A 69,493-nucleotide genomic window follows, 5' to 3' on the forward strand; every position below is an offset into this window, starting at 1 on the left:
AATAGAAGAATGGATGTAGTGATAGAGGTATTAATGGCAGTAGTGGTAGTAGTGACAGTAGCAGTAATAGTAGTTCAATAGTGAAAGTAGTAGTAGTTAATTCAATAGTGTCATAAGAAATGAGTAATGATAATGACACAAGAGAGACAGAGTGAAGTCTAGGCAGTTAATAGTACTAATTGTAGTAATAGAGGTAGTCTAAGGTCGAAAGAAAAAAAAGAAGCACTTTAGGAGACCTAATGGCCCAAGATAATGGGACAAAAAATTCTGTGGAAAAAATCTCTAAGGACAGAACTCACTTAGGCAGACACGAAAGGCAAAGAAAATATAATAAAGAGGAGGTTAGGAGAAGAGGAAATGAAGATAAGATCAAGTGACGAATGTTGTGAATTTTGATGCATTTTTAGATACAATAAAAAAGAAAGACATCTACAGAGACAAGCCAGGACCAATATTCACATCGGAAAAGTTGTGTATAGAGGATACTTAAATAGGTCGGCGTCTGTGAAGAGGAGGATAGACAGTTTGGGCCTAGGTCCAGTTAATATAATGACTGACATATTAACTTTACAGAAAAAGAGCACTAATTGTGTCGTTAAGTCTAAAACATTTTTTTTTTGTGTTCTTTAATTCTGTCAGAAAGAGAGAGGTTAGTTTCTCCAAAACACTGGAGAGGAAAAGAGGAACAGAAAACTGAGTAGACTCCGGAAACCTCAGTAGCAGGAGGAGAGGTACGCAACAGATTACTGCGAAGGGTGTTAGTTTGTCGATAAGTAAGTTTGATGCCTAAGGAACAGAATGAGATTGAAAATATCGGTCCGACTTGGACCATTTACAAAGTCACATAATGTGCATCTTATTACATTACGACCAACTTAATACAACTACCACAAAGAGAGGATGGAACTGTTTTATCACAAAACTCACAGAACCTTGAATATAAACAATGTTTCCGCCCGGGATCGAACCGGGAACCTTGCGCGTGTGAAGCGCACGTGATAACCACTACACTACGGAAACATGTGAATTCATTGGACAAAAAATGTAAGGAATGTTAAAAGTTCCTATTTATTTGTGGGAATATAATAATGTTATAATACCAAGAAGTAGATAAGTGAAGTACATGTATTAGTATTACTCCTACAGCATTCCAGTGTTATGGAAATATATAACCAAAGTTCTTTAGTGGCTGCACACCAGCTGCACATGACAGCTGTCATGACAGCTGGGGTTTGTTTCGTAAACGAAGACATTTTTTGGATTATTAACCCGTAGAGTTAGTACCTTAGGTAAACTTAGGTAAATTTGATAAAGCCACTGTCTGGTATATTTCCAATGGTTCTTCAGTACTGTCTCCCAGGATACGACTCACACATGTCGTCTAACAGTCAGGTACCTGGAATAACTTTGATAATTGATATCGACAAACTGGTTTAAAACAGACCTAAGCGATTACTGGGACGTATTTATTAGAAAGCGTTTCGGTCCCGGGACCTTGATCACTTATAACCAGTTAAAGCAGATCAAGGTCCCAGAACCGAAATTTTTTCTAAAAATATATGCTAGTGTTTGCTTAAGTGCCTTTTTGAATTAGCTAATTTAACTGGAGCAAGATAATAGGTTTCAGGAAACATGTCCGAGCTACGGTCTTACAGTGCCGAGGGAGCAACCAGTTGATTGTTAGGTAAGACACATATGCAACAGTTAGGTATCTTTATTATGAAACGTTTCGCCTACACAGTAGGCTTCTTCAGTCAAGTACAGAAAAGTTGATAGAAGCAGAAGATACTTGAAGACGATGTAATCAGTCCATCACCCTTAAAGTTTTGAGGTGGACAGTCCCTCAGTCTGGAGAAGAGCATTGTTCCATAGTATGAAACAATATGGAGATGAAGTGACAGGTTGGAGCTTTTTATAGCGCCAAGAGGTGAGACGTAGGCCACTAGGAGAGGTAAGAACTCAGATGCTGAGAGGTCAGGTCCCTCTCAAATCCAGCCGCTCTCACTAGTGGAAGTTGTCGAAGTTGATTGCAGGTCTGTACCAAGATACCCTTGTGTTGCAGTGTCTGACAGATTGAACATTAAAATGGTATAAAATACCGACAGGTTGTTAGGTAAGACACATATGCAACAGTTAGGTATCTTTATTATGAAACGTTTCGCCTACACAGTAGGCTTCTTCAGTCAAGTACAGAAAAGTTGATAGAAGCAGAAGATACTTGAAGACGATGTAATCAGTCCATCACCCTTAAAGTTTTGAGGTGGTCAGTCCCTCAGTCTGGAGAAGAGCATTGTTCCATAGTATGAAACAATATGGAGATGAAGTGACAGGATGGAGCTTTTTATAGCGCCAAGAGGTGAGACGTAGGCCACTAGGAGAGGTAAGAACTCAGATGTTGAGAGGTCAGGTCCCTCTCAAATCCAGCCGCTCTCACTAGTGGAAGTTGTCGAAGTTGATTGCAGGTCTGTACCAAGATACCCTTGTGTTGCAGTGTCTGACAGATTGAACATTAAAATGGTATAAAATACCGACAGGTTGTTAGGTAAGACACATATGCAACAACAGTTAGGTATCTTTATTATGAAACGTTTCGCCTACACAGTAGGCTTCTTCAGTCAAGTACAGAAAAGTTGATAGAAGCAGAAGATACTTGAAGACGATGTAATCAGTCCATCACCCTTAAAGTTTTGAGGTGGACAGTCCCTCAGTCTGGAGAAGAGCATTGTTCCATAGTATGAAACAATATGGAGATGAAGTGACAGGTTGGAGCTTTTTATAGCGCCAAGAGGTGAGACGTAGGCCACTAGGAGAGGTAAGAACTCAGATGTTGAGAGGTCAGGTCCCTCTCAAATCCAGCCGCTCTCACTAGTGGAAGTTGTCGAAGTTGATTGCAGGTCTGTACCAAGATACCCTTGTGTTGCAGTGTCTGACAGATTGAACATTAAAATGGTATAAAATACCGACAGGTTGTTAGGTAAGACACATATGCAACAGTTAGGTATCTTTATTATGAAACGTTTCGCCTACACAGTAGGCTTCTTCAGTCAAGTACAGAAAAGTTGATAGAAGCAGAAGATACTTGAAGACGATGTAATCAGTCCATCACCCTTAAAGTTTTGAGGTGGACAGTCCCTCAGTCTGGAGAAGAGCATTGTTCCATAGTATGAAACAATATGGAGATGAAGTAGGAACGAACGAACGAAAGTTCAGGTAAGATCCCAAATGGGATGAGCGGGGAAGACGGGACAGACGAAGAATAGTGCTGGAGAGGAGTGTTCTTAGTCGTAGAAATAGAGCCAGGGCTTAACCCAGCAGCAAAGGCGATCGTGGGACAGATATTGAAAAGAGAAATTCCGGTTCTTCTGTTGGGACTCCGGTGGGGTGAGTTGGGAGTAAGGGACTTGCGACGTTTAGAGCTAGAAAGGAGTGCAGAACTGAGTCATGTCTTAACCCAAAAAAGCTAAGGCGAACGTGGGTCAGAGAATGGTACCTGTCTTAGAAGGTACCTGTCAGCGGATCCAAGGTTATTTGTAAGTAGGGTTAGGAGCAGGATCATGCAAGGAGTAGAAAAGGTTGTGTTGGTTTGTGGGTCTGCGAATGTCTTCGCCAAGGAGAGAGGTCCAGTAGTCATGTCGTGTCTCAAGTTTGTCTATCTGTCTGTCACTGAGCCTCTTCCAGTACAGATTCAGCGCAGGGACGTCTAACTGGGCATGGAGAGACTCGCTTGTGGCGAAGTCCTCCCATCTGACATCAAGCACCCAGCGCAGCGCCTTGTTCTGGACACGCTGCAGTTTAAGTAAGTTTGTTTTTGCTGCAAGGGAGAGGACTAGAGGAGAGTAAGTTATCAGAGGACGTATTAGGGATTTGTAGAGGTGTAGTTTGGTGCGTTGAGAGGCATGTTTCAGCTTGTAGAGGCCCGCAAGGGCCTTACTAGCTATTGCATGCCTTGAGTGAATGTGTCCGTGTAAACGAAGAAGGTAGTCAAGATTAACGCCAAGGACAGTGACAGATTGTGTGATAGGGAAGTAAGTGCGGGTGTCAGCTGTTCTGAGTTCGACAGGTAATGGAGGATCACGTTTCCTGTAGTTAAAATACGTAATGCTGGATTTTGCTGCATTGGTTTTGATCCTCCATTTTTGTTCCCAGATGGCTATCCTGTCAACCTCATTTTGTGTTTTGTGTGTGAGTGTATCTATATTGGGATTCACGTCCCATTTCCTTCCATCGACTGTTAGAGTAGAGGTACTGAAGTTTGCGATTGAGTTTGATCTTCTGTTGGAGGTTAGCTGTGGTGACTGTGCTGAGAATATGCTCATGAATCCCTGATAAACAACTTATCGTCACGCACCTTAACCGACTACGAAAAACAAGCACTGAGTCTGGGACTCAAATTTACCACCAACATACGCAAACCTAACTATCAACTTAATCTAGTTACCAGGAACCATAGACACAGTGACAGCAACTTCCAGAAGGGTTATATACAGGGCCTTCTCACTGCAGCTTTATGTGAACCTTCTACTTCTAATCTTCCTAGACGATACATCACTGCCCTTAAGAACCTCGCCGACGACCCCAACATTATCGTCACCACCGCCGACAAAGGAGGTGGAGTCGTCATCCTCAACACCAGTGACTACAACACTAAAATGATGGACCTTTTGAATGATCAATCTACATACGAACCCATCAGCACTCAACAGTGGGAGACGCTCACCAAAGATTTTCTATACAAAACCAGACAAATACTCAAACGCACTAGAGAAGGGAAGAAACTTCTGTACTTGTTACCAAGCAACCCTAAACCAGCACACATGTATGGTTTACCCAAGACCCATAAACACAATATTCCTCTCAGACCAATCACGTCAGGAATAGGCAGTGCTCCACACAAACTAGCCGGAGTTCTTGCCAAACATCTTTCCTGCCTTCTGGGGACCATCAGCCCCGCTCATCTTAAACACTCAGGTGACCTTCTCAACCACATCCGTAACCTCTCCATCCGTAACAAGAAACTAAGCAGTTTGGATGTGACTTCCCTCTTCACAAAAGTACCTACCAAAAAAGCCATCGAGGTTCTACGACGTAAAGTCAATCATGACCTTAATCTTCCTCTACCTCCCGGAGATTTTGTTGACTTAATTGAACTCTGTATTAATTTCAACTGTTTTTCTTTCAATAACAAGCTCTACAAACAAACCTACGGCATGGGAATGGGGTCCCCCATCAGTGCCGTCCTAGCCAACTTATACATGGAACACCTAGAGTCCGAACACTTCGCCAACATCATCCCTTCAAGCGTCACTTGGTTACGTTACGTGGACGATGTCCTCGTAATAAATTCGAAACGTTTTGATGTACGGGATCATCAGGCAAGGCTTAACGCAGTTGAACCGGCGATCCAGTTTACACTAGAAGAAGAGTCCAATGACAAGCTACCTTTCCTCGACGTCCTCATTCACAAAGTAGACAACAACCTAAGATTTCAAGTTTATCGGAAACCCACCAATAAAAATGATCTCACACACTTCTATTCCAGTCAAGATACCAAGACCAAAAGAGGCATCATCATCGGGTTTTTCCTAAGAGCATACCGAATTTGTAGTCCTGAGTTTCTTGACGAGGAGTGTACATACATTCACCAAACATTCAGAGTTACATTTTCCTCCTTTTTTCATCAAAGACTGCAAGAAAAGAGCTCTTCAGATCATAAATTCTCCACGCATCAACACCACTCCCAGCAAAGTTATAATTCTTCCCAACAGTCAGGTTGCACTGAACGTCTCAAAAGCACTTTCACAAGCTAACACCAGAGTCGCCATCGCTTCTAGCATTTCAATAAAGGATATAACCAGGACAAAATCCAAGCACCACGAACCAGTCAATGCAGGAGTTTACACTATACCCTGTGGAGGCTGCGACAAGATTTACGTAGGTGAAACAGCCAGAAACCTCGACACCCGCCTCAATGAACACATTTACGCATGTAGGAACGATAACCTGAACAACGCCTGTGTACAACACCGAAATTCCTCCAGTCATCTCATGAAATTCAGAGACGCCCAATTAGTGATCAAAGAAACTAATTTCCGCAGACGCAAGTGCCTCGAATCAGCACTGATCGCTGTTTCGAATACAATTAAACAAAACAACGGCAGCTTCACCATCTCCGAAGTCTTAGCAAGAATCCTCCTGAAAACAGTAAACCCTGCCATCACATAGTCTCTCCTGTTATACTACACAAAGCACAGAAAGTGAACACTGAAACAAGCTGCCTCATTCCAGTTTATATTTGTCCAACCTATTTTTATGTTACCCAAGTAATAGCTTTTATATCCTTTTACTCATGTACGAATTAATTGCTTTACCATATTGTATTACTTTTGTCACTACCACTACTACTACTACTACTACTACCACTAGTGAACATCAAAATGGTACCTCACTAGTATTCACCTCACTCTGAGCCTTTATATACCCTCTGTGTCCATGTATTGTTTGTAATGGCTTGATAAAGCTCCTGGAGAGCGAAACGTTGCCACAATAAATGTCACATTAGTTGCACTTGTGTCCTTTTACTTTACATATGGTCTATAGTTCGAAGCCAAGGAACTGTCACCTGCCTTGTAAATAGGTATTACATTTGCCATTTTCCACTTATCAGGCACTATGCCAGTTTGTAGTGATATGTTAAAAAGATTAGCCAAAGGTATGCTAAGTTCCCCTTTACATTCCTTTAACACCCTTGCAAACAGTTCATTAGGACCTGGGGATTTGTTAGGTTTTAGTTTCTCTATTTGTCAGAGGACCATGTCACTAGTTACCGCAATCGTACATAGTTTATTATCATCCTGTTCTACGTAATCTATTATTTCAGGAATATCGCTAGTATTTTCCTGAGTGAAAACTGAGAGGAAGAAGGTATTTAGAATTTCACACATATCCTTATCAATGTCAGTGATGTGACCAGAGTTACTCTTAAGCAGGCCAATCTTGTCCCTAATCTTACTTCTGTATACCTGAAAGAACCCTTTTGGTTTAGTCATTTAATCCCTTGCCCTTGCGACCGTAGCCTCATAATCTCTTTTTGCTTTTCTTATTCCTTTCTTTATTTCTCTCTTTAATTGAATATATTGATTTCTTAACTGCCCATCCCCTCTTTTGAAACGCCTATATATGCCTCTCTTTTGACCAATGAGATGTTTTAATCTATTGTTCATCCATTTGGGATCATTTTTGTTAGATCTAATTTCCCTACTCGGAACAAAAGTTGTCTTGGCAGCTAGAACTATGCTCTGAAAAACGTCATATTGGCAACCAAGATCACCTACCTGACCCATAGTTAGGACATCCCAATTTAGCCCACCCAAGTAATTTTTCAGTCCCATGAAGTTGACCAAGCGAAAATCTGGGACAGAGATTTGATTGTAGTTATCTGGGTAATTCCATGATATATTGAAACTAAGTGATTTGTGATCACTTTCTCCAAGCTCATCATTAACCTCAAGATTATTAATTAGTGAATCTTTGTTGGCAAGAACGAAGTCAAGCAGATTGTTTCCTCTCGTTGGTTCTGTCACAACCTGTTCTAAAAAGCAATCCTGAACCGTATCAAGAAAGTCACTAGACTCAAGATTTCCTGTCATATTGTTCCAATCAATTTGTCTAAAGTTAAAATCTCCCATTATCACAACATTTTCATATCTAGATGCCTTATGAATTTCGTCCCATAACAGCTTACTACACTTCCTATCAAGGTTTGGGGGCCTATAAATCACACCCAAAATTAATTTGTCACGTCCCTCGAGAAACTGAAGCCAAACCGATTCTGTGTTCGATGTTTCTAATTTCATATCATGTCTAAGACAACAATTTAAATTTTCTCTGACATACATCGCCACACCACCACCCTTACTGTTGACCCTATTAGTGTGGAATAGTTTATAACCCTGTATGTTGCATTCAGAAGGCATTTCTCTATCTTTCAGGTTGAACCAGGTCTCAGGTATACCAATAATATCTATATTACCTACACTTGCAAGTAATCTTAGCTCATCTATCTTATTTCTTAGACTCCTACTATTTGTATAGTAAACCTTAAGGGAGCTAGTCACTCGTTGTCGTCTACTATCACTCTTTGTTTGTTGATCAATTGATTTGCCATTACTAGCAACTTTATTTTGAATATTGTCTTTTAAACATATTCCTGAGGTATCCCGGTAATAACTGCTGTTTTTAACCCTAATGCTGCAGCCTGATTGTTTCCCACAAACACCCATACCTCTATAATCTATCAGTTTAAATTCCTAGACAAGTCATCAATTACACTCTCAACTGAATTGGCTAATGCAACCACTCCATCCCCAGAGAGATGAACCCCATCCCTTGCATACATATCACGTTTGCCAAAGAAAAGGTCCCAGTTATCAATGAATTGGGGTTGCAATTTCCTTGCAGTGCCTGTCTAGCCAACGATTTATACCAATTGCCCTAGACATCCATTCATTGCCCACTCCCTTACTAGGCAAGATGCTACATATGACTGGGATCCCTCCCTTAGACCTAACTACTTCTATGGCTGACCTGTACTTATCCAACAGCTCCTCTCTCCTGCCCTTCCCAATGTCATTACCCCCAGCACTTAGACAGATAATGGGCTTGTTCCCATTACCTGCCATAATATTATCCAACCTGCTGACTATGTCGCCAACACCAGCTCCAGGAAGAAACACACTCTGTCTGATCTTTCTGTCTCTGTTACAGAATGCACGGTCCAAATATCTTACCTGATAATCGCCTACTATTAAAATATTCTTACCTTGATTAGCAGGGGAATCAGTGGTACCTTCAACCTCACTAACCACTGAAGTACACTTGTCTTGGAGAACAGAGAATCGATTTCCTACCTTCACATCTTCTCTAGTAACTCTCCTCATCTTCCTTCTTCCTGAACTGTGAACCACTTGCCACTCAAAGCGGCTGCCACTATCACTGCTGGTGACCATTCCTACCTTACCAGCTAAATCCTTCTCACACTCGCTCCCAAACTCATCTATGCGAAGCTTCAGCTTCCTATTTTCCTCCTGAAGAAGTAGAATCTCCTTCTTCAACACATTAACCTGGGATTCTAAAGCCCGGTGGCCTGGTGGCTAAAGCTCCCGCTTCACACTCGGAGGGCCCGGGTTCGATTCCCGGCGGGTGGAAACATTTCGACACGTTTCCTTACACCTGTTGTCCTGTTCACCTAGCAGCAAATAGGTACCTGGGTGTTAGTCGACTGGTGTGGGTCGCATCCTGGGGGACAAGATTAAGGACCCCAATGGAAATAAGTTAGACAGTCCTCGATGACGCACTGACTTTCTTGGGTTATCCTGGGTGGCTAACCCTCCGGGGTTAAAAATCCGAACGAAATCTTATCTTATCTTATCTTATCTTACAACAAGCAGAAGGATGGAGTAAATAGGCCAGAAGGTGGTAGTGGTAGTAGTGGAGGTAGAAAGTAGTAGTGAGGGAAGCAGTATGGTGGAGGTGAAGCCAGTCAAATACTAAGAAAGAGGAGCACAGCGAGGGAGCTAGGGGCCCACAGAGGGTAGAAGCAAGAACACAGAAGGGGGGGGAATAATGAAGGAACAAATACCCAAGGCAGAAGAAAGACAACCCAAAGGAGAAAGAGGAAAGAGGAAGAGGGAGAAGAAAAAGATATCAAGTTAAGTCACGGGTGTTCTGAAGTTTGGAGCATTTTACAATGTAGTGGGAGAGGAAGGCATCTACAGAGACGAAGCCAGGACTAAGATTCATACAAGGATAGTTGTGTATTAGGGAGCATTCAATCAGATGGCGACTGTTAAAGTTGGAAGTAGGGAAGACAGTTTTAGCAGAAGACCAGTCAATAGGTTGGCTGTGATCTCTGACGTGACAGAAAAGAGCATTGTTAGTGTCGGCAAGCCTAACACTACTTTTGTCTTTCTTGATCTTATCCGCCTTTGTGTGGACTCTAATTACTTTTCCTTCCAAGGGAAGTATTATTCTCAAACCTTCGGTATCGCTATGGTCTCTCCTCTCTCTCCTGTCTCTGCTAATCTTTACCTGGAATACTTCGAGACTCTTCTTCTCCGCTATGTAGATGACATCTTTGCTCTTTGGCCTCATGACTAGTCTCTTCCAATCATTTCTTGATGCTCTTAATAATCTTGCCCCTGATTGGGAATCAAATTCTTTGCTTCCTTTCCTTGATGTTTATGTCCACCGCTCAGATGCAGGTTTTGCCTTTTCCGTTTACGGCAAACCTATGCACAGTGGCATGTATATTTACTACTTTTCTTATCATGCTTCCTCTGTCAAAAAAAAAGTGTTTTTATCTCCCTCTTTCTCCGTGCTCTCCGCATTTGCGATCCTCAGTTTCTAGTTGTTAGTTAGTTTAATATCTTTATTATGCACCCCATACCCATCCTGTGGGCGGTAGTCAAAAGATTACGAAGGTACGTAATGGGTCCAGGGACTGGACCCCAAAGTTATGACAGCTGAACTAGTTACAAAGGTAATGAACTCCAGGTAGATCTGGTCACAATCATGGCAAGTTACAAAGGTAATGAATCAGCCTCATTCCTATACATGGTTACAGTCATGAACAAATTACAAAGTAATGAACCACTTCTTGAATCAGAAATTTCACTCTTCACAATTCACTTTCCGTCTTGGCTACCCTTCCCATTTCATAGACTCTGCCTTCTTACGTGCTAAACGTAATTTCTTCTCTCCCAAACTCTCTACTCATGGGAACTCTTCTGTCCTCTGCCTTCCCTACATTTCCGGTCTTTCTAATCTCAACAACTCTCTCCGTTCCTTAGACATCAAACTTACTTTTCACCAGACTAACACTCTTCACACTAATCTCGTCCATACCTCTCCTCCCTCTACAGATGCTCCTGGTGTCCACTCTATTTCTTGTTCCTCCTGTCCTCTTCAGTACTTCGGGGAAACTGGCCGATCTCTTTCTGACAGACTTAGGGAGCACAAAAATAGTGTTAGGCTTGCCGACAATAACAATGCTCTTTTCTGTCACGTCAGAGTTCACAGTCATTCTATTGACTGGTCTTCTGCTAAAACTGTCTTCCCTACTTCCAACTTTAACAGTCGCCGTCTGGTTGAATCCTCCCTTAAACACAACTTTCCTTGTATGAATCTTAGTCGTGGCTTCGTCTCTGTAGATGCCTTCCTCTCCCACTACATTGTAAAATGCTCCAAACTTCAGAACACCCGTGTCTTAATTTGATTCCTTTTTTTCTTCTTCTCACCTCTTCCCTTTTCCTCTTTCTTTTTTTCTCCTTTGGGCTGTCTTTCTTCTGCCTTGGGTATTTGTTCCTTCATTATTTATTTTTCCTCCCTCTATGCTCTTGTACTTACCCTCTGTGGGCACCTAGCTCCCTTGCATTGCTCCTCTTTCCTAGTATTTGACTGGCTCTACCTCCACCATAGTACCTCCCCCACTACTACCTTCTACCTCCACTACTACCACTACCACCACCTGGCCTATTTACTCCCTCCTCCTCTCCTTTTCGTTAGTGTGACTTTGTAAATGGTCCAAATCGGACCGAAACGTCGTCGTAAGCTCCTTTCTTCTATGTGCGGGTTATATGTGTATCCAGTACATATAAGAGGGGGCGGGGCCGTGAGAAAGAGAGTAGAAGAGTGGTAGTAGTGGTAGAGATAGTAGTAGAAGGAATCGTAATACTACTACTAGTAGCAGTAGTTGTATTACTAGTTAAATAGTGATGGAGGTAGAAATAATAAAGGAGTAGTGGTAATGTTACAAGAAACAGAGAGTGAAGTGTATGCAGGTATTAATTGTAGTAGTAGAGGCAGTCTAAGGTCAAGAGAAAAAGTAGCGCTTTAGGAGAGCTAATGGGCGACGATGGTGATAGGAAAAACTCTGATAGGATGTTAGACACAGCAACATCTAGTGATCTTTCACTAGTGATCTCCGCTGGTGACCCCTACCACTGCTCCATTTCATCAGTCATCAGTATACAAGCTCCATCTCCTCGAAAACACTGTACTTTTATCAACATGATGGAGTGAACACAACTACTCTAGGCTGAGGGATTGATTACCCTAAATTTCTCCTCATCTTCCAACTTACTCCACATTGGTCTGAAGAAGTCACTGCGTGACGAAACGTTTCGCGAGTAAAAATTCTAAATGTTGCACAAGTATCTCATTCACAATACTGTATAAAAGGAAAACAGGATAAAGCTCGTAAAAACATTCACACATTGGTAAACATTACAAACAAATAATCTTAATCATTTATAAACAACTTCAAACGATTTATATACATTTCCTCTTTTACTGTGTTATTCACGTTGCCAATGAAAAATCACGTTTCTCGGCATTCATGTTTCTCTTTTTTTTTCCAAGATTATATATGAGTATGTGTACGGTTTAACACAGTATGGGAGCTCATAGATCAGTTGGTAGCGCCTTCATCACTATAAGACCGTAGCTCGGACATGTTTCCTGAAACCTATTTACTACCTTGATCCAGTTAAAAAGACTAATTTAAAAGGACACTTATGCATACATTACGATATATTTATTAGAAAACTTTACGGTCCCGGTATCTCGATCACTTATAACTGGTTAAAAGTGATCAAGGTCCCGGAACCGTAGCGTTTTCTAATTAATACATTCCAGTATTTGCTTAGGTATGTTTCAAACCTGTTTGTCGATATCATTTATCAAAGTTATTCCAGGCACGTGGCTGTTAGACATGTACGAGTCGCATCCTGGAAGAGATGAGTGAAGAACCAGTGGAAATGTACCAAGTTCAGTTTTCCTACCTTACTAACTCTGGGTTAACAATTCGAAAAAAATGTCATCGCTCACGAAACCAACACCAGCTGTCATGACAGCTTCTGTACAGCCATTAAAGAGCTTTGGTTATATATTTCCTTAACGGTGGAATGACGCGAGAAACACCAGTGTCGTAATATTTAATTCACAATATCATCTTGTCGGTATTGTGTAACATTAATATATTCTGACAAATAAAAATGAGTAAAATCCTTTAAGCTGGAAATTTTCACATACCTTAGCGTGTTTTGAGGTACGGAGTCTATATGTTTCCGTAGTGTAATGGTTATCACGTGCGCCTCACACGCGCAAGGTTCCCGGTTCGATCCCGGGCGGAAACATTGTTTATACCGAAGGTTTTCTGAACTGCGAGTTCTGTGATAAAACAATCTATCGTCGCTTTGTGGCAGTTGTACTGAGTAGATCATAATATAATAAGCTGCACATTATGGGGGACTATAACAGAATTTTATTATAAATTAATGAAGGACAAAATACCTCTGATAAATGATTCACCTGTGTCGAGTCAGTTCACTTTACCTGGTCAGAAAAACTTCCAAATAACAGAAAAAAATGAAAACAATTTTAGCTTAATTCGAAGTATCTTTTGTTTTATTTTAATGAGTTTCTCATTTATGTGAATAACATTATAATACTGACATGTTAGTGGTTGCATTTAACCGAATATTATTTATTTTTTTGTATTTTATTTACAGCTATATTACAAGATGCAAATAAATTACCATTCAATGGTACATGTTATGAGAGAACAATCAACACCGGTACTACTACGGTCCACTGAGTGAACATACAATACAATATTGCCTTAAGACAAACCTGACATAACCTACAACTTACCTAGAAACACACAGTGTTACATAATCACAAAGATCTTCATAATACACTGATGCTAACACTTACATCCTACACTTATACAACCCCCACCCGCCCCTCCACAAGTTTAAACCCTGGACACTCACGTGGTTAAACACAATATTAAACATTAAACAAGTTAATACCATTGCCACTCTCACGTTCTTAAACACAATATCAACATTAAGCATTAAACAAGTTAATACCACGGCCACTATCACGTTGTTAAACACATTATCAATATTAAACATTAAACAAGTTAACACCACGTCAGGTGTAGCAGACGAGGGGATATTCACTGGTAGGCGGGATTCCCCAGTGGAAGTAGGTCCTTCCCAAAGAGATGGGTTAGTTGTAGTAGTAGTTGTCGTAGTCGTGAAGGTTATGTACATGTCCTCAGAATTAAGATTCCATGATGTTGCACATGTGTCTTACTCTCATCTTGTCGGTATTATATACCATTCGTACACAACTTGTCAGACACTGCAACATCATGGAATCTTAATTCTGAGGACATGTACATAACCTTCACGACTACGACAACTACTAGTACAACTAACCCATCTCTTTGGGAAGGACCTACTTCCACTGGGGAATCCCGCCTACCAGTGAATATGCCCTCGTCTGCTACACCTGACGTTACTATATAAGCGCCAGGATTCTTTCTTCTGCTTCAGAATCTCCACGACTATGGTGCTGTTCGCACCTACTCCTAGGTTGAGGGACTGATTACCTCATCTTCTGTACATAGTTCTACTGTCTTCAAGTTATGTCCTAGAATTTGTATTGATAAAGCCACTGGATGGCGAAACGTCTACAATAAAGATACCCAGATGTTGCACATGTGTCTTACTCTCATCTTGTCGGTATTATATACCATTCGTACACAACTATATATGTATAATGTCTTTCTACCTCTGTATGTTAGAAGTGATCAATGTCCCAGGACCGAAACGTTTTCTAATAAATATGTCATAGTGTTTGCTCACGTGTCTTTCTAAACCAACTTGTCGGTATTTATTACCAAGGTTTATATCAATCTGGGGCTTGCACCGAGGGTACACACGTCGGTGGAGGAGGAATTATGGGAAGACCTAACCTGTGTGTGTGTTACGATCACAGCAGCAGCGGAGGCAGACGACTACTATTCCATGTCTAGAGGTGCATCGTTATGAGGGGTATTCAGGGATGGGCAAGTCCTGCAAACCACTGATGCAATGGGTATTTTCGTGGACAGTTAGTATGAGAAGCACTGGGAAAACAAGGTAGTGGAGGGAGGAGGTGCGTAAGGAAATTTCGTGTAATCTTAAGGAGAGGGACACGACAGCATTAGGGGCAACCACTGAAGAGGAGGAAAATTTAGGGCAATGTCAGCAATGGCAACGGGTAAATCCCGGTAATTTATGGTATTCCAGTTGAATTTTGTCATGCATTGTGAGTTGTTGCGGGGGGTTTCCGTACGTCTCATGAATGCAATGAAAGATGTGGATAAATTGGGACATGCTCAGTCGACGGCGGTCGTCATGTTGATCCCAATGGGTAAGACGCAAGTAGGAATTTGTGATTATCGTGCTATTTCACTCTTGAGTGCGTATTGTAAACTTTTTGCTAAGGTGTTGGATAATTGACTAAAGTGTGTCGTGGGTTTTGTTGTTACACCTGGTCAGAATGGTATTTCTTAAAGATCCATGTTAGCAGGTCCTTCCATTACTGATGATTATGTGAGTACATTGCAGTTGAAAGGGAGGAAGGGTGCATTATTTGTCCTTGACCGAAGACGAGTGCACGATTCGGTGGATCGGGACACTATGCACAGTAGTCTACTTAAGCAGGTGTTTGGGATGGAAATAGTGAGGTGGTTGGATACGCTGTGTTGTGGAGCGATGGCTAGGGTCCAAGTGAACAGTAGATTAGGCAGGGTTGTACCCATGAGTATAGGTTTGAGGCAGGGTTGTACCCATGAGTATTGGTTTGAGGCAGGGTTGTCCATTGTCTTAGACACTCTTCGCATGTTTTTTGCATGCGTGCAGGACCTGTTCAGTAGGCTGGTTTTTGGTAGGGTGATGATTTTGGGAAGCAGCATTTTTCCATGATGATACGACGCTATTGGTGAAGGAGCATACAAACCTTCCAGCGCTAGAAGGGGTAGTTAGGTAAGACACATATGCAACAGTTAGGTATCTTTATTTCGAAACGTTTCGCCTACACAGTAGGCGTCTTCAGTCGAGTACAGAAAGGTTGATAGAAGCAGAAGATACTTGAAGACGATGTAATCAGTCCATCACCCTTAAAGTTTTGAGGTGGACAGTCCCTCAGTCTGGAGAAGAGCATTGTGAGAACGGCTGTGTTTGAGAAGGACCTGCCCTCCCAAAGCAACCTACGTCTCACCTCCTGGCACTATATAAAGGCCCCTAGAAGGGGTAGTTGGGACGTTTGGAAAGGCTTTGTGGACGTCGATAAATCTAAACTCTCGGATGTTGATGAGTGGGTTCACCGTAGGAGTTGGGGAAGATTGATCATAACGAATGTGGAGAGGTCTTTATGTATGTCTATCTGTGTAGGTGTGTGTTAGTACATATATGTGCAGGTGTGAAAATATATATAGGTATACATATGTACGTATATGTACATGGAATGTGTGTATGTTAATATATTCATATGTGTCTGGTGATAAATTAAAAGCATTGTCCTTTATTATAGGTATATGATTATATGTGTATATATGTGTATTTGTTAGTGTATGTGTATTGGATATTCATGTATATGTATGTACATCTAGGTATCACCATTGTATTCAGGGATTGTAAATGCGTAGCACGGTGTGTATTTAATGCCAGGGTGTATTAGAACAATTATGTATACTAGTGTATGTTCTCAACGTTGACTAGTGCCACTTCTAAGTTCTTTATCACAAAATATGTTGTTGTAACATACTCAGTGTAGTACATCGAAACTAATTTCAGGTAACCATATATTTAAGTGTCTTGTGAATATGTGTAAATATAACGCCAGTAGTGAAACTTATTTATAATTTGTATTACAAACGTATTAAAAATATGTTACATATTAATGTTTAATTAAATATGTAGTTGATATTGTATTTAACCACGTGAGAGTGGCGGTAGTGTTAGCTTGTTTAATGTTTAATATTGATAATGTGTTTAACAACGTGATAGTGGCCGTGGTGTTATCTTGTTTAATGTTTAATATTGATAATGTGTTTAACCACGTGATAATGGCCGTGGTATTAACTTCTTTAATGTTTAATATTGATAATGTGTTTAACCACGTGTTAGTGGCCGTGGTGTTAACTTGTTTAATGTTTAATCTTGATAATGTGTTTAACCACGTGATAATGGCCGTGGTATTAACTTCTTTAATGTTTAATATTGATAATGTGTTTAACCACGTGTTAGTGGCCGTGGTGTTAACTTGTTTAATGTTTAATATTGATAATGTGTTTAACCACGTGATAATGGCCGTGGTATTAACTTCTTTAATGTTTAATATTGATAATGTGTTTAACCACGTGTTAGTGGCCGTGGTGTTAACTTGTTTAATGTTGATAATGTGTTTAACAACGTGATAGTGGCCGTGGTATTAACTTCTTTAATGTTTAATATTGATAATGTGTTTAACCACGTGTTAGTGGCCGTGGTGTTAGCTTGTTTAATGTTTAATATTGATAATGTGTTTAACAACGTGATAGTAGCCGTGGTGTTAACTTGTTTAATGTTTAAAATTGATAATGTGTTTAACCACGTGATAATGGCCGTGGTATTAACTTCTTTAATGTTTAATATTGATAATGTGTTTAACAACGTGATAGTAGCCGTGGTGTTAACTTGTTTAATGTTTAATATTGATAATGTGTTTAACAACGTGATAGTGGCCGTGGTATTAACTTGTTTAATGCTTAATGTTGATATTGTGTTTAAGAACGTGAGAGTGGCAATGGTGTTAACTTGTTTAATGTTTAATATTGTGTTTAACCACGTGAGTGTCCAGGGTTTAAACTTGTGGAGGGGCGGGTGGGGGTTGTATAAGTGTAGGATGTAAGTGTTAGCATCAGTGTATTATGAAGATCTTTGTGATTATGTAACACTGTGTGTTTCTAGGTAAGTTGTAGGTTATGTCAGGTTTGTCTTAAGGCAATATTGTATTGTATGTTCACTCAGTGGACCGTAGTAGTACCGGTGTTGATTGTTCTCTCATAACATGTACCATTGAATGGTAATTTATTTGCATCTTGTAATATAGCTGTAAATGAAATACAAAAAAATAAATAATATTCGGTTAAATGCAACCACTAACATGTCAGTATTATAATGTTATTCACATAAATGAGAAACTCATTAAAATAAAACAAAAGATACTTCGAATTAAGCTAAAATTGTTTTCATTTTTTTCTGTTATTTGGAAGTTTTTCTGACCAGGTAAAGTGAACTGACTCGACACAGGTGAATCATTTATCAGAGGTATTTTGTCCTTCATTAATTTATAATAAAATTCTGTTATAGTTCCCCATAATGTGCAGCTTATTATATTATGATCTACTCAGTACAACTGCCACAAAGTGACGATAGATTGTTTTATCACAGAACTCGCAGTTCAGAAAACCTTCGGTATAAACAATGTTTCCGCCCGGGATCGAACCGGGAACCTTGCGCGTGTGAGGCGCACGTGATAACCATTACACTACGGAAACATATAGACTCCGTACCTCAAAACACGCTAAGGTATGTGAAAATTTCCAGCTTAAAGGATTTTACTCATTTTTATTTGTCAGAATATATTAATGTTACACAATACCGACAAGATGATATTGTGAATTAAATATTACGACACTGGTGTTTCTCGCGTCATTCCACCGTTAAGGAAATATATAACCAAAGCTCTTTAATGGCTGTACAGAAGCTGTCATGACAGCTGGTGTTGGTTTCGTGAGCGATGACATTTTTTTCGAATTGTTAACCCAGAGTTAGTAAGGTAGGAAAACTGAACTTGGTACATTTCCACTGGTTCTTCACTCATCTCTTCCAGGATGCGACTCGTACATGTCTAACAGCCACGTGCCTGGAATAACTTTGATAAATGATATCGACAAACAGGTTTGAAACAGACCTAAGCAAATACTGGAATGTATTAATTAGAAAACGCTACGGTTCCGGGACCTTGATCACTTTTAACCAGTTAAAAGTGATCGAGATACCGGGACCGTAAAGTTTTCTAATAAATATATCGCACGCCTGTATGGCCTTCCTAAGACACACAAACCTGTCATCCCACTACGGCCTATCACTTCGGGCATAGGGAGTGCACCACACAGACTAGCCGGCCACCTTGCCAAATACCTTTCAGCGCTTCTGGGCACCATCAGTCAAGCCCACCTCAAACACTCAGGTGACCTTCTCTCTCGAATTTCCAACCTGAATGTCAAAAACAAGAGCATGGCTTCCTTCGATGTCACAGCCCTCTTTACCAACGTTCCTACTGACGCTGCAATCAACATTCTGAGACAGAGGCTCACTGAAAACCACGACCTCCCTTTACCTCTTCTAGATTTCATCAATCTAGTGGAACTTTGTGTTAATTTCAACTTCTTCAAGTATCAGGACAACTGTTACAAACAATGCTTTGGGATGGCAATGGGTAGCCCACTCAGTGCTGTGCTTGCCAACCTCTTCATGGAAAACCTGGAGACAGAGAAATTCAGCACCCTCATTCCCAACACCGTTACCTGGCTAAGATACGTTGATGATATATTGGTTTTCTATCCGAGACGTCTCAATATCCAGGCCCTTCTCAACAAGATCAATGCAGATGAATGGTTCAGAGAACCGACATGTTGATAAATTAGACACATGTGTCTAATTTATCAACATGTCGGTTCTCTGAACCATTCATCTACAAACCTGTCAGACACTGCAACTTCTTGGGATCTTAATACTTGGGAATTCTTCGCTTGCCTAATTCTTGGGCACGACCTACTTCAACATTGAACAAATGTTACACGACCTATGACTGCTGCACCTCTCCTGCCAACGGTTTATAAGCTCCTTCTCAGCACGTATGCCGTATTCTATTCAAGATTGATGGACTGACCACATCGACTCAAGGTTGAGGGACTGATTACCTCATTCTCCTCCTGTTCTTCAAGATTCTCCTTTGTATGGACTGATGAAGCCACTGTGTGGCGAAACGTTTCCTCAATTAAGATACCCAAGAGTTGCACATGTGTCTAATTTATCAAGATCAATGCAGTTGAACCATCAATAAAGTTTACACTTGAACTCGAAAATGATGGCAAACTTCCTTTCCTCGACGTTCTACTGTGCAGATCTCCCGACAGTGACAAACTTCTCTTCAAAGTGTATAGAAAACCTACCAACAAGGACGATCTTATACACTTTTATTCACACCAAGACACCCGCACTAAGAGAGGAGTCCTCATTGGCTTCTTCTTGAGAGCTCTTCGTATCTCCAGCCCTTGTTTTCTAGAAGAAGAATGCACTTACATAACACAAGCCTTTACACGTATTCAGTTCCCATCTTTCTTCATCCGAGATTGCAGAATCAAGGCACAAGCTATCCTCAACAAACCGCCCATGGAACAGCCCCCTAAACATCGCCCATGTTGTGTAAGAAAGGTATAAAATACCGACAATATGAAAGTTAAGACACATGTGCAACATCTGGATATCTTTATTGTAGACGTTTCGCCATCCAGTGGCTTTATGTGAATAACTCCAAGGCCGAGGGACTGATTACCTCATCTTCTGTATATAGTTCTACTGTCTTCCTATTATGTCCTAGAATCTGTATTGATAAAGCCACTGGATGGCGAAACGTCTACAATAAAGATATCCAGATGTTGCACATGTGTCTTAACTTTCATATCGCCCATGTGGCGATGTTGCCACGACTACTCGCAGGGCACTTGCTATGAGTAACATCAACGTTTCCACCATAAACACATCATCTATCAAAGACCTCACTACGAAACGCAGCCCCACATCTCTAACTTCTACAGCAGGCGTCTACACTATCCCCTGTGGGTTCTGTCCCAAGAAATATGTAGGCGAGACAGGCAGAGATCTTGCAGTCCGCCTGAATGAGCATCGAAATGCCTCTCACAGAGACGATGTAAGGTACGCCTGTGTCCTCCACAGAGACTCCACGAGGCATTTGATGAACTGGAATGAGGCACAACTCGTTCTCACCGAACCAGACCTCAGACGCCGACGGTGCCTAGAAGCCTCACTAATTGCCGTCACCGACACTATAGAACGCAACACTGGAAACTACAAAATTTCAAAAACATTGGCATACATGATACTTAAGCAGCACCAACCCAACAACACAGGAGTCACATGATTTCATCGTCTACCCGTCCTCATCATAGGTAGAGGTTGTTTTGATAAGGACCTGCCTCGCATGGGCCAGTAGGCCTTCTACAGTGTTCCTCCATTCTTATGTTCTTATGACATTCCTCAGGTCACGTGCGTCACACCTCACTCTCCGCCTATACATATAATGTCTTTCTACCTCTGTATGTTAGAAGTGATCAAGGTCCCAGGACCGAAACATTTTCTAATAAATATGTTATAGTGTTTGCTTACGTGTCTTTCTAAACCAACTTGTCGGTATTTATTACCAAGGTTTATACCAATACTTCTCGTAAATCCGACACATGCACCGCTGCCCAGTATAGAACACCATCACTTGTGTTCGGAAGTCTGGCAGGACTACCTAGAACGATATGGAGTACTTGAACGACATCTTCAGAGAATACATCCCATCTGGTAACCCAGCTTAAATACCAGTCACTTAAGTACCTTACAGGGTGTCGACGATCTTCTCATATAGCTGACTGACTGGACACAAACAAGCGGGTGTCCTCACTTAGTGCAACACCACAGAGCTCCTCGTTGTCAATCCCATATATGTTCTTGATGATGACTAGTAAAAGACAACTGACACATTGGGTGTTATGGCCCCCTTCAGTAGCTCTATGCCCACTGTATCCATACTCCTCCGCAGACACTCTGCCATGGTGCACACTGACCAACCATACAGGTGAAGGTGTTGGGAAGCTTCAGGCACACGTCCGTCACTGCTGCTGTCAAGACGGCGAATCCCTGTACTGGAATATTGCCTGGATTTGGAGTTAGGTTATGAAAAAATTAAATAATAAGTAATAAGTTCATGAATTCGAATAAAGACTATGAAAACTTTTTTTACCTTCACAAAATTAGACAGTATATAGTAAATTATAGATTTATGTGTATTGTTTAGGGATGATTATGAATTGCAAGGTGTTCTTTTAAGCAAGATGTCTCTTCAATGCTCGTGAGAGGCCTTGTAACTGCTTCTCGTAATCCTAGTGTAGGAAAGGAATTCCGATAAAATTCATTCAAAAGTCTAGTAGCTATAAATCAGCCCACCCTGTATCCCTCGTAGTCAAGGAGCTGGAGATAAATGCACTCAGTAGATACATGCAGTGCAATAGCCTCAGAATAGCCCAAATGCTAAAGGGAAAATAGCTGAATTATTATTATTATTATTATTAACTAATAATAAGTAAGCATTGGGGACCCAGAACTGCAACAATCTGAACTGCCAGTTAACTGGTCGAGAGGGTGGTTGTGTGACGATCGTCGAATAAAATATATTCAGCATGCGCCACTGCCCTACTATGAAGTCGCTATAATAACTGGGTAAAGCATCCCTTAGTGAGGTAGCGTGCCACAAAACGCAATTGTTAAACCTGAAGTAAATGACTTCAATGGCAAGCACTTGCCCCATATAAAACTATTAACAATTATTACACTAGCAACAACAAACAGAGGTAACCTACCCATTACCCTAAACCAAACATATTCACAAAATTACACAAATAAATAATATCGTAACCATCAAGCCCTGGAGAGTGAGTCCGCCATCAACTTTCTCTGCCAGAGAAATCTGACAAACATTTTGTAAGACTGAAGGCGCAAGACCCAGGGTATGACACGAGTGTTCCATATAAAGCTGAGGTAGGTCAAGAGAATGTGATCAGCATACACCTAAACGACATGCAGAGAGGATGACAGAAAAACGCCAAGGTGTTGAAGTTCAAGAACGAGAGCAGGAGCCTACTTCTCGATGATCGAATAGGCCTACTGCAGCCTCTCCAGCTTCTCAGGCATCTACCTATAAGAACATAAAAACGAAGGAACACTGCAGCAGGCCTACTGGCCCATGCGAGGCAGGTCCAAATCTCCTACCGGCTTAAGCCAATGCACCCAATCCAGTCAGGTCAGGTCACATTGACTTAAGGGAGGAACACGGCAACCGACCTGGTAGCACAAGCTATCAGGTTCAACTCACACCCACCCACATCCACTCATGTATTTATCCAACCTATTTTTAAAGCTACACAACGTTTTGGCCTCTATAACTGTACTTGGGAGTTTATTCCACTCATCCACAACTCTATTACCAAACCAGTACTTTCCTATATCCTTCCTGAATCTGAATTTTTCCAACTTAAAACCATTGCTGCTAGTCCTGTCTAGGCTAGATATTTTCAGCACACTATTTACATCCCCTTTATTTATTCTTGTCTTCCATTTATACACCTCAATTATATCCCCCCTAATTCTACGTCTTTCTAGAGAGTGCAGAATCAGGGCCCTTAGTCTATCCTCATAGGGAAGGTTTCTGATACATGGGATCAACTTTGTCATCCTCCTTTGTACATTTTCCAGAGCATTTATATCCATTCTGTAATACGGTGACCAAAACTGTGCAGCATAATCTAAATGAGGCCTAACCAAGGATGTATAGAGTTGAAGAACAACCTGAGGACTCCTATTATTTATGCTTCTTGATATGAAGCCAAGGATTCTATTAGCTTTATTTCGAACACTTATGAACTGTAGTCTTGGTTTCAGATTATTGCTAACCAGAACTCCTAAATCTTTTTCGCAATCCGTAATATTAAGATCTACATTATTTAGTTTATATGTGGCATGGTTATTGTCCTGTCCAACATTTAGAACTTTGCATTTGTCTATATTAAACTGCATCTGCCACTTCTCCGACCACTGCATCAGTCTATTCAAATCTTCCTGAAGTGCTCTAAAGTCCTCGTCAGAATGAATTCGACGGCCTATTTTGGTGTCATCGGCAAACTTGCTGATGTCGCTCTTTATGCCCTCATCTATGTCGTTTATGTAGATTGTGAACGGCAGGGGACCTAACACTGACCCCTGTGGAACACCACTCATGACGCTTCCCCACTCTGATTTCTCCCCATTTATGCAAACTCTCTGCTACCTATTTGTCAACCATGCCTCTATCCAGGAAAAAATTTCTCCTCCTATTCCAAGTGCCTTAATTTTCCTCAAAAGTCTTTGCATAATTTGGAGACAACAAACTGGGAGCAGGGCATAAAAGTCTCTTTATATGCAAGTGACGAAACCACTTGCGTACTGATTCCAGTCACTTCTGGCAACAGATGCCTTAGTCGTCTGGACACTACACAAGGTTAAACTACAATAGGTAGAAGGAGATAAGTACAACTAATCTGACATTTTATTGTGGCAATGTATCGCTCTTCAGGATTTTTCCTAGGATACTAACTCTCCATGTTAACAAAAAAGAAAAGTCTTTGTATACAAAACAAACACCAGCTGCCATGACAGCTTCTGGACAGCCACCAAACCACTTGGCTTATATATTTCCTTAGCGGTATTGCATAATATTATTATATTCTCGCAGATAAGAAAAAAGAGTAAATTGCTATAATCTGATTTATTATTTTTATTAATGATTCGCCGGTATTCTCCCGGCCCGGGCCTTTTCCAAGTGGTGGCCCGGCCTTGGCTCCCTCTTTAGGGAGTATCTGAGACCTAAGTCTCCCATGGGAGGAGGCACAAGTACCTCCTCATCTTTGGGATCAACTGTCCCCAGGCCTAGCCACAAGCTAGGCCTCTCTGGTCTGCCATCCTCACCCCAGGAGGGCTAATGGGAATGACAGTCTTGTGAGCTACAAGCTCTGGCTCAGGCACCTACCCTACCCTAGAAGGGCTGGGCATGGTGTCGATGCTATAATCTGAGAAATAGTCATGTACTTTACTCTTTTTTCGCACAAAGACATATATATGTTTCCGTAGTGTAGTGGTTATCACGTGCGCTTCACACGCGCAAGGTCCCCGGTTCGATCCCGGGCGGAAACATTGTTTACATTGAAGACTTTTATGAATTATTATTTCTGTGATACAACAGTTCCATCGTCGCTTTGTGACAGTTGTAGTGAGTCATAATAAGATGCACATTATGAGGGACTGTAACATAATTATTTTATTAATGAAGTACAAAATACCTCTGATAAATGTTTCACTTGGTCCGAATTGTTTAACATTGTCTGGTCAGAAAACTTAAATAACAGATATAATGAAAACTTTTACAGCATAATTCGATGTATCTTTCATTACTTTGATTTTAAGTTTTTCATTTTAGTGAATATATTAATACTGAGACATAGTAGATATAACAAGGTCATGGTGAAATGCACTGGAATATTGCTTAGATTTGGAGTTTGGTTATGAAAAAATAAATAATAATAAGAAGTTCAGACCAAATGAATATTCATGAATTAGAATAAAACTGCAAAAGCTTCTTTTACCTTGACAGAGTTAGACAGTACATGATAAGTTATAGATTTAGGCATACTGCTTCTGAATGATAATGGATTGAAAACTGTTCTTTTAAAGCAGATGTGTCCTCAACGCTCGTGAGAGGCAGTGTAACTGCCTTGTTACTGCTTCTCGTAACAGCAGCAGAGGAACTCCAGTTACTTTCTCTCAAAGGAAAAGTAGCTATAACTCAGCCCTCTCTTTATCCCTCGTGGTCAAGAAGCTGGATATAAATTCTCTCAAGAAACATAAAACTATTACCTCAACAGTCTGAAAAAAGCCAGAATGCTGATGAGGGAAAGTTGCTGAAGACTGTCCTTCTTCCCCTCCGAAGATCACTTTAACCAGAACTTAAACATTGTTAAAGGCGAGATCAGTATGATGAAATTTTCTCAACAATCCTACATAGTTTCAAACTTATTTTCATAGCTACTTGGACAGTCTTAATAGTGCGATCACAGGTGGTAGTGTGATGGCTTGTGACAGCCGATCATAACTAAGTCACAAGGAAAAAGAACTCAGCAGGGCCGAGCAAGGGCAAGGCAAACAACCAGGGGTAGATGTATTTACCCTTGGTTGCATTACTTCATCAATATATACACTATGTACAGTATTAATAAGAGTAAAACATATTGGAAGTGTTACAAATGAGAACCACTAAAAGCGCTGAAGACGTCATCTTTGCCTAAGTTGAGGCCCTGTCCAACTGCCACATTGGCACAACTTATTCAACCCAAGATCCGACTCCCAAGTTAAGGTCAGCATTCTCCTCACATCTTCTCTCGGGCATTACCAGAGATACGGCCAGAGGTGGAGTAGAGCATTCCATTATCGGGACACAATCTGGAGAATCTTTTAACAAGACAGAAGACAATACTACACATCTACACTACGTTATATAAACTCTATTATATCCTTCAGTTATTATGCTACAGGAAAATTATGAAAAAACAAATATACAGGTTTCATAACTAGCCAACACTTAAATAAAGTTCTTTCCTATAGCCATACACTCAATTTACAGACAGCTGGTAACCAACTCTCAAACAACGAAACATTATTCTCTCCTAAGTGCTACTTTGGAATCTCCTGTTCTTTGCCTTCCCTATATGTTCAGTCTCTTAAATGTTAAAAACTTTCCGCTCCTTAGGCATCAAACTTCACGACGAACTAACACCCTTCGCAGTAATCTAGTAAAATACTGGTTTCTGAGCATAATTTCTATGAATATGAACTAAGAAAAAGGCTTAAATGAAGTACTATCAGAAAATCTGATACCTCCCTCCACCAGTTCACCGAGCTTCTGTCCACTAGGTGGTCAGAATACCATTTACTCACCTACTGCAAACCACTGTAAAACGAGAGCAGATAAATGTCTACACTATATTATGTACAGTACACACGAGAAAACACATGAACAACTACAACCTCTGTTCCCTTTACATAACGAACCACCAAAGTGAGCATTTGAGTGTTGTTCCTCGGTACGTGAAGGAAACGTACGACTGAGATCACTATACTGAAAAAAAATTGTCATAATCAAAACAAAACAAGAGCCTCTTTTTCAGTTGAGGCAAAAATTCTCTGGTGACTTTTAAGTTTACCGGCAGTAATTGTCCTGCTGCATTTTTCAACAACCCAGCACTAACACCAGCAAAACTGGCGTCTAGTTGCAGAGAAAATGGCAGTGCAACATTGAAACCATTCATTACAGGAGCACTAACACTATTACCAGTTTGCAACAGGCTGTGTAAAGCAATTTCACATTATATTTAAAGTTATACAAAAATTTAAAGTATCCGTAGAGTATAATTTCAAGCGTAGATATATAACTGGCACACTGGATCATAAAAGTCAAATAACCCTGACACATACTTACATCTTTTGTATCTAGTACATTAATGAAATTATTCATAAGAGGAAACCTTTCAGCATTAATTATCAAATTTATTTTGCGGCAGTCAGTGAACATGCTGAGACGAGACTCTTGAAAGGCAATGTCCACTGACTCACTGAGTACAGTAAAAGTATAGAAGAAACTTCACATCTTCCACCATATCCATCTCTTCCCACAACTTTATACACCACTGTTCAAATAAAGTTATTCTACCCAAAACACACTGAATTTGCTCAGCTACATTTACCTCATGGAGATTCATGCTTCCTTTTCTAACGTAAAACACATTTGGAAAGTTCCATGGCGGCTGATCCAACGCCCCAACTTTTCCATACCAGCATCAAAAGTACACTTTCAAAGTCTTGTACTTTACCTTTCATAATATTAGTCATTTCAGACTGCTGATAGAGGTAACCATACGCATTTTTCTGATTGGGTGTGTGGGTTTTATTTTCATCAGAGACCTCATCCACCAGCAGGTGCCATTCACTACTAATCAGTGTTTTCCCAGGAGCCGACTCCAGTGCCAATACCTCCTCTCTAGCCTCTACATTATGTATCACCACCTCACGGTCCCACGTTACAACTAGGCAGATTGGCAGGCTGGTTCGCTGGTGCAGTCCAGCTCATCTTAGCCCAACAGTCTCTGAATCTGAGATAAACTCCGAGGGGAAAGCATCACCATCCTCACCTAGCCCATGACTTAATGATTCCAGAGTACTTCCCTGCACGGCAGTTAAAAGAAGGGGAATACCCTCATTCCAGTCCTTTTGGTACTGGGTACAACAAACATGCATCGTCCTGAGAGACTAATGAAACTACTCTACTTTTCTTCGACTCTCAGAGTGATAGAGGTTCGTAAATTTAACCTTAAGTCTCTCAAAACTACATAAAATTTTATAAAATTGGACTTCTGGTTGGCTTGTGGAAAGCCTAACTGACAAAATTTCACCAGAAATCTCAAAGCCACACACACAAAATTATTAAGGGGCAGGAACTCTGGTAACCTGGTAAAAAGATAAGTGACTGGTAAACATTTATTATCCAGCTCTCCCTTCTCATTATTATTATAATCAAGGGGGAAGAGCTAAACCCGGAGGATTATACAGCGCCTGGGGGGGGGGGGGGGATGTGGAAGGCATTCAGGCTTAATTCGGGGAACTGGAGCACAGATCCAATTCCCTAAATCAAGGGCCCCTCACCAACATCAAGGAACCTTCCTTGAGGGGGTCTCCCTTCTCAACTGTGAAATATCCTCCATCGAGAATCTGTAAAAAAAACAAAAACAAAAAAAAAAATCAGAACCTTATCCTCAAATGGGACTGTAAAATAAACATTTGTTAAATTTGGGAACCACTTCCTCTGTAACAGCCTTCAGGGAGTCACCACATCCCTGGACCTCAACCAGCTACTTCAGAGTCAGGGTATTCACTCCCATGCCAGCAATGAGATACCCCTTCCCTAAACCGGGTTAGCCCTGGGCCGGTTCATCACTGCCCAGAGTCTCCTGCAGGACAGACTCAATGAACAGGCTCCCCAGGCCCAAACTGTCACCATAGTCAGAAGAAAGATCAAGGTGAGGCACAGAAGTTCTTCCCTTGCTCACCTGGCTAGTCATAGTACAAGTTGAAAAATTTTCAGTCACTTTAGCTTTAATTTTCACCTTAAAATCTTGTAAATCAGGGTCCCTCCAAACCAAATATTCCTCACTTTTGAGGAGACCCATAACATTGTTGCCTAGTAGTAGGTCAACACCTGAAAAAGATAAATCATCTGTAATACCTACAGGCAGGTACCCAGACTGGCAAACAGACTTCACCCACAATCTATGTACAGGAGTCCTAAAAGTAGATCCTGAAATCCCTTTAAAAAAAAATATCTTTTCCAGTGTAAGTATCCTCTGACACTGGTATTACATCCTTGCGCAGAGAGAACGTGCTACATTCATCCCTTAAATACAGAACACCTTCTACCCTACCTTCCTTTTGATGCAAGGCCACTGTGGACTTACTTGAAAAGACCTTCATCAGAGGGTCTAAAGCAGCTGAACTTCCTGGTGTACTCTGGGGAAAACTGCAAATACAAGTAACTGCATGTGTAACTGGGGTACTTACTTGAGAGTCTTGTGCAACAGCCTGGTCCTTACAAGCTGTTAATTCTTTAGAGGAACATGAATTTTCAGATTATGAGATGAAGGATGTTGTGTTATTGGCTTATCAGATATTGCCAGAGAGGTATAGGCAGAAATTTAGAGGTTTAAAGTTTCAGAAAGGTTAATCCTTGGTGCAAAATGGAAAGGAGATGTTGCTGCTGAATAAATGGTGCCACTCCAAGGATGTTGTAGGTATTTATGAAGGAATAATGATTTTAATTTTACTAGAGGATCTTTTAAACAGAGTTCCTCCTGACCTTAAGGCATATCTTGAGGAAAAAGATTTTAATGATTTTAACCAGAAGGTTGGAAATAGTTATCACCCAGGCAATGTTAATAATAATTTTTCTCCACTACCTAGGAGGAGTAAGAGATTTCACATTTTTAGTCCATTTTTTCGGCCTCATAATCCAAAGAGTTTTTAGCCTACTAACCACCAGAATCCTGTTTCCCAGGGCTTTAAGTCCACTTCTCAATCACCCGCTCAAGGAAGTGGTAAGTCAGATTTAGGTGCAGGAAATCAGGGAACAGGTAGGAAAAGCCCAGTTCCCCAGGGACGAGGGATCCAGTCTACCTCAGGTAGGCATGGTACCTTTAAAGTTTATAATTGTACTTACTGAAGGGTCATTTACAGCCTGCCCGATAAAGGGTTAATTACCCCTTTACAAGTTAACTGAGTTCTAGCTAATGTGGCCCAGTTACTGTCTGGCCTCTTCTGGGATTTTGCTATTTCTTCAGTGTGTAAAAGTTATCAGGCTATTTTTCCAAAAATTTTGGGACAAACTTTATAGCATGTTCCAAATTAAATATGTCTACCCGGTTACCTGTTACATTTTGAGATGCAGCATCTGCTCCCAGATCCCTGTCAGCACTAGAATCTCTACTGCTTAGACACATCTTAGAAATTAATAGCACAAAACACTTGCTTATTACAGTAGACATCACTAATGCAAAATAATAAATCACACAGTAAAGCATTTAGGTACGTACATTAAATTATTATTATTCACAGAGAATTATTTTTGTTAAATAACTCCCTAAATCACTAAATATGCACATACAAAATTCAGACAGAATTACATCAGAAAGAAGTTATTACTATAAGTATTAAATAAATCCTTCCTTTAAATATTGACTCCTCAGGTTTCAAATGTGAATTATCATCCTAAATTTAATAATTCTTTCCTGAAGGCCACCATGTTACCACTTTTTTGGCTCACGTAACAGAAATAAAAAGTCCTGGATATTAAAGAGTAAATGGCCTGCCTGTCTAGGGGCATTCATATTATTAAAAATAGAAAAAGAAACCACTCTAGGGCCAGCATGTACTTTCAAATTTAAATAGTTAATGTATTATATGGAAGAACTCACCTATACAAAAATACACATATTAATCATAAAGTAAATACAACCTAGAATCTACTCTACTACAACCAACATCTTTACTCCAGCTCACATTACCTCACTAGCACACTGCTGCTAGTGAGTAAAACTAAATATATAAACACTTATAAACAGGGAAGCTCCATGACACCCCTCCTTGCTGCTGGTCTGTCTAGCAGCACACAAAAACACTATACAAGCACTCTCCCAAAACTTAAACAGGTCTCTGCACACTAGTCCTCTCACTATCGCTCACCAAGAGAACACTTAAAACAATAAAATAACCCAGAGTATAAACGTATCAACAAAAAAATCACACCACTTACTTACACAACTACATCTTGTTCCATCTGCTGTGCTTCACCTACTGAACTAAACACACCTCACTCTCCTGTCTCCTGGCCACTCTGCCTGACCAGGAATAATACGTGTCCGGTTTCAGTAAAAATGCCGGAAAATGACATATATGGACCGCTTTTTTTTATACAAAATTTTTAAAACACTTCACCGTAATAGGCCTCTGTGATTACTTAAAGGATCAAAGACGGAAACTGGAGGTGAGATATGTCACCCAATTGAAGAACAGAATCGTGCAAGAGACAAGATTCCCAGACAGTTGTCCTGTCACTACTGCCATGAACTTGGCCATGACAAGGCTAACTGCATCAAATTGAGTAAGACGTCTGCTACCAGTATTAAGTCCAGCAAACCACAATCATTGGGGAACATTAAGCTACTTGGGAATATCACAACAGATTAGCATAAAATGGATTCTTGTATGGCACATTTCTTTAGTGCTAGTCATATATGTCAAAATGGGCCAGATTGCTCCACTGAAGTAAATACTTTTAGAGTTACAGAAGCTTATTGCTCCTTAATACGAGTGGGCAAACTCCCAGGTTCTGATAGTACTTCATTTAAGCCGTTTTCTTAGTTCCTATTCATAAAAATTATGCTCGGAAACCAGTATTTTACTAGATTACTACGAAGGGTGTTAGTTCGTCGTGAAGTTTGATGTCTAAGGAACGGAAAGTTTTTAAGACTGAAGAGATTGAACATATAAGGAAGGCAAAGAACAGGAGATTCCAAAGTAGGATTTAGGAGAGAAAAATGTTTCGTTGTTCACGAGTTGGTTACCAACTGTCTGTAAGTTGAGCATATTGCTATAGGAAAGAACTTTGTTTAAGTATTGGCTAGTTATGAAACCTGTGGAATTTTTTATAATTTTCCTGTAGTATAATAATTGAAGGATATAATAGAGTTTATATAACGTAGTGTAGATGTGTAGTATTGATGTGTAGTATTGATGTGTAGTATTGATGTGTAGTATTTCCCTCTGTCTTGTTAAAAGATTCTCCAGATTGTGTCAGGATAATGGAAAGCTCTACTCCACCTCTGGCCGTATCTCTGGCAATGTCCGAGAGAAAATGTTAGGAGAATGCTAACCTTAACTAGGGAGTCGGATCTTGGGTTGAATAAGTTGTTTCAATATGGCAGTTGGATAGGGCCTCGTAAATCAAGTGAAACACCCTTGATCTAGCCCTTACATTCCTGGGTATCAGGAGTGTCAGAAGTTTCTGCCTCCGTGCCCGACGGAAAGCAAAAAATAAGTTTTTTTTTTGTATGTGTGTGAGGAAACATATTGCCTTCGTTCGCTGGTGTTTTGGACTTTCTTATGTCCTACTGTTTACCGACTCACTTTGGGGCAAGTACTAGGCATTAAAGTCACTTACATCAGCTTTTACATTTGGGTGACGCTGCCGGCTGTGTTGGATGGTATTAGAGAAACATCGGTTCCATTTATTAGCTGTGTTGTGTTCCATGTTGACACACTACGCTATTGACGGATGCTTTAACTATTACAGCGAACTTTGAAACTGGAGTGTGGCGTGCACTGAGTATGGTATATTTTATTCGACGTTCGTCACACTTCTACTTAGCATGACCTTTCGACTAGTGAACTAGCAATTCATAGTGTATCAGCTATGGGAGCCCCACTGCTGTGCGTATTGTTAGGTAAATCTGCCAATCAACTTCGGCAAAGATGACGTCTTCAGCGCTTTTAGTGGTTCTCATTTGTAACACTTCCAATACATTTTACTCTTATTAATACTGTACATAGTGTATATAATGATGAAGTAATGCAATCAGGGGTAAATAAATCTACCCCTGGTTGTTTGCTTTACCCTTGCTCGGCCCTGCTGAGTTCTTTTTGCCTGTGACTTAGTTATGATCGGCTGTCACAAGCCATCACACTACCACCTGTGATCACACTGTCCAAGTAATTTTGAAAATAAGTCTGAAACTCTATAGGATTGCTGAGAAAATTTCATCATATTGATCTCACATTTAACAATGTTTAAGTTCTGGTTAAAGTGATCTTCGGAGGGGAAGAAGGACGGTCTTCAGCAACTTTCCCTCATCAGCATTCTGGCTTTTTTTCAGACTGATGAGGTAATAGTTTTATGTTTCTTGAGAGAATTTATATCCAGCTTCTTGACCACGAGGGATAAAGAGAGGGCTGAGTTATAGCTACTTTTCCTTTGAGAGAAAGTAACTGGAGTTCCTCTGCTGCTGTTACGAGAAGCAGTAACAAGGCAGTTACACTGCCTCTCACGAGCGTTGAGGACATATCTGCTTTTCTTTGTCATCGTAAAAGCAGTTTTTATAGTTTTTATTCTGAGTCACGAAGAGATATTTGGTCTGAACTACTTCTTATTATTTTTTTTTTTCATAACCAAACTCCAAATCTAAGCAATATTCCAATACATTCCGCCATTATCTTGTTGTATCTCAATATTATTATGATATTCATAAAAATGTAAAACTTAAAATCAAAGCAGTGAAAGATACTTCGAATTAAGCTGTAATAAACCATACGACGGGCGGGGTTAGAACCCGCGATCAGAGAGCCTCATAACTCCAAACCGTCGCGGGTTCTAACCCCACCCGTGGCATAGTTTGTTTGCAATCGAGTTAAGCTGTAATAGTTTTAATTATATTTGTTATTTAAGTTTTTCTGACCAGACATTGTTAAATAATTCGGAACAGGTGATTTATCAGAGGTATTTTGTACTTCATTAATAAAATAATTATGTTATAAAGAGCATCTTATTATGACTCACTACAAGTGTCACAAAGTGACGATGGAACTGTTGTATCACAGAAATAACATTTCATAAAATCTTCAATATAAACAATGTTTCCGCCCGGGATCGAACCGGGGACCTTGCGCGTGTGAAGCGCACGTGATAACCACTACACTACGGAAACATATACATGTCTTTGTGCAAAAAAAGAGTAAAGTACATGAATATTTAAGAACATAAGAACATAAGAAAGGAGGAACACTGCAGCAGGCCTGTTGGCCCATACTAGGCAGGTCCTTTACAATTCATCCCACTAAGATTTGACCAACCCAATTTTCAATGCCACCCAAGAAACAAGCTCCGATGTGCAAGTCCCTCTCAAATCCAACCCCTCCCACTCATGTACTTATCCAACCTAAATTTGAAACTACCCAAAGTCCTAGCCTCAATAACCCAACTAGGTAGACTGTTCCACTCATCAACTACCCTATTTCCAAACCAATACTTTCCTGTGTCCTTTCTAAATCTAAACTTATCTAATTTAAATCCATTATACACTTCGATCAGGTCTCCCCTCATTCTTCGTCTAACAAGTGAATGTAACTTAAGAGTCTTCAGTCTTTCTTCATAAGGAAGATTTCTAATGCTATGTATTAATTTAGTCATCCTACGCTGAATGTTTTCTAACGAATTTATGTCCATTCTGTAATATGGAGACCAGAATTGAGCTGCATAATCTAGGTGAGGCCTTACTAATGATGTATAAAGCTGCAGTATGACCTCTGGACTTCTGTTGCTTACACTTCTTGATATAAATCCCAGTAATCTATTTGCCTTATTACGTACGCTTAGGCATTGCTGTCTTGGTTTAAGGTTGCTGCTTGCCATAACCCCCAAGTCCTTCTCGCAATCTGTATGGCTAAGTTCTACATTATTTAACTTATAAGTGCTAGGGTTATGGACACTCCCGAGCTTCAGAACCTTGCATTTATCTACATTGAACTGCATCAGCCCACTTTTCTGACCAAGAGTAGAGTTTGTCTAAATCCTCCTGAAGTTCCCTAACATCTACGTTTGAATCAATTATCCTACCTATCTTCGTGTCATCGGCGAATTTGCTCATATCACTAGTAATTCCTCCATCAAGATCATTGATATATATTATAAACAACAACGGGCCCAAGACTGATCCCTGTGGAACGCCACTTGTTACAGATCCCCACTCGGATTTAACCCCATTTATGGACACTCTCTGCTTCCTGTCTGTGAGCCATGACTCGATCCATGAGAGCACTTTTCCCCCAATGCCATGAGCTGCCACTTTCTTAAACAGTCTTTGGTGTGGAACTCTATCAAAAGCCTTACTAAAATCTAAGTAAATAATATCAAACTCTTTATCGTGGTCAACAGCCTCAAAAGCTTTACTGAAGAAAGTTAATAAATTAGTTAGACAAGACCGGCCTCTTGTGAATCCATGATGAGTAGCATTAATCAAGCTATGCTTATCGAGATGGCTTCTTATAATCTGAGCTATAATTGACTCTAGTAATTTGCCTACAATTGAGGTCAGGCTTATTGGGCGGTAATTTGACGGTAACGACTTGTCCCCTGTTTTAAAAATAGGAATTACATTAGCCATCTTCCACATATCAGACACTACACCTGTTTGAAGAGATAAATTAAAAATATTAGTTAATGGTTCACAGAGTTCCATTTTGCATTCCTTAAGAACCCTTGAAAAAACCTCATCAGGACCCGGCGACTTATTTTGCTTCAGTCTGTCTATCTGCTTCACAACCATTTCACTAGTGACTGTGATGTTACATAATTTATCTTCTTCTAGCCCACTTTAAAAATTAATTACTGGAATATTGTTAGTGTCTTCCTGTGTAAAAACCGAGAGAAAATAATTATTTAAAATCGAGCACATTTCATTCTCTTTGTCAGTAAGATGCCCATAGTTATTTTTAAGGGGACCTATCTTATCTTGTTCTATAGACCTGGAAAAAACTTTTTGGGTTAGTTTTAGAATCCCTAGCAACTTTAATTTCATAGTCCCTTTTAGCTTTTCTTATCCCCTTTTTAATGTCCCTCTTAATGTCAATATACTGATTCATAAGATGACCCTCACCTCTTTTGATACGCATATAAATTCCTTTCTTATGCCCTAGTAGATATTTGAGGCTTTTATTCATCCATTTTGGGTCATTTCTATTTGATCTAATTTCTTTATATGGGATAAACGTTCTTTGAGCAGCATGTAGAGTGTTCAGAAAACTGTTATATTGATAGCTCTCTTCGTTATCCCAGTCAACAGATGATAAGTGTTCTCTAAGCCCATCGTAATCTGCTAAGCGAAAATCTGGGACTGTTACTGAGTTATCGCTACTATCGTACTTCCATTCAATGCTAAATGTAATTGATTTGTGGTCGCTAGCACCCATTTCCTCTGAAATTTCTAAATTATTAACAAGGGATTCATTATTTGCCAGAACTAAGTCAAGCAGGTTATTTCCCCTTGTAGGTTCTGTCTCAAACTGCTTCAAAAAACAGTCCTGAACTACTTCTAAGAAGTCGTATGATTCTAAATTCCCAGTCAAGAAATTCCAATCAATATGACTAAAGTTAAAGTCTCCTAGAATTACTACATTATCATGCCTTGTGGCCTTAACAATTTCCTCCCATAGTAGTCTCCCTTGGTCCCTATCTAAGTTTGGGGGACGGTATATCACTCCTAAAATCAGTTTTTCATGCCACTCTGAAAATTCTATCCAAACAGACTCTGTATGTGTTACTTCAGACTTAATACCCGCTTTTATGCAACAGTTCAAGCGATCTCGGACATACAATGCCACCCCATCCCCCTTCCCGATACTTTTATCTACTTGGAACAATTTAAAACCCTGAATGTTATATTCCCCAGGCATGTCCCGACTTTTTGAATTAAACCACGTCTCAGTTAAGGCAAATACACCAATGTTACCTTCACTAGCAACTAATCTCAACTCGTCCATCTTATTCCTAGCACTACGGCTATTAGCATAATAAACATTGAAAGACTCTCCTTTCTCTTTACCCTTCCTGCTCATTTCTGTTTTTCTACTAAACCTAATACTGTCCTTATCACCCAGTGTCACTGGCTTTTCAATATCTACCTCGTTCTGCTTATTACTAGTTCCCCTGGAACTTATAATATTACTACACTGGGACTTCACTGTTTTCCTGCCAAAACCCATACCACTAACTATTCCTAGTTTAAAGTCCTAACAGCTCCCTCCACTGCAGTTGCCAGTGCTCCCACCCCAGACCTAGATAAGTGAACCCCATCCCTGGCATACATGTCATTTCTGCCATAGAAGAGGTCCCAGTTGTCAATGAATGTTACCGCATTTTCCTTACAGTATTTGTCCAGCCAGCAATTGACTCCAATTGCCCTGGACAACCATTCATTTCCAACTCCTCTCCTTGGCAAGATACCACATATGACAGGGTTCCCACCCTTCCTCCTAATTATTTCTATTGCTGACCTATACCTGCTAATCAGGTCTTCACTCCTACATCTGCCAACATCGTTGCCTCCAGCACTGAGACAGATAATAGGATTGCTCCCATTACCTCTCATGATGTCATCCAGACGGCTAACAATATCCTCCATCCCAGCCCCAGGAAAGCAAACCCTCTGTCTCCTACTCCTGTCCTTCAAGCAGAACGCCCTATCCATAACCTAACTTGGCTATCCCCAACAACAACAATATTCTTACCTTCCTTGGTGTCATTCGTCGTGACGTTCCCAGTAGTCGACTCACATTTGTCGGGTAGCACTGAGAATGTATTAGATGTTTCCACAACAGTTTCCACGGCAGCCTGTTTCTTCTTCATCGTTTCTACCTTTCCATTCGTCTTCTTGATCGTCAACTTCGTTCCCTGCTGTCCAGCCACTGACCAGTTTCCTTTCTTGACCTGAGGACTCAAAACAGGAGGACTACTACGAATCTTCTTGTTTTCCTCGGTCAGTCGCCGAATCTCTATCTTCGCCATCCTCAATTCTTCCTTAAGCTGTTGGTAAAGTTGCTCGATGGGGGGCATCTTGCTTCAATTCGTAGAGAGCGTGCAAACAGGTCTTCACAGAGCTAAGTCCACGTCACCACTGGAAATATATAAGCCAAGTGGTTTAGTGGCTGTCCAGAAGCTGTCATGGCAGCTGGTGTTTGTTTTGTAAACCAAGACTTTTTTTTTTATTAACATGGAGAGTTTTTTTTTTTATTATTTAAAACATTACAATACAAGGTGGAAATTTTATTAAAAGGTACACAAAATGAGTTAAATCACAAATTCCCACTTCACCCTTACAAAAATGATTACAACAGACAAAAGTGTTCTGACGCCCTAATACCACACACCATATACACCCAGTTATACCAGAGTTATATACCTGTGAAGGCTGAAACTTTTGCCACAATTTCACCCCCCCCCCTCCCGCAAAATATAACCATCACCAACCTGATTGCATCTTAACTTAACATTAAAGGATACATAGGAATTACACTATCATGAGTGATGCAGTAACATCTTAGACACAAAAATATTAATAACAATTAAATGGGATACATGTCATTACTTAACACAATGACACCTCAACCTGGTGAAAGGAACCCCAAAAGTTTAATTTTTCAAAGAAGGTTGCAACAATGAATGTCAACTCCCAAAGGCAACTTATGTGCATTTATCTTAGCATGTAAACCCTATTCATGCAACATAGTATATAGATAAAACTTTATATTATGAAAAACATCACAGAATACAAAGGTATAAAGTATAAACCCCAGCCATGTAGCGGCTACACGCAAAAAATTCCACATACTTCCCTAACACACATAAAACAATTTTTTTGTGACAACTGCACCTAAACACAACTCACATCATATGACTTAAGACTGCTATGTACATAGATAACAACATAATAATATGACTTAAGACTGCTATGTACATAGATAACAACATAATAATATGACTTAAGACTGCTGTGTACATAGATAACAACATAATATGATTTAAGACTGCTATGTACATAGATAACAACATAATAATAAGACTTAAGACTGCTATGTACATAGATAACACCATAATAAATCTAATTTGAATGGATCACAGTTGATCAATCAGCCTTCACATATTAGGCGTTAGAGAGTAATTCTCATAGTACAAGTCCAAGTCCAACTTGCGTGTAGTCCCATCTTGCTACATACAATAATGTGCGTATTATCTACATATAATACTACAACACACTGGACAAGCAACTGTCCATCACTTCCAATCAATATACTGCCCTACCCTCACTCTGCACAGTGATGTAGGCAACCCCCCCCCTTGAATACCTTATCCATCATTCACTACTACCTTGAAGGAACATGAGTACTATATGAATAGTGTATAGTCCATGACACAAAAAACTGGCCAGCTCCACAGGTGCTAGCACCCTTGGTCCATACATTATTCACTCACGCATCACACATCCAACACACACGCAAACATTTGTTGTCATCCATTACCAGGGAGGCGACCCTGTTTTCACCCATGACTTCCCTACCCCAGCAACACTTTCCAATCGTACCCTCCCCTCCCTCGTATATTACAAGTCTAATAAAACCTGTAACGTAAGTTGCCTATATCCCTCTGAAAAATCCCTCACCCACCTCCTCCCATAAATTTCCTTATTTCTACATACCGTTTTATAGAACGTTACCGCTAACATCCTCCTCTTCACCTCACTAACCCGTTTCCCCCGCAATCCCCACACTATATATATATAATCTGCCATAATGTACCCCACAGTTCTGATTACACTTTCCTCCCAACCCCCCACGTCGAGACTTAATGCTCTCAATACAGAAATTCCTTGACCTCCTATCCTATTTATCACCCATTTAACCACCCCTTGACACTCAGTCCGTCACAAAAATATACTACATGAAAAGCCGACTCCTCCCCACCACACGTCCCGCACTCCCCCCCTCCCCCGTCGTACATGACTCGTCTATCCCGTAGAACCACACCCGACGGTAAAATGCCGTGCAGAAAACGATACATTACATCCCGAACACGAGGTTGCAACCTCATCCTACTCAACCTATTCCATATACTTCCCCATGCATACATGGGGAAAATTCCCTCTACAGGCGCTACAACCCTCCCAGCTAACAATCTACACAACCTACCTATTTTAACCTTTGCCGGCTCTCGATCCCACGCCAGAGCCCTCAACACAGTTTCACACTCATGCAACTCAACTCCTGTATACATCCGTTGCAATCTGTTATGGATCCTGGCCAACCCCCCCCCCACACTTTCCCTCATCACCTCCCTTTTAATGAAGACACATTTGACCCTCCGCTTTAAGTCCAGCAATCCCAGCCCCCCCTTACTTACAGGTAACATTACCACGTCCCTTTTAATCCAATCACAGCTCGAACCCCACAAGAATTTAAAAACCTTCCTAAGTATGTTCGTTATTGCCGGCCCAGTTAATGGGAACACGGCTGCCACGTGCCATACTTTGCTATACAGTAAGATATTAATACCAATGGCATGCTGCACAAGGGTTAAATGATAAGGTCGCAATGCACCCAAGCATCCCTGAATCCTTTCTACCGTCCTAATCGAGTTTTCCATGCGTGCCACAGTTAGATCGTCTGCATAAATAAGACCGCAAATTTTTAATGAATTCACCTGCCTCCTCACAACTGCACTACCCCAATCAACCCTTCCTGCCCAAGCTCCTAACCCCATGACCATGGATTTATCTGAATTTACCCTCATACCAGTTGCCCCTGCGAACATTCGTACTACCCCATCTAATGTGTCCATTGACATCTCCTCCCTGATCAGAACAGTTGTATCATCCACATACCCAATTAAAACTGGCCAAACCCTCGCAACCTCACACCCTGGTCCCTCTACGTGACACATACGCTGCTCCACCAATCTACAAAAGGGGTCCTGTATGCACGCAAACAATAATTGTGACATAGGACACCCCTGCCTAAGTCCCCTACCTATTACAATCTTCCCACCCAATCGACCATTAATCTGTACCCTCGCCATTGCACCTCCATGCAACGCCTCAACCCAACCCACTATTTCTTCCCCAAACCCCTGACCCCTGAGGATGGCTTTCAATGCTTTCCGATCCACTCTATTGTATGCCCCTTGCCAATCGAGCGCCACCAAACCTCCACCCCCTCCCCCCCCTTTTGCCTCCACGAAATCCCTAAGTAACCCATGCCCCTCCACCATAGACCTCCCTGGCAAACCAAACTGAGTTTTTGATACTACCCGCCCCACCACACACTTGACCCGATTTTCCAAAATCTTCGCAAACAATTTGTAATCTGCGCATAACAACGAGATCGCCCGGTAATCCCGAAGCATATGCTGCCCCTTACCCTTCGGTACCAATACAACGACAGCCGTTGCCTGCTTCTCACCCAGCTCACCTCTCTCCTTCATGAAATTTAATAACCTAACCAAAAAATGCCTCATTAATTCCCAATGCTGCTGATAAAACTCTGCCGGGAGTCCATCAATTCCCGGTGCTTTGCCCTTTCGCATTCCACTTAAAGCCCTCCATATTTCCCCCTCAGTTATTTCCCCACCCAGTGCTTCCCTATCACTGTTACGCAACTGACATACCACACTCCCACACACCTGTTCTAAAACCCCATCCTCTACCCCTTCTCGTTGCCAGAACTTCTCATACCACTTATCAGCAAACGCCCCCATACCTTCCGTAGCTTGTATGACCTGCCCCTTCCTGTACCCTCCTATCGACTCATGAACCTCCAACCATGGTATAGTCATTGCCTGCTGTCTTTGTTTCTGCCTACGCAGTACACACGATGAAGGTCTATCGCCCCATAACACCTCTTCCACCCCCACCTGTACCCGCACCACTTGGAACCTCTCATCCTGTACCTCAGGCAGCCTCCCTTTAATTGCCATAATATCATCCATTGGATAAGTGCCCGCCACCGCCCCCCTCGCATAACAACCCCGTAACCTATCCTCCAAATAGTTGGCAAGCCCATATTTTAAAGAATTGATACGTTTCCCTTCCTTTACGTAATATTGCTTAATCCGTTCTTTAGCCACACCATCCCACCACATCACCACATCCTCTACCCCATTTACCTCTGCACGTAACCCCTCCCACAGCATTGCAAATCCCTCTATCCCCTCCTCATCGCCTAACACACTTGTATTTAACTTCCAATAACCCCTAGATATACCTGCTAGTGACTCCCACCCCACCTCTGCTACTACCGCCCGATGATCCGAATCAGCTACTTCTATTGTACGGAAAAATGTCAACCAAACCCCTTGAGATATATACAGCCTATCCAACCTAGCCGCGTAACCCCGTCTTACAAAAGTGTGCTCTACCTCCCACGCCCCTCCTCCAACCGCATCCCGCAACTGAATATCCCTCAAAAGATCTCGCAAGGCCACCGACACGTGCCCCGCCCCTTTTGGTTCCACATCAGCCCTCCTAATAACGCAGTTCCAGTCCCCACCAACGATAGCCACCGCAGGTAAACCACGTAAGAAGAAAACTAGTTCTTCACATACAAAATTCCTTTTTACCCTCACATCATTTTCTGCTGGTGCATACACACTTACAAAGGATACCATCTGCCCCATCCACCACCCATCCACGCGCAATACTCTTCCCCCCCCTCCCCCCTCACATCTTAGCAACACAAACAGGCTCGCCTCCCTGATCAATATACCCACACCACCTTTCAGACGTACAGATGGCAGAGTCATGACCCGAAACCCCTCCACCTCGAGCACTCTTCCCTCCTTGAAATAGTGTTCTTGCAGGAACACTACATCCACCCTATATTTATACAGAAACATTCGAAACCATTCCCTCTTCACACTATTACACAGTCCATTTACGTTCAGTCATACACCTAAGGCCTCTTTATAGTTTCCAACCCTTCCTCCTCTCTTCATTCATCCCAGGGCCTCCTGCCCCAGAGCCAGCACAAGGCTTCACACCATCAATCCCCCTCCCTTTTTTTGCGATGCCTCTTATCGTGACTACCTCGACAGTGCTCTTCCTTCCTCCCAGACCTCTGCGCCGGCGTCAGGACATCATCTGAGTCTGACGCCGCCGCTCTCTTCCTCGTGATGCCCTCCACATCCATGTTATATAATGAGGTTCCCTCACGATGTACCTCAACCTCCACCACGCCTCGTTCCACAGCACACGACGACAACTCACGCTTACTAGTTGGCCCGTCAACCCTGCTATGGTTTTTATCATTACATTCCTCTACAGGCAACGCCGTGCCTCTCACCAGCTCAGGAACAACATCCTCTGCAGGCGGCGTCAATGTCCTTAACACTTCCTGAAGCTCTTCCTCTAGAGCCTGCACCTCCTCCTGCACTTGCACTTCTGTACTTTTCCCTTGCCTAGTAACAGATCCTTTTACGTCACAGCTTACCTCACACACGCCATTCTCCTCTTTGGAATCCTCCACCTCTTCACTCCACAAGCGCCCAAGCCCTTGCTTTTGCGTGGGGCTCTCAACAACAGCTATCACGCTGGTAACTGGTGCTTCACCAGTTTGTGCAGGCTCCCTCCTCAGCTTCATACACGCTGCCGCCATATGGTCGTACGCCACACATATTCTGCACGTACGTCTCTGTCCGGCATACGATACCATAACTTGCGTCCTGAAGTCCTCCAACACGACGTAAGACGGTATGGGATGTCTCAGAGTCATCTTCAGGGAAAAGGTTCCCTCCAGACGGCCCATGTAAGCACCTGCCGTCCACTTGCCCTGTTGTGCCAGATGTACGGTCCCATATGCCTCAAAAACATTCCTGATGTCAGCCTCATCTGCCTCAAATGGGACATTACGAATCTTAACCCACGTAAAGTGACGAGATACGTCGATCAAACGCACCTTCACAGCTGGAGTAGCGTCAAGACTCACGTCTTGGAATCTCGTCACCAAAGACTCGTACACGGACGTGGAATTCAGTTTGACGAAGATTCTGTAAGCCCCATTCCATTCAGGGCTACACCATACACCTCATCATCCTGGATTCCATAGGTCTCCCTAATGATTGTTGGGAGTAATACCTGCGCTGAAGAGGGCGAAATCGCCCCACGAAGCAGCTCAATACCAATGGTATTTACGCGCCTCCTCACACTCAGCGCCATGTTGGTACAAGGTAGCTAGCCTGAAAACAGCAGAGGGGTGCAGAGCACAACCGCACTCTACCGTGGTCAGGCAGCGAATGTGGCATCACGGAGAGTTAGTATCCTAGGAAAAATCCTGAAGAGCGATACATTGCCACAATAAAATGTCAGATTAGTTGCACTTATCTCCTACCTATTGTAGTTTTTTTTTATATTTTATTTAAATTTTTTCTGGTATATCATTCGACTGTTAAGGAAATATATAAGCCAAGTGGTTTAGTAGCTGTCCAGAAGCTGTCATGGCAGCTGGTGTTTGTTTTGTAAATCAAGACTTTTTTTCAAATTAACACGGAGAGTTAGTAACCTAGGAAAACTTTGTCAAGCCGTTATGGCTTGATAAAATTCCTGAAGAGCGAAACATTGCCACAATAAAATGTTACATTAGTTGTACTTATCTCCTTTTACCTATTTTAACTTAACCTTGTGCAAAGTGCCTAAATGATTCGTAACTGACGCCAGAAGTAACTGAGGAATAATATTATTACATTTTTATTGATAAATTAGACACATGTGCAACTCTTGGGTATCTTTATTGAGGAAACGTTTCGCCACACACTGGCTTCATCAGTCCATACGTAGGAGAAACATGAAGAAGAGGAGTAGAATGAGGTAATCAGTCCCTCAACCTTGAGTCGATGTGTTCAGTCCATCAATCTTGAATAGAATACGGCATATGAGCGGAGAAGCAGCTTATAAACCGTATGGCAGGAGAGGTGCAGCAGTCATAGGTGGTGTCACATTTGTTCAATGTGGAAGTAGGTTGTGCCCAAGAATTAGGCAAGCGAAGAATTCCTAAGTATTAAGATCCCAAGAAGTTGCAGTGTCTGACAGGATTGTAGATGAATGGTTCAGAGAACCGACATGATGATAAATTAGACACATGTGCAATTCTTGGGTATCTTTATTGAGGAAACGTTTCGCCACACAGTGGCTTCATCAGTCCATACGTAGGAGAAACATGAAGAAGAGGAGTAGAATGAGGTAATCAGTCCCTCAACCTTGAGTCGATGTGTTCAGTCCATCAATTTTGAATAGAATACGGCATGTGAGCGGAGAAGCAGCAGATTGATGGACTGAACACATCTACTCAAGGTTGAGGGACTGATTACCTCATTCTACTCCCCTTCTTCATGTTTCTCCTACGTATGGACTGATGAAGCCACTGTGTGGCGAAACGTTTCCTCAATAAAGATACCCAAGAGTTGCACTTGTGTCTAATTTATCATCATGTCGGTTCTCTGAACTATTCATCTACATTTTTATTATTAACATATCGGCCGATTCCCATCTCCAGGACTCAAGTCCGGCCTGCCGGTTTCCCTGAATCGCTTCATAAATGTTACTTTGCTCACACTCCAACAGCATGTCAAGTATTAAAAACCATTTGTCTCCATTCACTCCTATCAGTACGCTCACGCATGCCTGCTGGAAGTCCAAGCCCCTCGCACACAAACCCTCCTTTACCTCCTCCCTCCAACCTTTCTTAGGCCGACCCCTACCCTGCCTTCCCTCCACTACGGATTTATACACTCTCGAAGTCATTCTGTTTCGTTCCATTCTCTCTACATGTCCGAACCACCTTAACAATCCTTCCTCAGCCCTCTGGACAACAGTTTTGGTAATCCCGCACCTCCTCCTAACTTCCAAACTACGAATTCTCTGCATTATATTCACACCTCACATTGCCCTCAGACATGACATCTCGCTGCAACATTCATCACCCATATAAGAGCGTTGGTAAAACTATACTCTCATACATTTCCTTCATTGCTTCCAAGGACAAAGTTCTTGCTCTCCACAGACTCCTAAGTGCACCACTCACCCTTTTCCTTTCATCAATTCTATGATTCACTCATCTTTCATAGACCCATCCGCTGACACGCCCACTCCCAAAAATCTGAATACATTCACCTCCTCCATACTCTCTCCCTCCAATCTGATATCCAATCTTTCGTCACCTAATCTTTTTGTTATCCTCATAACCTTACTCTTTCCTACATTCACTTTTAATTTTCTTCTTTTACATACCCTACCAGATTCATCCACCAACCTCTGCAACTTCTCTTCAGAATCTCCCAAGAGCACAGTGTCATCAGCAAAGAGCAACTATGACAACTTCCGCTCTGTGTTTGATTCTTTATCTTTTAACTCCTCACCTCTTGCCAAGACCCTCGCATTCACTTCTCTTACAACCCCATCTAAAAATATAGTGAACAACCACGGTGACATCACACATCCTTGTCTAAGGCCTACTTTTACTGGGAAATAATCTACCTCTTTTCTCACTATCCTCGTAAAAACTCTTCACTGCTTTCAGTAACCTACCTCCTATACCATACACCTACAACATCTGCCACATTGCCCCCCTATCCACCCTGTCACACGCCTTTTCCAAATCCATAAATGTCACAAAAACCTCTTTAGCCTTATCTAAATACTGTTCACCTATATGTTTCACCGTAAACACTTGGTCAACACACCCCCTACCTTTCCTAAAGCCTCCTTGTTCATCTACTATCCAACTCTCCGTCTTACTCTTAATTCTTTCAATAATAACTCTACCATACACTTTACCAGGTATACTCAACAGACTTATTCCCTTATAATTTTTGCACTCTCTTTTATCCCCTTTGTCTTTATACAAAGGAACTATGCATGCTCTCTGCCAATCCCTAGGTACCTTACCCTCTTCCACACATTTATTAAATAATAGCACCGACCACTCCAAAACTATATCCCCACCTGCTTTTAACATTTCTATCTTTATCCCATTAATTCCAGCTGCCTTACCCCCTTTCATTCCACCCACTGCCTCATGAACTTCCCCCACACTCACAACTGGCTCTTCCTCACTCCTACAATATGTTATTCCTCCTTGCCCTATACACGAAATCACAGCTTCCCTATCTTCATCAACATTTAACAATTCCTCAAAATATTCCCTCCATCTTCCCAATACCTCTAACTTTCCATTTAATAACTCTCCTCTCCTATTTTTAACTGACAAATCCATTTGTTCTCTAGGCTTCCTTAACTTGTTAATCTCACTCCAAAACTTTTTCTTATTTTCAACAAAATTTGTTGATAACATCTCACCCACTCTCTCATTTGCTCTCTTTTTACATTGCTTCACCACTCTCTTAACCTCTCTCTTTTTCTCCATATACTCTTCCCTCCTTGCATCACTTCTACTTTGTAAAAACTTCTCATATGCTAACTTTTTCTCCCTTACTACTCTCTTTACATCATCATCATCATCATCATAATAATAATAATAATAAGAATAAGAATAAGAAGAAGAAGAAGAAGAAGAAGAAGAAGAAGAAGAAGAAGAAGAAGAAGAAGAAGAAGAAGAAGAAGAGGAAGAGGAAGAAGGAGAAGAAGAAGAAGAAGAAGAAGAAGAAGAAGAAGAAGAAGAAGAAGAAGAAGAAGAAGAAGAAGAAGAAGAAGAAGTAGAAGAAGAAGAAGAAGAAGAAGAAGAAGAATATATCTTTAGTTACTACAAGTACATGTACAAGGTATACAGGCCTAGCTAGCTGACATCAATAACTTACTACTATACAGAAAGCCCCTTGTTATGCTGAGCATTTCGACTAAATTAGGTCAGTGTCCCAGGATGTGACCCACACCAGCCGACTAACACCCAGGTACCCATTTTACTGATGGGTGAACATAGAAAATAGGTGTAAAGAAACACGCCCAATGTTTCTACACTGGCTGGGAATTGATCCCACACCTTCGATGTGCGCAGCGAGAACTTTAGCCACCAGGCCACCAGAGCCCACTATGTTTAGTGTTGGCGTTACTTATAGAAAATGTTAAGTCACAGAAAAACCTACATTTCCAGGAAAACAACATAAATTGCAGAGCAATACAGATCGGACCAGTAATCTGTGGAGAAATAACATCATTTAATATAAGCCAATAGAAATATCATCTGCAAATATAGAGTCCTGTACAATAAGTGACTATAATGTGTATCTGGAAGACTTTCCTCAATATATCTCACTTGATCCCACGAAGCGTTCGTATTGCATACATTTTTCCTACATACTTGGATAAATTATTATTTCTGATACATTTTGCAAAACAAGAATCTGTGTAGGAATCTACAGGATATAGTCAATTCCGGTTGATTTTTAGGCATACTGTAAGAGGTCGAATACAAGTACGTGAGGAAAGATGGTTGGGAGAAGAAGAGATGAACACTCCTTACGATACTAAGAAACGACTACACATTGCACGACTTCTGGCTAAGGATAACCTAAAAACAGACCATGACACCATGAAAAAGAGGTATGGCAAGGCAGTTAAATTTCGCTCGTTTGACAAGAGTGAAAAGTTGCTGGTCCAGGAACCTGAGCAGAATCCCACCTTAAAGGCGAAGTTCACTGGTTCTATGCAGGCGGTGCAGAAGAACCCTATGTGGTAGCACCTGTCTACCATATTAACCAGATCAAAAATTCTATAAATCACCTCAAGCCTCAAGGCCTTGCTGGCGGCCATGATTCCTTGTACTCAGTTCTGAAGGTTCATATAAGACTTCCTAACTCGGCTCTCCTCCAGGATCCTCGCCGTTTTTTGTCAGGAGTTGAAGAAGCCCAAATGATAAATCTCACCACTCTTCTCCTAAACTATCCAAGCATACTATCAGATGTTCTGAAGATATGCAACGTTAGCTACCACATCGTGGACATTGATTCTACTAAACCTATTAAAGTCTATACCTACAGAACTAGTCCAGAGAAGCAGAGACTACTTCAAAAAAGGTAGGTGTTTTTATAGAACATTGGATGACGGAAGAATCATGGCACATGGGACTCGCTTTGCATCACTGTGAAAACATATCTGATGGGGAAATAAGAATATGTATAGTTTACTGCAAGGTGAATGAGGTCTCCGTACCAGATGCTTACCCTATTCCTCGAAAAGACAACAAAGTAAATGTTGTGGGTAACATATGTGTGTATGTTTCTAAACTAGACCCTTTGGAAGGGTACTATTAAGTTGTATTAACTGATTAAATCATGGACATTTCTGCATTCGTAATTCCAGAAAGTCATTATCAGTATTCTGTGTCCCTGTTTGGTATGAAGTACTCTCTAGCCTCATTCCAGTAACTTATCTATCAGGGTATTAAATGCCTTGTAGGCATGGTAGCTTCCTTGGACGATTTAGTTGCGTTTTCTGATATTTGAGACCAACATGTGTACCATATAAAAGACCTTTTAGAGAGGTTCAGGACATACAAGTTAAGAGTCAGTCTTAGCAAGTCATCTGTTAACCACTCTACCATGAGTTTTCTGGGCCATGATGTAGGAATTGGTAAAATTTCCCCATTCAGCATAATCCAGCTCCCTAATATAGAAAAAACTTCCTTCAAAAATTTGTGGGGATGAAAGGATTTTACAGGAAATCCTGTACCTGGAGTTTACCTGGAGAGAGTTCCGGGGGTCAACGCCCCCGCGGCCCGGTCTGTGACCAGGCCTCCTGGTGGATCAGAGCCTGATTAACCAGGCTGTTGCTGCTGGCTGCAAGCAAACCAACGTACGAGCCACAGCCCGGCTGATCAGGAACTGACTTTAGGTGCTTGTCCAGTGCCAGCTTGAAGACTGCCAGGGGTCTGTTGGTAATCCCCCTTATGTGTGCTGGGAGGCAGTTGAACAGTCTCGGGCCTCTGACACTTATTGTATGGTCTCTTAACGTGCTAGTGACACCCCTGCTTTTCATTGGGGGGATGTTGCATCGTCTGCCAAGTCTTTTGCTTTCGTAGTGAGTGATTTTCGTGTGCAAGTTCGGTACTAGTCCCTCTAGGATTTTCCAGGTGTATATAATCATGTATCTCTCCCTCCTGCGTTCCAGGGAATACAGGTTTAGGAACCTCAAGCGCTCCCAGTAATTGAGGTGTTTTATCTCCGTTATGCGCACCGTGAAAGTTCTCTGTACATTTTCTAGGTCGGCAATTTCACATGCCTTGAAAGGTGCTGTTAGTGTGCAGCAATATTCCAGCCTAGATAGAACAAGTGACCTGAAGAGTGTCATCATGGGCTTGGCCTCCCTAGTTTTGAAGGTTCTCATTATCCATCCTGTCATTTTTCTAGCAGATGCGATTGATACAATGTTGTGGTCCTTGAAGGTGAGATCCTCCGACATGATCACTCCCAGGTCTTTGACGTTGGTGTTTTGCTCTATTTTGTGGCCAGAATTTGTTTTGTACTCTGATGAAGATTTAATTTCCTCATGTTTACCATATCTGAGTAATTGAAATTTCTCATCGTTGAACTTCATATTGTTTTCTGCAGCCCACTGAAAGATTTGGTTGATGTCCGCCTGGAGCCTTGCAGTGTCTGCAATGGAAGACACTGTCATGCAGATTCGGGTGTCATCTGCAAAGGAAGACACGGTGCTGTGGCTGACATCCTTGTCTATGTCGGATATGAGGATGAGGAACAAGATGGGAGCGAGTACTGTGCCTTGTGGAACAGAGCTTTTCACCGTAGCTGCCTCGGACTTTACTCTGTTGACGACTACTCTCTGTGTTCTGTTAGTGAGGAAATTATAGATCCATCCACCGACTTTTCCTGTTATTCCTTTAGCACGCATTTTGTGCGCTATTACGCCATGGTCACACTTGTCGAAGGCTTTTGCAAAGTCTGTATATATTACATCTGCATTCTTTTTGTCTTCTAGTGCATTTAGGACCTTGTCATAGTGATCCAATAGCTGAGACAGACAGGAGCGACCTGTTCTAAACCCATGTTGCCCTGGGTTGTGTAACTGATAGGTTTCTAGATGGGTGGTGATCTTGCTTCTTAGGACCCTTTCAAAGATTTTTATGATATGGGATGTTAGTGCTATTGGTCTGTAGTTCTTTGCTGTTGCTTTACTGCCCCCTTTGTGGAGTGGGGCTATGTCTGTTGTAAGATTGTATCTGATATTGTGTTCCCCTTAACCTTTCTTACCAGCAGTAAAAATAAATATATTTAGTTCTCTAGATGTTCAGAGTCCTTTTGTTATATTAAGAGACTTTTATGCATTGCTCCCACTTTGTTGTTTCCAAATTATGCAAAGTCCTTTTCCTTACAGGTAGATGCCTGAGAAGCTGGAGAGGCTGCAGCAGGCCTATTCGATCATCGAGTAGTAGGCTCCTGCTCTCGTTCTTGCACTTCAACACCTCGGCGTGTTTCTATCATCCTCCATGCATGTCGGAAATATAAACACATAAGCAGTATAATGTGATCCTTTATTGACAAAGTTTCGCCCACATAGTGGGCTTCATTAAGTCACAAACAAATAAACCTTGGCGAAAGGTACGTGAACATTTATAGGATGGAGTCAGGAGGAGAATACTGCATGTGACGATCTTCCGAGTAGGGTGACAGAGTCTAGGACCTGGGGAAGCTTTATAAAGTTTTGGTGTCGTGGTGAGAGTAGAAGCGGAGAAGATCGTCTTGGTTGGTAGGTTTACGATAGATTTTAAAACGAAATTCTTGGTCAGCTTTGCAGAGAAGAACATCAAGGAAAGGAAGAGTGTTGTCGACTTCTTCTTCTAGTGTGACCTGGATAGAGGGCTCGACCTTGTTTAGCTTGTGTTAGAGAGCTTGAACGTTGAAGCGTCTGGGAGTTATGATGAGAATGTCGTCAACATAATGGAACCAGGTGACAGAAGAGGGAATAATAGCGGAAAATCACTCGGCTTTCAAAACATTTCTTTGCAGGACTCGCCGCATTCTGAGGGACTCAGAACAAGGGAAGAAATTTCTACATACCATTCCCAGCAACCCCAGACCTGCCAGAATGTACGGCCTGCCAAAAACTCACAAGCCAGGTATCCCATTGAGGCTTATATTCTCAGGAATATACAGTACTCCCCACCAACCCTCAGGAATTCTCGCTATACACATCTCTGAACTCTTGGGCACAATCAGTCAAGCACATCTCAAATACTCGGGTGATCTTCTCAATCGCATTCACAACATCAACATCAGGAACGAGAAACTCTCTAGCCTTGACATAACTTCCCTATTCACCAAAGTACCTACTACACAAGTCATCGTTCTCTTTCACAAGAAAATTGACGATTCTCTTGATCTTCCTATTCCAGCCAGCAATTTCATCGACCTTGTTGAATTATGTGTTGGCTTTACGTGTTTCTCTTTCGAAAATCACCTCTTTCAGCAGACTTTCGGACTACCCATGGGATCGCCACTTAGTGCAGTCCTGGAACATTTGGAAGCCGAGCGATTTTCCACTATTATTCTCTCTTCTGTCACCTGGCTCCATTATGTTGACTACATTCTTATCATAACTCCCAGACGCTTCAACGTTCAAGCTCTCCAACACAAGCTCAACCAGGTCGAGCCCTCTATAAAGTTCACACTAGAAGAATAATAATTCGACAACACTCTTCCTTTCCTTGATGTTCTTCTCTACAAAGCTGATCAACTTCTTTTTAAAATCTATCGAAAACCCACCAACCAACACGATCTTCTCCACTGCTACTCTCACCACGACACCAAAACCACCAGAACTAAACGTGGTGTAATTATAGACTTTTTCCTGCACACACTCAGAATCTGCAGCAATGAGTTACTTAAGGAAGAATGCTGTCTTATTGAAAAAGTATTTTCTAAACTCCACTATCCTCGTCACTTCATCAGAGACTGCAGACGGCGGGCATTAAACATCTTTAACACACCCACAGAAGATACTGCCGAGAAGAGATACACAGTCCTCCCCACCAACTCTATTGCCAAACACGTTTACATCTTTTCTAATACCTCATTCATAGTATCTACCTCCACTTCCACCACCATCAAGGACATTACCAGTAATAGACAGGACAAGCTTCAATCCTCTGCAGAGGTATACACAATCCCTTGTAATGACTGCAGCAAATTATACGTAGACAAAACATCCAGAGACCTCCGAACACGTATTTCAGAACACCAGTACGCAGGCAGATCTGACGATCCAAGGAATGCCTGTGTTCAACACCGAAATTCACACAACCATTTAATCAACTACAGAAACGCAAAACTTATCGCCAGAGAAGAAAACACTCAATACCGAAGAATCCTGGAATCATCACTTATCTGTATATCCAACAACTTCAACCAGAACAACGGCTTCCATAACATAGCTGAACCACTTGCCAAGAAACTTCTTCATCGCTATCCCACATAAGAACATAAGAATGGAGGAACACTGCAGAAGGTCTACTCATATTTATCTAATCTCTTTTTAAAGCTATTCAAGGTTCTAGACTCTATTATCCTTCGCGGAAGACTGTCACATGCAGGTTCAGATCCAACCCACCCAGCATTCTCCACCTGACTCCATTCTATAAATACTCACACACCTTTCACCCAGGTAGATCTGTTTGTGACTTAATAAAGCCCACTGGGTGGACGAAATGCTGTCACATTATACTGCTTATGTGTTTATTTTTCCATTGTGTCTGTATTTTATATCATTTACTTTCAGAAGTCTTAATGCTTGGGTAGAGTATCAGTTGTGTTTCATAGAGTCGGGTGTTGTCACGCGACTGTGAGGTGTAGTCTTGTTGAGGTGACTTGACTGTGAGGTGTAGCCTTGACCCTTTATATGCCCTCCTGTTGATGTTATGTTTTTCATAGTTCCTTGATAATGTGAGAAGTCATGAAGCGCTTGAAATTTCACTATTTTTTCATAGTGGTTGTGTGTGTGTGTATATGTATGTGTGCGTGTACTCACCTAGTTGTGGTTGCAGGTGTCGAGTCATAGCTCCTGGCCCTGCCTCTTCACTGACCACGTGTGTGTGAGTGTGTGTGTGTGTGTGTGTGTGTGTGTGTGTGTGTGTGTATGTGTGTGTGTGTGTGTGTGTGTGTGTGTGTGTGTGTGTGTGTGTATGTGTGTGTGTGTGTGCGTGTGTGTGTGTGTGTGTGTGTGTGTGTGTGTGCGTGCGTGTTTGCGTGTGTGTGTCTTTGTGTGTAACTTCGTTCAAGTAAGATACACTAATTGTCGTTTAGGAACTAATAATACTGACCACAAATAAACAGTGAAAGCACTGTTCGGGTGTACTCAGTATATGATAACACAGGTGGTTACCTTTCAGTCACCAGTAATCATCAGCTGATTAACCTAATATAAACAGGGATCCCGTGACATTTTTTTTTTTTCAAAGTTCTAAGGCGTTCTGCTTTGTGTGCATCACGCAGAGTCTCTGCTTAAGTATTTGACGTTGTTTGAAAGCTTTCACAATTTTATACTCTGAAACCTTTTGCAACTGTTTAAAAGTCCATTAGTGCCCCTTTCCTTAAAAAGGAAAAAAAAAGACATTACAACCCCTCGCCTCTTAAAATGAATTATAAAAAAATATTTTCCATCCACCAGGGCCACAAAAGTACTGCAGAACCAATATGATTTAAATGGAATCACGAATTTTTTGAGACTCACCCGGAAAACGCTTTCGTCTTCCGGAGTATAAAAATGCATTTGGTATTAAAAATATTAAAAATGGAAGAGGCGGAACGTGGAAGTGTCCTCGTGAGCACTACACCAGACAATGTTGTCTTGACAACACCAGACAATGTTGTCTTGACAACACCAGACAATGTTGTCTTGACAACACCAGACAATGTTGTCTTGACAACACCAGACAATGTTGTCTTGACAACACCAAACAATGTTGTCTTGACAACACCAAGCAATGTTGTCTTGACAACACCAGACAATGTTGTCTTGACAACACCAGATAATGTTGTCTTGACAACACCAGATAATGTTGTCTTGACAACACCAGACAATGTTGTCTTGACAACACCAGATAATGTTGTCTTGACAACACCAAGCAATGTTGTCTTGACAACACCAGACAATGTTGTCTTGACAACACCAGATAATGTTGTCTTGACAACACCAGATAATGTTGTCTTGACAACACCAAACGATGTTGTCTTGACAACACCAGACCATGTTGTCTTGACAACACCAGACCATGTTGTCTTGACAACACCAGACCATGTTGTCTTGACAACACCAGACCATGTTGTCTTGACAACACCAGACCATGTTGTCTTGACAACACCAGACCATGTTGTCTTGAAAACACCAGACCATGTTGTCTTGACAACACCAGACCATGTTGTCTTGACAACATCAGTCTATGTTGTCTTAACAACACTAGACCGCTGACAGCTGAGATCAGCGGTCACGTGTGGTCATACCTGTCCTAAGCTCTCTGGGAGTTAGCGTGGGGTGTTACCGAGCACCATGGCTTGTTGTAGTGTTTTTGATTCTCAGGTTAAAAGTGTTGAAGAAGGAGGTTCTACTTCTCCAGGAGGAAAATAGGAGGTTGAAGCTTCATCTAGATGGGATGGGAGTGAGATGGAGGGAGCTGGTAAAGAGGAAATGGTCACCAGCATTGAGAGTGGCAGCTGCTTTAATTGGCAGGTGGTTCACAGTTCAGGAAGAATGAAGATAAGGAGGGTTGACTCACGAAATCGTAATGACACGATTGCAAACAAACCATACCAAGGGCGGGGATAGAACCCGCTATCAGAGAGTCTCAAAACTCCAGACCGTCGCGTTAGCCACTGGACCAGCTAGCCACAATAAAATTCGAATCTTATTGTGGGTAGCTGGTCCAGTGGCTAACGCGACGGTCTGGAGTTTTGAGACTCTCTGATCGCAGGTTCTATCCCCGCCCGTGGTATGGTTTGATAAGGAGGGTTAATAGAGAAGATGTGAAGGTAGGAAATCGATTCTCTGTTCTCCAGGACGAGTGTACTTCAGTGGTTAGTGAGGTTAAACGTATCATTGATTCCCTTGCTAATCAGGGTAAGAATATTCTAATGGTAAGAGATTCTCAGGTAAGATATATGGACCGTGCTTTTTGCAACAGAGATAGAAGGGTCAGATGGAGGGTGTACCTCCCAGGAGCTGGTGTTGGTGACATAGCAGGTTGGACAATATTATGTCAGGTAATGGGAACAAGCCCACTATCTGTCTTTGTGCTGGTGGAAATGACATCAGGAAGGGCAGGAGACAGGAGCTGCTGGATAAGTACAGGTTAGCCATAGAAGTTGTCAGGTCTAAGGGAAGGATCCCAATCTTATGTAGCATTTTGCCTAGAAAGGGAGTGGGCAATGAATAGATGTCTAGGGCAACTGGTATAAATTGTTGGCTAGACAGGTACTGCAAGGAACCTGCAATCTCATTCATTGATAACTGGGACAAATTCTATGGGAAACATGATATGTATGCCAGGGATGGGGTTCGTCTCTCTGGGGCTGGAGTCATTGCATTAGCCAATTCGATTGAAGGGGTAATAGATGGTTTATCTAGGACTTTAAACTGATAGTTTATAGAGGTATGGGTGTTTGTGGGAAACAATCAGGCTGCAGTATTAGGGTTGAAAACAGCAGATATACCGGGACACCTCAGGGATATGTTTAAAAGACAAAATTCAAAATAAAGTTGCTAGTAAAGGCAAAGCAATTGATCAACAAACTAAGAGAGATAGTAGAGGGCAACGAGTGACTAACTCCCTTAAGGTTTACTATACAAGTAGTGTCTAAGAATTAAGATAAATGAGCTAAGATTACTTGCAAGTGCAAGTAATATAGATATTATTGCTATAACAGAGACATGGTTCAACCTGAAAGATAGAGATATGCCTTCTGAATGCAACATACAGGGTTATAAACTATTCCACACTGATAGGGTCAACAGGGAGGGTAGTGGAGTGGCGTTGTATGTCAGAGAAAATTTAAATTGTTGTCCTAGACATGATATAAGATTAGAAACATCGGACACAGAATCTGTTTGGCTACAGTTTCTCGAGGGTCGTGACAAATTAATTTTGGGTGCGATTTATTGGCCCTCAAACCTTGATACGGAGTGCAGTAAGCTGTTATGGGACGAAATTCATAAGGCATCTAGATATGAAAATGTTGTATTAATGGGAGATTTTAACTTTAGACAAATTGATTGGAACAATGTGACAGGAAATTTTGAGTCTAGGGGCTTTCTTGTTATGGTTCAGGATTGCTTTTTAAAACAGCTTGTGGCAGAACCAACTAGAGGAAACAATCTTCTTGACTTGGTTCTTGCCAACAAAGAATCACTAATTAATAATCTTGAGGTTAATGACGAGCTTGAGGAAAGTGATCACAAATCGCTTAGTCTCAATATACCATGGGATTACCAGATAACTGTAATCAAGTTTCTGTCACAGACTTTTACTTGGCCGATTTCATGGGACTGAAAAATTACCTGGGAGGGCTAAATTGGGATGACCTGACTATGGGTCAGGTAGGTGGTCATGGTTGCCACTATGACGTTTTTCAGAGCACAGTTCTTGCTGCCCAGACAACTTTTGTTCCGAGTAGGGAAATTAAATCTAACAAAAATGATCCCAAATGGATGAGCAATAGATTAAAACATCTCATTGGTCAAAAGAGAGGCATATATAGGCTTATCAAAGAGAGTATGGGCAGTTAAGAAATCAGTATATTCAATTAAAGAGAGAAATAATAAAAAGTGGAATAAGAAAAGCAAAAAGGGATTATGAGCTAAGGTCACAAGGGATTCGAAGACTAACCCAAAAAGGTTCTTTCAAGTATACAGAAGTAAGATTAGGGACAAGATTGGCCCACTTAAGAGTAACTCTGGTCAGATCACTGACAGTGATAAGGATATGTGTGAAATTTTCAATACTTACTTCCTCTCAGCCTTTACCCGGGAAAATACTAGCGATATTACTGAAATAATAGATTATGTAGAACAGGCCGATAATAAACTATGCACGATTGTAGTAACTAGTGATATGGTCGTCAGACAAATAGAGAAATTAAAACCTAATAAATCCCCAGGCCCTGATGAACTGTTTGCAAGGATGTTAAAGGAATGTAAAGAAGAACTTTGCATACCTCTGGTTATTTTTTTCAATATATCACTACAAACTGGCATAGTGCCTGATAAGTGGAAAATGACAAATGTGATACCTATTTACAAGGCAGGTTGACAAGTCCTTAGCTTCGAACTATAGACCAATAAGCCTTATCTCCAGAGTGGGAAACTTTAGGTACACATAATAGGAGGTGAAATTTTTTCCTGGGTAGAGGCATGGTTGAACAATAGGCAGCAGAGAGTTTGCATAAATGGGGAGAAATCAGAATGGGGGCACATCACAAGCGGTTTTCCACAAGGGTCATTGTTGGGCCCCTTGTTGTTCACAATTTTAAAATAGGCCGTCCAATTCATTCTATTGAGGACATTAGTGCACTCCAAGTTGATTTGAATAGACTGATGCAGTCTCTTCTGGTTAGCAGTAATCTGAAACCAAGACAACAGTGCATAAGTGTTCGCAATAAAGCTAACAGAATCCTTGGCGTCATAGCAAGAAGTATAAATAATAGAAGTCCTCGGGTTCTTCTTCAACTCTATATATCTTTAGTTAGACCTCATTTAGATTATGCTGCACAGTTTTGGTCACCGTATTACAGAATGGATATAAATGCACTGGAAAACGTACAAAGGAGGATGACAAAGATGATCCCATGCATCAGAAATCTTCACTATGAGGATAGACTGAGGACCCTGAATCTGCACTCTCTAGAAAGGCGTAGAATTAGGGGGAATATGACTGAGGTGTATGAATGGAAAACAGGTATTAATAATGGGAATGTAAATAGCGTGCTAAAAATATCTATCATAGACAGGACTTGCAGCAATGGCTTTATATTGGAAAAATTTAGATTCATGAAGGATATAGGAAAGCACTGGTTTGGTAATAGAGTTGTGGATGAGTGGAACAAACTCCTGAGTACCGTCATAGAAGCTAAGACATTGTGTAGTTTTAAAAATAGGTTGGATAAATACATGAATAGGTGTGAGTTGGACCTGACTAGCTTGTACTAATAGGTCGGATGCCGTGCTCCTCCCTTAAGTGATGTGTCTGACCTCACTAGATCAAGGCATTGGCTTAAGCCGGTGGGAGAATTGGACTTGCCTCGCATAGGCCAATAGGCCTGTTGCAGTGTTCCTTTTTTCTTATGTTCTTATGTTGTATTGACAACTCTACACCATGTTAACTTAACAACAGCAGACTATATTGTCTTGAGAACACCAGACCTGGTTGTCATGACAACATTAGCTCCAGTTGTCATGACAACATTAAATCTAGTTGTCATGACAACACTAAACTTGGTTGTCATGACAACCCTAAACTTGGTTGTCATGACAACACTAGACCTGGATGCAATGATAACATTAGACCTGGTTGTCATTACAACACTTGTTCTAGTTTGCGTGACAACACTAGACCTGGTTGTCATGACAACACTAGACCTGGTTGTCATGACAACACTAGACCTGGTTGTCATGACAACATTAGACCTGGTTGTCATGACAACACTAAACCTTCTTGTCATAGCAACAGTTTACTAGTTGCAATAACTGGATTCAGAAGAACCAGTAAAGACCCTTCATTGGGAAGCGTAATGTGCCTTCATGTTTTTGAAAAGCTTTTGGTGTCAGGAACTGGAGCTCTCCTTCCCTTCGGATTAAACCTGAGTGCCTTACTTTCCCCCTGACACAGTATGATCCCTATGAGTTCTCTAGGCGACCAATTTTGGTGTCATCAACAAACTTGCATATGTTGCTATTTATTTCCTCATTTACGTCATTTATGTAAATTGTGAACAAAAAAGGGCCCAACACTGACCCTTGTGGAACACCGCTTGTGACGTACTTTACCAGGACTAGCCTATTTCTTGAAGTGTGCTCCCTCCTTCGACAACACAGCACTTAGTGAATATGACGCACTCCTGAGATCTATCTGAATCTGTCACTGGAAGATCGCCAATGGGATCAAGCAACATTTCCAATTCAACTGGGAGGTATAAGGGTGTGCACAGCAACGCAGGTAGTATTACCTGCATTTCTGTCCTCGTGCACTGCATTCATTGAGAAAATCGCCCAAAGAGTGCTTAACAATGCCTCGGGAAAGGGCAAAGCTCGTCTTCCACTTGTAACAGCTGTCAGTCTGCCCCTCATTGCTGGTAATCTGTTTTCTTTTACTAGAAACATCCGCTTCATATTCATTGCTATACTTATCAAGGCGAATTTTCAGTTTCTTATTTTCCTCATTGAGAAATGAAAACCTACTCCTTCAACATTTTGAACTCTAAAACATTACTGAAGCAAGACATGGTGCTCTATAATGCTCCACACTAATCTCTTAAAAGAGCCCAGAACAGGTACAACCTTACGTGTCCATTGTCCTCAGAAAACTGACCACTACCCTCAGCGTTTTCTTCAAGCCACCATCCAAGCACCCATCAACGAAAAATATTGCAATGTTTTGATTCGGAAAACAAAGGAAATATTTTACAAACATTTATCTCACATCAGTTATAACATATATAACCCTCAGAACTACTGTATTTGCTACGGCTTCAGTTGGTGCTCATTGCTCTAGTCATTAGCAACAGAGACAAAAGGATTAGTTTCAGGAGAAACAATGTTGGTAACAGGATAAGCATTCGACACGATAAGAAAAGTGCTAGTCATCACTGGGGCAGCAGATACGACGAAGGTGCAAGCAACTGCAGGATAGGGATCACCTTGACTGCGCTCGTTAATTCAGCTGAGAACATCGATCTTACGCATGTCTGAAGTGAATGATACCCTAAAATACTCAACACTATAAAACTCAAAAAAACGAGAAAGCCTGCTATGAAGAGCATTAAACACCAACGTTCCTCCGAATCAAAGCACAACACGTTTATCTGAATCTTCTAACGAAAGTATTGAACAACATGATCAAAAGTATTTACAGCTCGATCTATACAATGAACAAACCCACCACGACTCTACACTCGAAAAATTCAAGGGTTCATCAAAGCTCGACTAGCAAGATACAAATCATGATGCTCTGCAATACTGAAAAACTTGAGCAAGTAGTTGTGGAATTGAACCCCAACACTCAGTCACAGTACAGTGAGGGAAAGCAACAATCTGGTGGTTAGGACAACCAGGTCCTAAAAGTTAGACACATGTGCAACATCTGGGTATCTTTATTGTACCCAGATGTGGCACATGTGTCTAATTTTCGTCTTGTTGGTATTGTATAGCATTCATGTACAATCAGGTCCTGTCCACCACGAAGCAAAGTGGCGTCAACAGTACTGGCAGCAGCAACAACGGCTGGGATTCAAGCTTTTTAAAAGTTCCGAATCTCCAGAAAAAACAAGAGAAGGTAAGCTTGCATGACCAGAATAGTAAGAGGAGCAAGCATGGGAAACGTCAGCAGTGGGAGACCCACTTGGGACAGGCGGAACGGAGTTAAGCGTGGTATTTGCAGGTTCAGAGACAGCTACAATGTTCCTAGACATGGTGTTAGAATACACTCATAAAATTAACAGGAAATTAATATGAATACTCACAAATCAAAATGCAACAGGTATACTGTAAAAAAGTGCTCAAATAAACTACAAAAATTATGTAATTATGTGTAAATCCAAATTGCAAGAAAAAATTATGCAAAAAGTAAGTCATCCTTCACGCAGTGAATCTGTAACACAAGGCAGAAAATCCCAGACTAAAATTATAAGGCAAGGCAGGAGTAAATTTGTTGATAAATGGTTCAGAGAACCGACAAGTTGATAAATTAGACACATGTTCAACTCTTGGGGTATCTTTAATGAGGAAACGTTTCACCACACAGTGGCTTCATCAGTCCACACATAGGAGAATGGTGAAGATCAGGAGGAGTTTGAGGTAACCAATCCCTCAACCTTGAGTCGATGTATGGACTGATGAAGCCACTGTGTGGTGAAACGTTTCCTCATTAAAGATACCCAAGTGTTGCACATGTGTCTAATTTATCAGAAGTAAACTTACCTTTGAAATTAATAATGCAATAAAAAAAGTACACTTACTGTGACATGCCCATACAATCAACAATGTCATAACAGTAAGGTAGATAACCCTGTATATACACTTACAGGTCATGAGGAAGTAGGTCTTGCCTATAGGATAGGCAGGTAAAGAATTCCCCGTATAAAGACTGAAGGACTGATTACATCAGCTATAGGCTGAGGGACTGATTACCTCAAACTCCTTCTGATCTTCACTATTCTTGTTTGCATAGATGAAAATTAGACACATATGCTACATCTGGGTATCTTTTTTGTAGAAGTTTCGCCATCCACTGGCTTTATCAATGCAAATTCAAGGACATGATTAGAAGACAGAAGAACTATATACAAAAGATGATGTAATCAATCCATCATCCTTGGAATTCGTGTGAAGAGCACCGTGCTCGTGAAGATTCTGGAGCACAGGCAAAAATGCTGGCGTTTATGTACTGACGTCAGGCTGAAAGGGACGGGTAGCAGATGAGGGCATAGTCACTGGTAGGTGGGATTTCCCAGTGGAAGTAGGCCATACCCAAGGGATGGGTTAGTGGTAATAGGTTATGTAGATGTCTACTGAACCAAGATTCCATGAAGTTGCAGTGTCTGTTAAGTTGTACATGAGCTGCGTAATCTAGGTGAGGCCTTACTAATGATGTATAAAGCTGTAGTATAACCGCTGGACTTCTGTTGCTTACACTTCTTGATATAAATCCCTGTAATCTATTTGCCTTATTACTAACGCTTAGGCATTACTGTCTAGGTTTAAGAACCTGCTTACCATAACCCGCCAGTCGTTATTGCATCCTGTACGGACAAGTTCTACATTATTTAGCTGAGAACTACTAGTGTTAAGAACATTTCTGAGTTTCACAACTTCGTATTTATCTACATTGAAATGCATCTGCCACTTCTCTGATCAGAAATTAAGTTTGTGTAAATCCTCCTGATGTTCCATGACATCTACATATGAATCAATTATCCTACCTATCTTCGTGTCATCAGCGAATTTGCCATGTCGCTAATAATTCCTTCATCAAGGTCATTTATATATATTATAAACAATAACTGATCCCAGTGAAAGCCACTTGTTACAGATCCCCACCCAGATTTAACCCCATTTATGCACACTCTGCTTTCTGTTCTTGAGCCATGACTCGATCCATGACAGCACTTGTTCCCTAGTGCCATGAGCTGACACTTTTATTAACAGTCTCTGGTGCGAAACTTTGTCAAATGCCTTACTAAAATCCAAACAAACAAAATCGAAAGCTTTACTGAAGAAAGTTAGTAAATTAGTTAGGCAGGAACGTCCCCTCGTGAATCCATGCTGAGTATCATTCATCAAATTATGCTTATCAAATGGTTTCTTATAATATCAGCTACAATTGACACGAGTAATTTACCTGCAATTGAAGTTAATTAAGCTTACTGGGCGGTAATTTGACGGTAACGACTTGTCCCCTGCTTTAAAAATAGGAATTACATTAGCCATCTTCCACATTTCATACACTACATCTGTTTGAAGAGATAAATTAAAAATATTAGCCAATGGTTCACAAAGTTCCATTTTGCACTCCTTAAGAACCCTTGAAAAAAGTTCATTAGGGCCACGGGATTTATTTTGCTTCAGTCGGTCTACTTATTTAAAAGCCAAATCTCTAGTGACTGTGATATTACATAATTTATCTTCTTCAGGCACACTATAAACATTAATTATTGAGATATTATTAGTGTCTTCCTGTGTGAAAACTGAGAGAAAATAATTATTAAAAATCGGGCACATTTCATTATCCTTGTCAGTAAGATGCCGATAGTAATTTTCTAGGAGACTTATCTTATCTCTAACTTTTGTTCTATAAACTTGGAAAAGACCTTTTGGGTTAGTTTTCGAATCCCTATCAACTTCAATTTCATAGTCCCGTGTTTTTTTCTTATCCCCTTTTTACCCTCACCTCTTTTGATGCGTCTTTAAATTCCTTTCTTCTGCTCTAAAAGATATTTGAGCCTATTATTCATCTACTTCAGGTCATTTTTATTCAATCTTATTTCTTTATATGGAATAAACGTTCTTTGGGCAGCATATACAGTTTATAGAAAGCTGTCATATTAATAACTCTCTTCATTACCCCAGTCCACAGATAAACAGTGTTCTCTAAGTCCATTGTAATTTGCTAAGCGAAAATCTGGGACCATTACTGAGTTATCCCTACTTTCAAACTTCCATTCAATGTTAAAGTTAAATTAATTGATTTGTGGTCGCTTACGCCAAGTTCCTCTGTAATTTCTAAATTATTAACAAGGGTTTTCTTTTGTTTGCCATAACTAAGTCAAGCAGGTTATTTCCCCTTGTAGGTTCTGTCACAAACTGCTTCAAAAAACAATCCTGATCTACCTCTAAGAAATCGTTAGATTCTAATTTCCCAGTCAATGAATTCCAATCAATCTGACTAAAGTTAAGTCCTTTACAATTACTACGTTATCGTGCCTTGTGGCCTTAACAATTTCCTCCCAAAGGGACCAAAGAATTCTCCCTTGGTCCCTATTTAAGTTTGGGGGACAGTATATCACGCCTTAAATCAATTTTTCATGCCCCTCTGAAAATTCAATCGAGACAGTCTCTATGTTATTTCAGACATGATACCCGTTGTTATGAAACAGTTCAAGAGATCTGGGACATAGAGTGCCACCCCATCCCCCTTTCCGATACTTCTGTCTACTTGGATCAATTTAAAACCCTGAATGTGACATTCAGCAGGCATGTCCCGATTTTGGCAAAAACATCAATGTTACCTGTACTTGCAACTAATCTCAACCGTCCATCTTATCCCTAACATTACGACTATTAGAATATGTTTAAAGACCCTCCTTTCTCTTTTTCCTTCCTGCTCATTTCTGTTTTTCCACTATACCTATTACTGTCCTTGTCACCTGGTGCCATTGGCTTTCCAATATTCACCTTATTCTGCCTATTACTGGTTATCCTAAAACTCGCACTGTTTCCATACATGAACTGCTCTGTTTTCCCCCCAAAGCCCATACCACTTACAATTTCTAGTTTAAGCCCTAACAGCTCCCTCCACTGCATTGGCCAGTGCTCCCACCCATGACCTAGATAAGTGAACCCCATCCCTGGCATACGTTTCGTGTCTACCATAGAAGAGGTCCCAGTTGTCAAGGAATGTTACTGCATTTTCCTTACAGTGTTTGTCCAGCCAGCTATTGACACCACTTACCCTGGACAACCATTCATTTCCAACTCCTCTCCTTGGCAAAATGCCACATATCACAGGGCTCCCTCCCTTCTTCCTAATTATCTCTTTTGCTGACCTATACCTGCTACTCAGGCCCTCACTCTTACGTCTGCCAACATCGTTGCCTCCAGCACTGAGACGATAATAGGATTGCTCCCACTACCTCTCATGATGTCCAGATGGCTGCCTACCTGCAACCAATAACAATATTGGCTAACAATATCCTTCATCCCAGCCCCAGGAAAACATACCCTCTGCCTCCGCTTTCTATCTCTACGACAAAAAGCTCTATCCATAAACTTAATCTGACTGTCCCCAATTAAAACAATGTTCTCACCTCGACTGGCGGTGTGCATGACGTTCTAGACGGTCTTAATAGAGATGGTCTTCGCTGGGATGTCTTCACTGGCTGACTTCACTGTGTCATTAACAACTGTCCTTGCTGGAATTGTCTTTAGTGGAAGATCATGAATGGTCAACTCACATTCGTCTGATAACAAGGAAAAAGAGTTGCTGGTTTTCACAGCAATCTCCTGGACCTACTTCATCTTCAGCTTCGTCCCCTCTGCTCCGACTAGCATCCATTCGTAGGTCCGATTATTGGCGACATTGTTTCAGGGATAATCCTTGCACATACCCGTCAGTCGTTGAATTTCTCTTCTTGTTTTGGTTAATTCTGCTGGAGATACAGCTGCTCGTAATCGAAGGAAGCCATCATCACATTCTCAGGTAGCTACGAACGAAGAGCACACTGGTTACGTCTTGACAAAGCTAAGTACAGATCACCACAATGCAAATTCAGGGACATGACTGGAAGACAGAAGAATTACATACAAAAGGTGAGATAATCAGTCCTTCAGCCTTGGAGTTGGTCTGAAGAGCACCGTAGTCATGAAGATTCTTGGTTTAGAAAATACTCGTTCAAACAAATATTTTCTAAACTTTGGGCTAGGACCCGTCCTTCCAAACCTACATGAACAAGCCACTAGTGGCGTAACGTTTCCTATAATGTCTTGAACTGTATATAAGTCGCAAGCACAACACCCTAGAGAACCTCCTGAGTCGCTCTGGCACTCGGGCTGCGGCCTGGGTGCCGGGAGTGGCTTGGGTGGAGCAGAGCTTTTGAGAGTTGAAAGCTTCTTACCAGCGAGAATTCTTGTCTTGTCACCCCTTGAACCAAAAACGTGCTGTACCTCTGCTACAGTGAGACGATGACTATTGTAGCTAGTTGCTACACCACTTGTACTGAAGAAGACTCACAATACCCTTGTCATATTGCTACTTGTTCCATAGGGCTGTAAACGGTACATCACTTGTACAAACTCTGAGACTCCTTCAGGAGCCACTGCCGGGTCACCACACGGAGAAGACCGGGCCAGGACCCTCCTGGCAAACCTCCATGCACATGAACATGTACATAGGTGTCTTTTGAAACATCTTGTCAGTATCACACTCTCAAGAGAGAAGCAGCACTGCAGCAGGCCTACTGCCCCAGTTTGGTTAGATCCATTTCAAACCCGCTCACATCCAATCATGTACTTGTACAACCTGCTTTTAAAAGTACACAGCGTTCTAGCTTCATCGACGTTACTAGGGAGTTTGTTCCACTCATTCACAATTTATTTACCAAAGCAGTGCTTTCCTATATCCTTTCTAAATCTATTTTCCCAATCTGAAGCCATTGCTACACGTCCTGTCTAGGTTAGATATTTTATAGAACGTTATTTGCATCCACATTATTTATTCCTGTTTCCCATTTATACACCTCAATCATATCACCCTTAATTCTAAACCTTTCTAGAGAGTGCAGATTCAGGGCCCTCAGTCTATCCTCGTTGGAAAGATTTCTGATACATGGGATCAACTTTGTCATCAGGTAATACACCTGATATTTGTTAAATTAATATTTTTTTCAAGGAACAGAACATATCCTTCCCTTTCACCCAGTGCCTCTCACTCCCCAGGTGTTACATGATCCTTGTAGGTTTAAGGCTTCCCTATACATGTTATATTTTATAGCAATGGTGATTTCAGTTTACTATTCAGTACTACAGCAGGAAGTGAAAATTATATTCAGCATTTAAATCATAACTTCAGGTTAATGGAAGAACAAGGATCATTAAGACACAGTGGTTGTAGCTGAAGGAGTCTCGTTACCTGACGTAGTGATGCTGCTTCTTTCTTCTTAAACAAATACTTTCCTTTCACTTAGTGTCACTGTCAAGATGAATGTCAAATAAATCTTATCAATTCTGTTAAAATGCTTTTATAATTCTAAGACGTAGATATTCCTCGGATATCAACTTCTAAGAATTAAAACAAATATACAAACAGAATTAAGATGTTATTATTTTTTAATTCTAAGACGTCTTTATTCCGGGAATGCGACAGAATTAACTGTTATATTTATTTAGAGGAAATAAAATATTTCCCTGAATTAGTTAATATTTAATCTCAATTTAACTAAGCAGTTTGTATACCTTGAATATTTATTTCGTTTAATTTGGAAACTCAAAATAAATATTAAAATGGAATATGAAAGAGCATTAAAAGTAATATTTCACCAAGATGCAAATTGTTAAGGCTAAAACAGGTACAAAATTGCCTCAGAAATACTAAAAGTCAACAAAATGAAATATTGCATTCACAGTCTAGCTTAAAATTTAAGTCAAAAATATTTTTAAAGATTGCTCCGGCATTAACCATTAACCATTTTGCAGTGAAAAAAAATGCAGAGCCATGTATAACAAAGGCTATATACGAAAAGAAAAAACGTAAATTGCTTAGGAAGGTGAATAATGTTTTCATAAGAGTAGAGAGTAAAGTTTGGAGTTATGGCGTGTGATATAAGCCATCACCAGCCCAACTTTCATAATTAATTTGCCTTCGTGCAAGAAGAAACTTAGAAAAATAAAGCACTGAAAGGATAGTTATTAGTTACAGATATTAATTTATATATCCCCTTCCCCCCCTCTTCTCTTGCTCTTCACCCCTCCCCTTTCCCTTTTCCCTTCCTGCTTCCCCTCGCCCATCCCCTTTCCTTAGCCCCTCCGTTTTCTTCTTCCTTCTCCTCTTCTTTCCCTTTCCTCTTCTTTTCTGTTCCACCTCCTCTTTTATCTTCTCACTCCTCTTTCTCATTCCCTTATTCTTTTCCTTTCATTCTCCTTTTTTTGCCTTTTCCCTTCATTTTCCTCATGTGTTACCACTTTCCCTTCCTTCCTCATGTGTTACTACTTTCCCTTCCTTCCTCATGTGTTACCACTTTCCCTTCTTTCCTCATGTGTTACCACTTTCCCTTCTTTCCTCATGTGTTACTACTTTTCCTTCCTTCCTCATGTGTTACCACTTTCCCTTCCTTCCTCATGTGTTACCACTTTCCCTTCCTTCCTCATGTGTTACCATTTTCCCTTCTTTCCTCATGTGTTACTACTTTCCCTTCTTTCCTCATGTGTTACCACTTTCCCTTCTTTCCTCATGTGTTACTACTTTCCCTTCTTTCCTCATGTGTTACTACTTTCCCTTCTTTCCTCATGTGTTACCACTTTCCCTTCTTTCCTCATGTGTTACTACTTTCCCTTCTTTCCTCATGTGTTACCACTTTCCCTTCTTTCCTCATGTGTTACTACTTTCCCTTCTTTCCTCATGTGTTACCACTTTCCCTTCTTTCCTCATGTGTTACTACTTTCCCTTCCTTCCTCATGTGTTACCACTTTCCCTTCTTTCCTCATGTGTTACTACTTTCCCTTCCTTCCTCATGTGTTACCACTTTTCCTTCTTTCCTCATGTGTTACCACTTTCCCTTCTTTCCTCATGTGTTACTACTTTCCCTTCTTTCCTCATGTGTTACTACTTTCCCTTCTTTCCTCATGTGTTACCACTTTCCCTTCTTTCCTCATGTGTTACTACTTTCCCTTCTTTCCTCATGTGTTACCACTTTCCCTTCTTTCCTCATGTGTTACCATTTTCCCTTCCTTCCTCATGTGTTACCACTTTCCCTTCCTTCCTCATGTGTTACCATTTTCCCTTCTTTCCTCATGTGTTACCACTTTCCCTTCTTTCCTCATGTGTTACTACTTTCCCTTCTTTCCTCATGTGTTACCACTTTCCCTTCTTTCCTCATGTGTTACTACTTT

General features: G+C 41.1%; 5 non-coding genes across 5 annotated transcripts; 2 read left to right on the plus strand and 3 right to left on the minus strand.

Moving 5' to 3' along the window:
- Window positions 1–947: 947 nt before the first annotated feature.
- Window positions 948–1,020, minus strand: TRNAV-CAC (transfer RNA valine (anticodon CAC)). The gene has a single exon. It is a non-coding gene; the product is annotated as a tRNA-Val (tRNA).
- A 12,100-nt stretch (window positions 1,021–13,120) lies between these two features.
- On the plus strand, window positions 13,121–13,193 carry TRNAV-CAC (transfer RNA valine (anticodon CAC)). Its single transcript has one exon. It is a non-coding gene; the product is annotated as a tRNA-Val (tRNA).
- A 5,167-nt stretch (window positions 13,194–18,360) lies between these two features.
- Window positions 18,361–18,433, minus strand: TRNAV-CAC (transfer RNA valine (anticodon CAC)). Its single transcript has one exon. It is a non-coding gene; the product is annotated as a tRNA-Val (tRNA).
- Window positions 18,434–24,877: 6,444 nt separating this feature from the next.
- TRNAV-CAC (transfer RNA valine (anticodon CAC)) lies at window positions 24,878–24,950 on the plus strand. The gene has a single exon. It is a non-coding gene; the product is annotated as a tRNA-Val (tRNA).
- Window positions 24,951–34,041: 9,091 nt separating this feature from the next.
- On the minus strand, window positions 34,042–34,114 carry TRNAV-CAC (transfer RNA valine (anticodon CAC)). The gene has a single exon. It is a non-coding gene; the product is annotated as a tRNA-Val (tRNA).
- Window positions 34,115–69,493: the final 35,379 nt, after the last annotated feature.

This window comes from Cherax quadricarinatus, chromosome 78 (assembly GCF_038502225.1).
Source record: "Cherax quadricarinatus isolate ZL_2023a chromosome 78, ASM3850222v1, whole genome shotgun sequence".
NCBI classification, from domain to species: domain Eukaryota; kingdom Metazoa; phylum Arthropoda; class Malacostraca; order Decapoda; family Parastacidae; genus Cherax; species Cherax quadricarinatus.